Genomic DNA, 72,089 nt, shown 5'->3' on the forward strand with positions numbered 1-72,089 from the left:
GATATTCGAATGAGGACCTGAGCACGCAATCTCACGATTGCTCGAGTTCGTTCAAATTGCGTTACACAGCTCTTTAGAGAATTCAAGCAGAGAATAATAGCGTGCACGCACGTACACGAATCGACAAAATTTTTTAAAAACAAAACACGGTTAAAGTGCTTGTTAACGCACAAGCTGAGTTGTCTGCGCAGCGCGGTGCATGGGAGCACTTCAAACGGAGAACTTGAATAGCTGAAATTGCAATAAATGGGCGCTTTTTGTAATTAGCTATCGCCCGAATACGGCTGCTGGCGCCGGAAGTCGAACCTACGTGCTCATCACCGGGCGCATTTGCCGCGGCAGTGCTGCATCGGCTAAAGCCTGTTTGAAATTTTGACGAAAATCCACAGGGATTGACGGCTGGTGCCCCTATTGCTTGTAGCGGCAAACAAATCGGCAAGCAGTGATTTGTCAGTGAAAGTTGGGGCCGTATTGACAAACAAGTTTCGAAATGCCCATACGCACTTCACGGCAGAACTGTCGACTCCGGCGCTAAAAATTAGACTACGCTGCTATACTTGCACACTTGTGGCCAGCGGACATCTTTAATTTTCTTCCATTTAAGATGGGAAGCAAGCTCTAATTCTTTAGGATTAGACAGTACAATTCGCAGGACGACGCCATGGGAGGCCCATAAAATGTTCAAGTCTTTGGTAAGAGTCTTGATAGCGGGCTCACTCCCAAATGGTGCACACAGAACAGCAGGATTTTGGTTGCGGTCAGCAGAGCACAAAAAAAAAAAAGGGAAACAGAATCGTGGCAACTTTTGGTGGCAAGAAAATTGGACGTTGGCATGCTGGCACCTGTTCAATGCTAAGCTTATCATGCCACAAATGCTTTTTGCTGCGTAGTACCGCCCTGACCATGCCGCTTCACGCATGTATTTCCAATCGAAAATGTCAGCGCCTATGCCTACACTGCTCGCCAAGGCTAAGAACAGCGCACTAGGGCAGGTCGTCAGGCGGGATCACCGTTGGGTATGGCTCTTTGGGAAACACAACCACTTCTTGCGGCTGGACTCCTCCGACAGCTCCCAGATCGTCGGGGGTATTGCGCTCGACCTCGGGCCCGTCGTCGGCGCCTTCCACCGAAGCCCGCTGTGCAGCCATGTCCACGGATGCGGCCACGCGGTTCATGGGAGGCCTGCTCTTGACGCACATGAAGTCGACGTGGCGGCTCTTGCCCTCTTCCTTCTCCCAGGACATCCGCAGGAAGGGCCGCTGCACGTAGTTGTAGATCACTTCGATCCGGCCTCCCGGTCGAAGCTTAACTTTCTCCTTGTGCGTTGGGTAGCCTTCGATGCCTAGCCAGATTTTCTTCAAGCCACGCTCTTTAAGCACCTGCTTGGCCACATCACGATTTTCTATGTACTTGAGAAAGCGGTACATAGTGGTGCTGCGGATAATCTGCGAGTTCTCTTCGCCAGTCTTGGGCGGGTACTCGTCATCCCAGTCCACAGTGTCGTCATCAAGAAGCACGACGATTTGGCACTCCCGGGCCCCCTTCTGAGCGGCATTGGCCATACGGCTGACGATGAATTCTTCCAAAAACTTCTGAAACTCCACGCGTGCTCCCTCATTAGACAGCTCGTGAAAAAGGCCCCTTAGATTGTGGCACTTGATAGTTTGTGTACCAAATGGGATCAGAAAATAGTCACATGCTTCGCGAAGTTCATGCACTGTGACGCTTGGGGGGCAGCGGATTACGCCAGCCTCGTAGTATTCCAAGATGGCGCTGAAGACTGTTGTGGAAAGGCCTTTGGCGACTTCATACTCGCCCCGTTCGTTACGCCTTGTGATGTTGTTCTCCCTTAGAGACCCGAACATACGCGCCAGCATGGTGTCCGGGTGACGCGCGAAGAGCGCCGGGTCGACGACGAACCGCGTGCCATCCACAATGAGCGTGACGCGGTCGTCCGTGCCGGCCAATGACCCCGCCGACAAGGAGGCTGCCGAGGGCGCAGCGCCGCCATTACCGTCGCCGAGGCCGCCCACCACCATGACAGGGCCGTCACTTCCTGGACCCAGCGCCGGTTAGTGGGTGCACGGAGGGCCTCTGCTCTCGGTCAAGCTCGAGCCGCTGGCCAAGGAACAGCCGCCTCTGCAGCTGCCGGAGTAGCTGCGCGACAGCAGCTGGCGCCGCTGCGATTTGGTTCGTGCTGCTGCGGCAGACTGCGGATGCTGCGGCCCGTCACCTTCTTCGTCGTCAGACTTGCTCGCCAGGCACGGCTTCTTGAGCGTTACACCCAAAGCGAGTTCCTTGGGGCAGGCGACCTCAGCTTAAGTTGAGTTACGTACTAGTCCATCGCTATTAAAGAAGAAAACTGTGGTGAACAATGGGTCGCGGTGGACCACGTGGTAAATTGGACGCGGTGGCCATATACATGAGTGGGTACCAGTGAGGTAAAGAAGAGGTTGACGATTAACGCGCGTGGCACAGACCATGGCTCTATGCTTTCATTTTTTTAACATCCCCGTATTTTTCCTTTCATTGAGCGTCCTTATCCTGCCCCCTCCCCTCCCCCCTCCCCCCATAGTGCGTAACAGCCACCTCACTGCTTCCATCACCATCACCATGGTCCATGGCGGGACACTGAAGGCCTGTCTGAACGAGGGTGCGTTAGAACAGAGTAAAGTACGGCTCCGCGGGGAGAGAGGATAAACATTAATGAAATGGAGGAAGGCTTCAGAGAGGCGTCCTCAATCCAGGACGCCTTGAGCTAGGGTCGTGTCTATAGCCCTTTCGATCAATCGCAGCTGATCTTCGAAGACGAAGTTGGCCAAGGCTCTCTCCCAAAGCTTTGTGAAAAGATCGAGGTTATGGGGAAGGGGGGGGGGGGGGGAGTTCTAGGGTAAATTTTAAAGCAAAGCTTTCTAGCTCTCACAGCCAACGGTTCTTTCGTTGCGTGGGGGAGGGGGGGCGGAGGGTTTCACTCACGGAGCACACTAAAGATGGCTCAGCGGATTTACCTAGCGTTCGTCGCGCGGAAGTGCCTGCTCGCCGGCGGTGGCTTCGGTGGTACGGCTTTGTCGTCTGCTTTAGCGATGGTTGTTTTAAGCCTGTTTTCGTGCAGCTTCGCGTCCATTGCGCGGTGGCTTCGCACGGATTGATTAACTTGTTCGACAACACCTCCAGGATAACCAGCACCCGACGAAATTAAGGGGTCGTACGGCAAACATACGTTAAGGATTGCTTTCCAGGGCGGGAAAACAAAATGTGCAAGCCACATACAGACCTGGCCGCTAGAGAAACGCTAGCTTTTGCGCACTGCTTACCACAAATGGGACTCCGTTTTCTAAATTGGTGAACACCAATTCGGTTGTGTTTTAAGAGGTATTACAAAAGGCGAAAGTAGCAACTGTTTCTGATAAATAGCGATTATAAAAGTTTCCTCAGCTGTCTCTCAATTCTCAAACTTACTAAACTAACTATAGTTTAAATCGGTATAAATGGGAATCACTAAGCTACATGCCGAATTGTTTCGGTGTCTGCGCTTGTGTCGACCGGTGGTGTAGCCCCAAGCTAGCACATCAGGATGGCTAGGTTCCGCTGTCTCACCCTTCGAAAGACGCTCCTTTCCGTTTTCTTTCTCCCGAATCACGGCCGGGCTACAGCGGCGGCGTTCGCCGCTCTAGCCTGGCCGTGGCCAACGCTGCTGCTGTGTTCGGGAAGCCGCCCCCGCGAATTCCAGGTAACGGCTGCCAGAACCTCTGGTTTCACTCTTTGTGGAGCCACGTGTGTGAATTCAAGTGACGTCGCACGGGCAATTGTTATGGGTGTCGTTTAAAGCTTTGCTTTCCAACCACCTTCACAGCGTGGATTGGAGCCAATTTTTTTTTTCGCCGCCACCCACCATATGTTTGAGTCCCAGGTTTTTCACAGAAGCGGCAAAAGCAGAGAAAATTGTGGGGAATCAAAGAGATGCATTCCGGTGGGGTGGAGAAAGATATTAACTTTCAGGACGCGAAATAATCTTTCCTGGTTCCTCGGTATCGATTTGTGTGGGGAGGAATATGTTCTACGGGCGAGCCTGTAGTCGTGTGGTTTCTTGGTATGCATGCGCTCGGGCACCGCATCGCCAGCGCTGGCTCGGACGGTCAAATCTCGAGCCATGAGGTGTGCGATCTCGTTGCTGGGGATGTAGTATCGTTCCTGGGAACAACGGGCGGTTGCTAGGATCCAAAAAGCCCTATTTACGCGTATACTTGGGGCCGGTCGTCGGTTTTCGAGAAGGGCATCGTAGTCGTACCGTCTTCGCGGTATGGAATACGCCTAGTTGGGCTGGCCGCTACGTCTCACTGGCATTAAGGTCAAAGCATTAAGTTCTTCATTCTGTGAAAACCGTTCGTCATCGTCGTTGTTGTCATCATGTCGAGAAAACGGCCGCCGCTGTAAAATGTAGATACAAAAATTCCTCGCGGCACTTAAGTCTGCTGACGTCCTTTGAAGGCGAAAGCCTGGCGACACTTATTAACAAATCCTTCACTGCTGCATTGTATTTCCGTCTCTTAGGGCGCTTTCGTTTCTTTGTATTCGGCGCGAGCTTGTATAGCAGTTGCATTTAAAAAAAAAAGGAGTAGTGTTTCGAGCGTTGCGTTCAACTGTCACGCGGCACACACTATTGTACAACTTTTAGTGTTGTGAATTTCGTTAAGCGGGCTCATTAGCCTCAAAGTTCCCGATTCCTGGCCAGTCCCCCAAATGGGTACGCGCCACGGAGAAAGAAACATCAACAAGCGTTTGTTCGAACTCTGGTGCCAGATTCCGTTCTCTTAGCGCCACCTGCTGCTTCGCTCAAAACACTACTCCTATTCCTTTTTTCAAATGCTATATAAGGTCTGTTGTACCCGCCTCATCGGCCCACAGTCTCTCAAGCTCTGCCGATCCCGTCTACGAAAAAGGAAACGGCAATACTCGCCTCATCAAACGCGTGGAAAGCGCAGATGCCTATATGGACTGACACAATGCAGCAATACGCACCTCTTCACCTTATTGATCCCAATTGCACCTTCAGGATGCCAACATTAGCAAGCGCGAGGAAGCCATTCTGCACAGTCTGCGCTTAAATGTGGCCTACACAGGACATTACCTCTGCAAAATCCAGCAGGCATCTTCACTTTTTAGGGACGAAGCCCCTTAAGGGCTGGGGCTGTTGGCGTCTCCTGTCGTCGTGGTCGTCATAATCGTCGTCTCATGTAGTCACGGTACCAAAACACCGAGAACCTCGTTTCCGCCCCACGCTAGAACGTAACGTCCGCTTAAAAAACGCCGGGACACTGGTATATGCCTCGCGCTAGAGAGCTTCGTGCTTCCAAGGCAAGAGACTTTAAACTCAAAGCTGTATACCTCTACCCCCCTTACGGTTTCATCTCTGTTGGCAGAAACGCCAAGGCGCCAAGGATGCACTTATGCACTGCATGCTTCGCCCCTTCCGAGGTTTCACGTTAATCTAGATGGCCCGGGATTTTCGTTCCATATGTGACACACGAGAAGACATCCATATCCATCATGTTATATAGGTGTGCTCAAAGTACTTCGTGCACGAGACAGGAACTCATATTTTCTTTGTGCAGGCCGCTTGGTGCGAGACTCGAATTGAGGCCTGTTTTGGGACCTTGGTGGGGTAACAGTCAGGCTGCACGTGCAACCAAAGTTCTCTTGGTGTTTCTTGGAAGCACAGAGCTAGACAGAGTTTCGTGAAAAACCCTTTATATGGAACTGAGAATTTTGGATACATCATCTGACATCTTTTCAATTTTATAATTTATGATTGTTTTTTTTTATTATATCATCTGGCGCAGCAAGCCAGCGCGGCGGCTTGGCTAACATCGCCGTTTTTCATTATCTCTCTCTCTCTCTCTCTCTCTCTCTCTCTCTCTCTCTCTCTCTCTCTCTCTATCTATCTATCTATCTATCTATCTATCTATCTATCTATCTATCTATCTATCTATCTATCTATCTATCTATCTATCTATCTATCTATCTCTTCCTCCCTCTGTTCTACCTCGGTAGGTTAGGAGGGGAATCGTGGGTTTTGTAACGAACGTCTCGGGTTCGACCCCAAGCAATTTCCAATATTTTTTATAAAACCTGCAATGTTTGGTTGTTCTAAAATGTCCTCTTGGCTCAGTTCTGCGCACTTTTCATACATAAAAGCGCTTTGGTATCATTTAGATCGGTCTAGAGGTGGGGCGCGGCATATCAACCAATTTCATTATAACATTAATTAATTAAACTAAGTAATTTAAATTACTTAATTTAATTATTGTGTAATGTGGACCTGCCCGGGACTGCATCAGATCCGATTACGGCACCTTCGGGCAACCGGCCTTCACCCTGGCCGCCCTCCAGACCTGCACCGCTGGGTTCATGGACCATTTCATCGGCAACTTCTGGACTTTATACACGAAGCAAACTTGTTTGTCTACCTTTGAATCGTGCACCGTTATGCCGCTGAGTCAACTTTCGAATAAAAAAAAATTATATTATTGTGTAACGTTTCATTGCCGTTTTGCGTCGCACCATAAGTGCCGGCTTGTAAGTACAGGTGCCGTCAGAAGTAATTGGAGCACGGGAGCTGTGGCCGAACCGCACAGGAGCGCCGTGTAGCTGCACCGGCGGTAAACGATAGGAGCATGACACGCATGCGCGCCTGCCGTCGGTGATAGCTCCTCCATACTTCTCAACCCACTTTTTAAAACGCGGCTTCGAGCATTATTCGCAGCATACTGGTCTCAGCGATGGTGCTAATAGCAGAGGCGGTATCTGGCAGCGTCGCTCACACACTTTCAGCGCATGCGAGCTGCTTGAGAAGCGTCGCAATCGCGGGGATCGGAAGTGACAATTTTTCTTTCCGAATATTTTTAAAGACGACAGTCTTTCTTAGGCTACTTAAACCAAAAAATTTTGGTCTGTCTGTATGTCTGTCTGTCTGTCCGTCTGTCTGTCTGTGACTCGATTCAGCCTTTTTTCTTTCTTTCTTTATTGCCGGTCTTCGACAGTGCAACACAACATAAAGGTACTACAGAAAACACACAATCTACAAAAATGCCGCCATGCCATGGTTGACTGGCGTTGTCATTTAAAATTCCCTAAGCATGGCGAGGGGTTCCACCCTTGGCAACCACTCAGGAACAGAAAACTTCGCTCTCTGAATTTCAATGAACTTGGAAACAGTTTCGCGAAAATATTGTCGCGTCGGCCGCGCGTCTACATCACAGTTGAGCCATGCCATGCGCGACCGCCAAATACTGTGCAGGCCCAACAACATGACGAGATCGTACGGCAGCCCATCCTCTCTCTCGATACATAAAAACCGTATTCCATGGGGGTTCAGTGGAAAGTCCTTTCGCAGTGTCCTTTGGAGGACATCCCATAGAAACACTGCTGCCCAACAATGGATAAAGACATGCTCCACCGTGTCCGGTTGTTTGCAAATAGAGCAGTCAGTTGCCCATGGAATAGAAATCCCCTTACCCTCCATCCATGTTGCAACTTAAAGCGTACCCGTGTGTAGTTTAAAGAAGAAAGACTTCGCTCCTGGTGATACTTCCATTCGCTTAACCCTTTGTAGAACATCTTGTCCTGGGCCTGCACAGTATAAAACTCTGTACATTGGTATAGGCAATACCACATCGCGTACATCCTTATATAATTTTTTCCGCGTGACATTAGCCAAATAGTGCATCGAAAATCGAGCAAACAAAAAACGGGATGACACAACAATCTCTTTAAGGTATCCATAGATGCCCCCTGTCATACTACTCGTAGAAACTACGAATTCGGGCAAAGCGCTCATTAGCCGCACTTGAAGTACTGTGCGCAGAAAAGGGTCTTGAACGTCCCGCAAAAACAAAAATCGATTCACAAGCTGTCTTACAAAAAGGTGCGTCAGCCCTAAGCCACCATCGCGGGTTCGTCGAAACAAATTCATTCTACTGGTCCTTTCCCAAGTAGAAGCCCACACAAATACAGCGAACACGCGGTGAAGTCATTGTATATTCACCCGAGAACAATGCAGCGCTTGCATAACATACCATAATTTGCTAGCCAGAAAAATGTTGCACACAGTTGCCCTAGGAAACATAGACAAACCATTGGCTCTCCATTTATTCGCTTTCTCACGCAGCTCCTGAGCTTGCGCACGCCAGTAGGGCTCCCTGTCTCTGTAAAACTCCACTGGAATACCCAAGTATTTCACTGGATGAGTGACCCAAGTGACATTGGCGAAAATGTCTGGGGTTGTCAGCCAATCACCATGCCAGAATCCCACACACTTTCCCCAGTTTACAAAGCTACCTGTTGCAACACCGAACCGTTTCACGATTTCTACGACAAGAGTGACACTTTCCTTGTCTGAACAGAAAACTGCAACGTCATCAGCATAAGCGAGAAGTTTGACTTCAGAAGAGTGTACACGAAATCCTCGAACCTGGTTGTCTTGTATGATGGTTAAAGACAACGTTTCTATGTAAATACAAAAAAGCAGAGGGCTGAGGGGGCAACCCTGACGCACCGAACGTTGCACGCTAATGGGCGCTCCCAGTGAATTATTTACAATCAACCGCGTGGTGCACCGTCGATACGCCAGGCCAACACCCTCACTAATGACAGATCGCACATTTACATGGTCAAGAACAGAAAACAGAATATCATGGGACACGCAATCAAACGCCTTTTCAAGGTCAAGCTGGAGAAGCGCGACGGCGCCTCCAGCGGCGTCGCAGCACTCAAGCACACATCTCGCCGTGTGTATATTCGTTGTGATTGTCGCGACCTTTGATGCCGCACGTCTGGTGTGGCCCTACAAGAAGTGTGATCACAGTTTGTAACCTCTACGCTAGCACCTTCATCAATATTTTGTAATCAACGTTCGACAAAGCGATTGGCCGGTACGCCGTTACGAACTTTAGTTTTCAGTTTCTTCTGTTTTCGGTATCAGAACCGTGTGGGAAGACGAAAACGACAGTGGAAGGTATTTCAGACGAAATGCTTCTAAAAACATCGCCGTTAAAACCGGTGATACGTCCTCTTTGAAGTACTTATAAAAGGCCGCGCTTAAGCCGTCAGGACCGGGCGACTTCCCTGGGTTTAAATTATCAATTGCTGACTTGATTTCTGCGACAGATATGGGCTGTTCTGAGTTATCTTTAATTCCATCCTCAAGGCTAGGCATACGGCTGAGGTACTCTTTTATAAAGCCTTCCACATTATGCGGTCGGTACGCAAACAAAGACTGATAATATTCAAAGACAAACTGGTGGATGTCGTCTATATCGGTTGACGCGCGTCCATTCCATTCGATTTTGTCGATCGTATTTCGTCGAGCACGTGCCTTTTCGATTCCAAGCGCCCGTTTGGTTAGCGTCTCTCCCACTGCTAATCGCTCGGCTCTCGCTCGAACGAGTGCCCCGCGGTAGCGTTCTTCGTCTAGTATCTCTAGTTGCTGTTTGAGTTTGCGTATATCCTCTGTAAACAACCCAGGCGTTTTTCCTTCTTCCAAAGTTATTTTCTTTAAATTGTCGCGTAATGTCCTTTCCTTTATTTTTTCTTCGTGCCTTATGCAGGTCGATCTTTCTATGGCTATAATTTTTGACTTCTTTAAATAATTCCCATTGTTCCCCAGTTTTACCGTCTTCATTTTCGATCTCTTCAATTTTTTTCTTAACTGCTTCAATGAACATTTCGTCGTTTAGGAGTTTAGCATTTAATTTCCAAAGGTTCCACGAGAAAGCAGTCCCTTGCCTTCTTGGCCCAACGCTACACTTAACCATGCAGTGGTCGGAAAACGACACTGGGTGTACTCTGTAACCTTGGAATTTCGGAATTAATCAAGTGACGCGTATATTCTGTCCAGCCTCGCGTAACTGGTACCCTGAAAGTGGGTGAAACTCACGTCTCGACCACCCTCGAGATTGATTGATTGTAGGGTTTAACGCGCCGACGCAACGCAGGCGATGAGGCGCGCCGTAGTGGAGGGCTCCGGATTAATTTTGACCACCTGGGGATCTTTATCGTGCGCCGAAATCTCGTACACACGGGCGTTTTTGCTTTTCGCCTCCATCAGAAAAGCGGCCGCCGCGGCCGGGAATCGAACCCGCGACCTCGTGCTCAGCAGCGCAACGCCTTAGCCACACCCTCGAGGCATTCCGCCACGTCTAATAAACCAAATTCATCAACAATTCCTACCAGCAATTCGGTGCTTGCGTTCTTATAAGGACTACTGCTCGTTTTATCCTGCGGAGATAACACACAGTTAAAGTCCCCCATCAAGATAACTTGCATCTCGATAGTGAGGTACTGCCGGATATTTTGGAAAAAAAATCCCTCTGTCCTCCCCCCCATTAGGCGCATACACACAAATGACCCGCCATTCGACGCTATTAAATGTGAAATCGCACACAACCGAGCGACCGGATGAATACGATTGGACATTTTCTACGCACAGACCTAACCGCAGCCACCCGGCCAAAGCAAAACAATGCCTGCGCAATAGTCTTATATAGTCACAGCTAAATCTACCCGTCTATGTCCGGTGTAATGTTCATACTTGTCAACATTGTTGAAAAAGAACAAGACATTACGCAAATATGAGACAACAAATCAATACAGAAGTGATATTTGCAGTGTTCCTTTATAAAAATTCAAACATGCTTGACTTTTGCGAAATTAAAGGGGCCCTGAAAGGCGTTTTGAGCACACAAAATGAAGTAGCGCAATCGTTAGATTGGGTCGTCAAGCCTAGGTCATCTGGGTCAAGTATTACTCTTTTACGCGCAGCGGAAAGCTCAGACTTTTGTTGCAAAGTTTGTCGCTTTTTTCTCACCCTTTCCTTCGTGTTTTTGGACGCCGCCATCTTCACATATCTACATCATCGATTCCCAGATGTTCGTCATGAGCTAGACATCCTGCTATTAGGCGGTTTTTTCACGCACTTCCGGCAAAGAGATGAGTCGTCTGCTCAGCGTCGGCTCGCCGGCTGATCTGCCAGCGGAGTGTCGGAGTGCTTGGACATTTTACGACAAACGAAACAAGTGTAAACGAACGCTTAACCGTTCGCATTGAATGCAACACGGCCATAACACGACATGGATATTCTCTTACTTGAGTACGTTCCATAAAGAAAGCGTTGAAGCCCCGTGGCACTTATTTCGTGCAATCGTAGAGAACGCCCTGAGCCGAATGCCCGGGTTTGACGGATACATTTTATTCCACTTCAAAACAATCCAGAGATGCGTTTCGAACGAACACAACGTCACAACATGCGTTGCAAGTCTGAACCGCGATTGACAGACGATGGGTTGCCTCCTCCTGCCCGTCGTAAATTCGGCACTCACCTCGCGCGCGGTTTGCGGGGAAGAACAGCAAGTCACTTAACTCTGGCGCGCTAGCCCAGATGGCTTTTAGCCACGCACACTGCACATACCCCATGCGAGGTTGAGTCGTACGTCGCTCAAGAAAGATAATTCAGACCATGGGAAGCACTATCCACCCGCAGAAGCACAACGTCGCATTTCATCGCGAAACAAAGGCGTCCACAACACACACACCATCGCCTCCTGTAATGCCAAACGCATCTCACACTTCCCAATGGGAGTGAGTGGTACGCCTGCAGTGCCCACATGTCGCGAGGTGGGGCCCCGAGCTGAACCGGGATCACGCAACCGCAACTGACTTCTGGGGCGGTTTGTGCCTTGTTGCCAAGGCAACCGGTGTTTGAGATTGTCAAAGAAATGGCGCTCGCTCCAGCACTGGAAAGCTGAGAGCCGCGTCGGAGCATGTTTTGCCAACGTTGCCGGTCTCCACCACGTCGCCCCAAGCTTAACTGGCCACATGATTGAAGCGTTTTTGTGCACGGGTTCTGTATCGGTTTAAAAAGACTTTTTCACATGCCGCCGGCAGGAATTACCACCACCTTAAAATAAGACCCGGCACCAGCGGGGCCACATCTGATACGGCGCTTTTTGGATAAACAGTGCGCGGTGCATGAAAGGAACCGAGCGCGCGATCCTCCCCGAGCGGCTGCGAGTTCGCCGCCGATTAAAAATCACGTGCTGCCTTGCAGCAACGCACACCGCGAAAGGGCAAGGCCAGGCCGCCGCACAAATGCGGCCAGATTTTCCGTTCGCTTTTCCAGCCTTGAGCGGTGTGCGGGATTCATGGTGTCAACAAAGCTTGACCGTAGCAGACGGCAGTTTAAAGGAGTACTGACACGAAATTTCAAAGCTGAGATAACTATGTAAAACGCTTCCTTTTTATCAGGAAATATCTCCCAGCAAGTTTCAACGGCAACCGTTCAGCGAAACATATTTAAAATCCATTTTAATCTTCGCCCGCACGAGAAAGCCCAGAGCGGGCTGACGTGACATCATCTGCTATGTACCCCAAACTGCCGACGTCGGGGCTCCCGTGACGAAGCCGACGCGCTGGCTGTGGTTGGCGCGCGCTGCTAGGGCGTGTGTACATGTCATGGTTTTGGGACTGACGTCATGCTGCCCGGGCCTGTGGGGACGGCGAAGACCTCGGCCGGTCTGGGCGCGCCACTGAGGTCAGTGGGGCGCGCGCGTGCGCTCGCTCGCGCGCGCTTCCAGAGAGGCAGCGATACGGCAAGAATGGTGACGCCATGTCATACATGCGGTCATGGCGGCCGCTCGGCGTTTTTTTGTCGAAACCGAAACTGGCACGAATAAACGACGCCGTAAATGAATGTTTACGCTGCGCTCGACCGTCTAATCTGTCATTCAATGATTAGTGGGCTGGTAGGCGAGCATAGCAGCGAAAAAAACGTAACATAAAAATTTCGTGTCAGTACTCCTTTAAGGAGCGCCATAGCGGAAGTACGTCACCCCTGAAGCGCGCAGCATCATGGGAGGGAAGGCTCTCGCCCCGTCAACAGCGAAAGGAGGAGGAAACGCTGCGCCAAGATAATGCGCGGTTTTTGATTTACGATTTCTCAGCTAATACTCATCGCTTTAACAAAATTCTTGCGGGAGGAGATTGCTAATACATTCTCTTACTTGGTCACATGTACATCCATGCATCGGCGGAAGGTATTTCAGGACCCCTTTAAATACTTCATCAACTGAAGAAAAAGAATTCACTCCGCCGTCGCCTGCTGTCGCCCGCGCCACTATAGCTTCTGGCGTCATTTTAATAAATCAACCGGCAACAGTTACGAAAGGTTCCACTAAATAGGTTCCACGTTCTGCTTGCAACACACGTGGAGTAGGGAAACGCGGTTCTATAAACGTTCAAGTAGGGAGCCTCGATTAACGCGCGTCTTCGCCGTACGGCAGCGTTCGCATCGAGACACCCGGTTTGGAGCCGTGGAACACGGGAAATTTAAAATGATTTAAGCCAACATTTGGCGTCTTTACCTTGGGAGGAGCGCCACGCAAGAGGAACAAAATGAGAGGTGAGCGGTAAAGCGAAGGGAGACATTTACTTCGCAAAAGCCGATAAAGACTATCTTTTGACGGCATTTGCAACGAAAGGAGCAGATACGCGGCCAATTTTTTTAGGTGGGTCTGCTATCAGCGCCATCGCCGAGGCCAGTAAGTTGCGAACAATGTTCAAAGCTGCGTTAAAAAAGTCGGTTGAGAAGTATGGAGGGGCTATCACCGTCGGCAGGCGCGCATGCGCGTTCTGCTCCTTTCGTTTACCGCCGGTGCAGCTACACGGCGCTCCTGTGTGGTTCGGCCACAGCTCCCGTGCTCCAATTACTTCTGACGGCACCTGTACATATCTTGTAATAGAATATCGCAACGCTGGTAACGGGCTGCTACTTGGAGACCCGGGTTCAAATCCTATTCGATCATTCATGTTTTTATTTATTTACTCTTTACTGCGGCGACAATGACCGGACAACAACAACCTCAAGGGCCGCGTTTTGCATAACGGCTTTAGCCTTTAAATACATGACTCGATGGGATTTCAGCCCGGGTCTCCACAGTAAAGGCCCGTTCACACTTGCGACGAAAGCGACGGGAATTCCAACGCTTTTTCGCGCGACGGTCGTTTTTGTCGAATGATCGGGACGAATTTTGGTCTCCGCGTGACAAAGCGACAAAATTCCCGTCGCTTTCGTCGCAAGTGTGAACGGGCCTTAACAGCCCAATTCGGTAACACTCAGCTATCACCGCATGTTGCAAGCGGTGCGTCTTGTCGCTGCTGTTGCTGTCTTCGCGAAACACGCCCACTGAGGAGATTGGCTAGCAATCGGCAGCTTCGAAGGGCTAATGGGCCACCTTGATAAAATTCACAAAAACTATGAATTGGAAACGGAAAAGTTGTAGAAGAGTGCGTGTTTTTCGCTGTACCAGCAAGAAACGAACGCGAAGAAACAGACGCAGACTAGCAGAAAAAAAGCCCGTCGAAATAACTCGCACCAAAAGACAAAAATGCGAGCGAAGAAAGAGACGCAAATACGGTCTAGCAGTAATAAAGTTGTTATTCAATACCGCGATGCTTTCGCCTTCCAAGCACGTAAGCAGGCTCAAGTGGCCCTAGGAATTGTTGTTCGGCAAATTCCACGTTACCTGTTCCGCTTTGTGCTGTAAGCACTACGATATGTAATTACTGCTTGCCTATTATGACATGTACTCGAATTAAATATCGAGTAAAAAAGCTGTTGTGGTCTCCGGGATCGTGCCTGCCCAGAATTCCGGAAGTCCGTGGTTCGAATACCACACAGATCCAGGCTAAGCTAAATTTCTGTTCAACTCAATTGCTCTGCTTTTTATTCCTCGAGCCTTCGGCTACCTCGCGCGCCGTCTGTGTTCCAGGGGCTCCGGATTTTCGACCTAGCGAGTCAACTCACGCTTCCGCATATAAGCTAGGACATGCCAAATAGGTTAAAGGAACGAAATCTGGAAGGAAGGAGGATGTCAATCATGGGAAAAAATTTCGATCATTTAAGCACTTTAGGCGTATAAGTACTTGTCATAAATCACATTTTGAAGCAATCATGGGTTCCCAATTCTGGTCCAACTGTCGCGTTTTCTACAACCTGAGAAGGCAGTCATAGAGAGTAGCTCACATATACAGCATTTCGTTTTAAATATGACTGTCAGTTTAGGCAGTTAGGTACCTGCATTAATTACATTTTTAGCTATGAGAGAAAATGCAGCGCCGTGCGCAAAAATCATGCGGTGCTTTTCTGTTGTTCAGCCCACGACGGCAGCAAATTTTTTCCATCCGCCCTATTCAAGCTCTACCTCCCTAACTCAAGATCAAGGCCGCTTGTAGGCGTAGGCGTTTGCTCTGTCCTTGTTAAGAACTGCTTACTGGTGACCTTTAATAATCATAAGGCAAGGCGTGTATATGAATTTCGACTACGTTAGGTTAAGCTGAATGCCGCCTCGTATGCACTTTTATGAAATGGCTACAGTCCGTGTAAAACGCGACAGGCGAGAAAGCTGCTGGCTTGAACAGAGCGGGTCCCGAAGCGTGGAAAAATCAGCAGCAAGCAAACGGCTTTGGGGCCGTCGTCGCACGCGGGTTGATATCTGAGAGCGAGGCTAGCGTCGTTGAGAAGGAAAATTAAGCGACCCCTTCGGCCAGAAAAAGCTGGGAACGGCGTAAATACAATTTCGGCAAACAGTCGCCGCACCATGCAGGACGTGCAGTGCGGAGCATAGCCGACGGCGGCTTCTGGGCACCGGTGTTCGGGCAAACCGAAGTGTGGCCCAAGAATAGAGCCGTGTTTGGCGCGGCATTATGTTCAGCAACCTAGAATCGAAGTCAACGAGCCGCGCGACTCGCGAGTTCAACGGCCGCCGGTGGAATGGGCTTCCCTGGAACTCGGGCCGGAAGAGCTGGAGCGTCGCGCCGCCCTGTCTCGTGCGGTCCTGACGCCCGCACTTCTTGGCGCGCTATTTGTTTAACCAGGAAAGAGGACGACAGACACGGGGTGGCACAGGTGCTTCTCTCTCCTCCACAGGCCACACAACGAGGCCCCGACGCGGTTGCGCGGAGCCGCCCGCCATGGGTACGCGCCATCTCGTCGCTGTGCGCAGAGCCCTCACAGCGCCCAGCGATTTCCCCATCCACAGGGCGCTAGGAACATATGGGATTGCTGGTGTCATTACTACAGCTGTGAATCGCTGCAGTGTAGCCATATATACACGGGGTTTTCGGACGCTTCCCTGAAGTTTGTCATTGGATAAATAATGAAATAGGAAATTTTAGGACGAAAAAAGAAAGTGTACAGCTTGTCCTGTTTCTTCGAGCACTCGGAGCTCCGCTACAGCCCTGCGCGTATATTTACACTTTTTCCGAGGAATATTGTCTGTCTCCTTCCGTCCGTCCGTCCGCCTCCCTAGAACACAAAAAAATTGAACACCTAGAAAGGAAATATCTGGCAGACACACCGGCGGGCATCGAACCCACGTCTTATGCGTGAAATACGGGAGCATCTCTGGTTCAACTACACATGGCAGATGACGGTAAGACGTTGGCCGGTATGACAGGTGGTTTGAGTGATTCACTGATTTCTTCAGCGACACCGTGAAAAAAGAATGTCCGCATTCATTAAACCACAAGGTATTTCTATAGTTGCGGTATCAGTTGCCTGCATGCTAAAAAGAGCTCGCATATATTGTGGAAAGAAATTCTCAGGTAAACGTATGATCGTCACCTCGGAAAAAGAAATGAAGTTGAGAGAAGAGAAACATGTTTTGGTGGGACCTTCAAGACAAAAAGAACGCATACTTTGTTGCTCAGTGTAAACGCCTGCACGCACGCACGCACACACACACACACACACACACGCGAATGCACACGTGCACACACACACACGAATGCACACGAGCACACACACACACACACACGAATGCACACGTGCACGCTCGCACACACACGCACACACTCGCACACGCACGCTAGCTCTCACAAACACGCACACGCGCATGCACGAATGCACACGTGCACACACGCAAACACGCGTGCGCGTACACGCACCCGAGCACGCCCACACGCACGCACTCAGAAACTCACACACGCGCATGCACGCGCCCACACTCTGACGAACCCACGCACGTACGCACACCCACATGCACCCACGCGCACGTACGCACATACACTCATGCACACACACACTCACGCACACGAATGCACACGTGCACACACACACGCGCACGTCCACACACACACACTCGCACACGCACGCACGCACACACAGACACCTACACTCGCATGCACGCGGGCCCACTCACACGAACCCACGCACGTACGCAACCACACACGCACGCACACAAACACGCACACACGCACACGTATGCACGCATTCCCACACGCACATACACATCCGCACGCACATGCAACCACACGCGCGCGCGCATGCACGCACACACTCCCACACGCACGCACGTACGCACATACGCACACGCACAAACACAAGCACACACACGCGTGCGCACACCCGCACGCCCCCACACACGCACACACACGTGCACGCACGCACAAACTGGCTCACACGCGCACACCCACACAAACCTACGCACGTACGCGCACACGCACGCACAGTCGCACACGCACGCACGCACACAGAGACACATACACGCGCACGCGCACACACGCGCACGCACAAACACAAGCACACACGCGCGCGCGCACACACACACGCACGCCCTCACACACGCACGAACTCGCTCACGCACGCACACACACACACACGGGCACACACGCGCGCACACCCACACAAACCTACGCACGTACGCACACGCACACGCACGCACATGCACACACAGACACACGCACACGTATGCACACGTGCTCACACGGGCATGCACACGTACACACACACACATGCGCGCACACACAAACACACGGAGACACACGAGCGCGCGCACACACTCGCACGCACGCCCCCACACACGCACACACACGCACACATTCGCTCACGCACAGACATGCACGCGCGCAAACCCACACGAACCTACACACGTAATCACGCACACGCGCACACGCACGCACAATCACGCACGCACAAACACGCACGCTCGCATGCATGAATGCACACGTGCACACACGTACACACACGCAAACACACGTGCGCGAGCACACAAACCCGAAACGACCACACATCTGTACACACACCCACGCATACACTCGCACACGCACGCCGCACTCAGAAACTCACACATGCGCATGCACGCGCGCACACTCTGACGAACCCATGCACGTACGCACACACACACACGAACATGCACCCACGCACACGCTCACGTATACACAATCATGCACGCACACGCACACACGCACGCACACGAATGCGCACGTGCACACACGCACACACACGTGCACGGCACGCACGCACACACAAACGAGAACGCGAACGCCCACACACACGCACACACTCGCACACGCGCTCACAGACCTACACGCGCATGCACGCGCGCCCACTCACACGAACCCACGCACGTACGCACACACACACGAACGCTCGCACACACAAACACGCACACGTATGCACACGGGCTCACACACACAACCACACGCGCACACACACGCAACCCCACGCGCGCACACACGCACGCACGCACACAGTCGCACACTCACGCACGCACACACAAAAACATATACGCGCATGCGCACACACGCACACACACGCGCGTACACGCACGCACGCCCACACACATGCACGCTCACACTCGCACGCACACAAACACACACTCGGGCACGCACAAACACAAGCACACACAAACGCGCGCACACGCACACACGCACGCCCCCCCCCCACACACATGCACGCACGCATACATTCGCTCACCTTACCATGTACGCACAGACACATACGTGCATGCACGCGCGCAAACCCACACGAGCCTACGCACGTGCGCACGCACACATTCACACACACGCACACCCACGCGCACGCACAAACGCAACCACACGGACGCGCGCACACACACATACACACGCAAGCACACGAATGCACTCGTGCATACACGCACACACACCGGTGCGCGCACACGCATGCACGCACGCCCACACACACGCCCACACACACGCATGCACACACTCGCACATGCACGCACACACACACAGACACACACGCACGCCCAGGCACGCACACGCGCACACACACACACGGACGCTAAAACACACGCACGCACACACACGCACGCATGCACACACACACACGCACTCACGCACGGCGCACACACACAGGTACGCATTCACGCACACACACACGCGCGCATGCACGCTAGCACACGCGCACGCATGCACGCACACACACGCGCGCATGCACAAGCACGCACGCATGCACATACGGACGCACGGAAGCACATACACACGCACAAATGCGCGCACGCGCGATCACGCACACACACACGCAGGCATGCACACACGCGCACAGACACACAGACATACACACAACGGTTGAATGGGGCAGAGAAGGGCATACTTGAAGGTGATCCCGTATTCGGGCAACAGCTATGAAGAAACGAATTCCCAGTGCTTTTCGTTGTGTATGAGGCCGCGTGCCCAGAACTCGCTAGATGAGGTCCTCAGGATACGGACGAAACTACGGATACGTAGAAAAAAGGGCACAGCAAAACTGCGTGACTTCGTAGAAAAGCCGGGTACCCAGCATGCAATTAAATGCACATGTGCTCTGGCTGTGCGCCCTGATGTGTACTATTTAAGCGCTTGGAAGGGGGGCAGCATGGTATTGTTACGTAATTGTTCCTACATTTTGATGTTCACAGGGCTGCTTGCAGTTGGCTGAAGACAAAAAATACTGCGGCTAAATAGATTAGAAAAGAAATATATAGCATACGGGCAGAATTGTTGGCGCCATAGCATTGTGACTGCCAGTCCGAATTCAATATGGATCTCGTATTCTTGCTTGAAACAGCTTGTTTTCTTCCTCACGGAACGCCAGCTCGCCACCTTCGCGCTTCCTAAAAAACTACCGATATTACCAGGCAGCAATGAGCACGCTGCCTAATTGCAACGAGGACACGTCTGCTGATGTGCAAGGCCACATGAGGTAACGTCTAGGACGACATCTGCGTGGTTTTGGAATAATACGGGCGGTGGCGGAAGGCCAATAATTTCGGTTTTTTGCTGCCCGCAACCATCGCATGAGCTCAAGCTCAAAAAGAGCAGAAACACCATGAGGACACGCGAGCTTATGGTTTGTGTTCATGCGATGGTTGAAGGCATATAAAAACAAATTATTTGCCTTCAGTAGTGACCCCTACTATTCGAAAACCACGTGCACGAGTTTTTGTTATACGTTTTCTCGTTAAAACACACTTCTCCGGCATTTACACTTTTCATTTACATAATTTTACGTCTGCACCTAATTAAGAATAACTGCACCATCGTGAAATGGGTTAGCAAGAAAAGTCATTGATTCACTGAATTGTTTTTGTCAAGCGGTCGATCGCAGTTCAATTTTTCATGGGAAAAAAAAAGAAACCCACCTTGCTAGGGCTCATGAGTGCGCGATGAAACTGAGACGTGCAGTGATCCCACCGGGCAACCAGAATCAAAGAAAATCGAGAAGAGACCTCGATAGCGACAAACCCCAGAGACAGCAATGGTTGAGCTCTGAATGGCCACGCTTTGGCGGGCGAAGCAAAAGCCTATTTCCGTCAAGTCGACGGCAAAGAACCAAACACCAGAGAACAACTCAAGACGCACCACCCGAAACAACGAGAAGAGGGTCAAGAAGAAGAAACTCAGTGCGGAAAGACCAGCGAAAGAAGATCAGGTGAGCTGGCCTAATGTAGCTGCCTTTCTAGCTGATACCAATACCAAAGTCGGTAGAATCACTTCTAAACGTGAAGTGATAATAGAACAGCTGCTAAACCAAATTGCACACCAGAATCGTGAGACAGCAGAACTAAAAAAAAACAATTAGTGAACCCTCCAATGAAATTAGGAAGAAGAAAATAAAAAATTACTACTACTAACAGCATAGGGAGCTTTCCACCCCAACTACCCCCATCGCTCCAGTCCCTAGTCCCAGAAGGGCTGCTGCAGGATCCAAGCGTCATAGGGCTCTACCTACCACAAATAATGGAGACCTTAAACAGCATATTCGATGCCCTGCAGAAGCAGGTCGATGAAATCGAAACCAGACTTTGAAATAAAAAGAAAGCTATCAATGCCTGGAAATACAAGAAAACGAAAACAACAAATACTTGAAATCAGCGACGGTGAAGATGAAATGTCCAGCGAAGATGATTAAGAAAAAAAAACAGCACAGGAATATCTCGAGATCTGACAGTAGAACTGCAGGAGCTTTCAAAATAAAAGACAGCCTAAGACAGTACATTGATCAATCCCATATAAAACCAGACGTTATTTGTCTTCAGGAGGCAGGCCCAAGCGTAGCGCTTCTGGTACAGGTCATCATCGATGAAGACAACCCTCGCATAGCGACCCTGATCAACAAAGACCTAACCGCCTTTGAGTACAGGCTAAGCTCATCAGAGTTAGCGCACGCGTCTCTAGTTGAAACAATCCCAAACAACAGGGGAACAGGAAGCACATTCATTCTAAACATACACAGTCCCCCTCACAACATGAAAGAAACGTTTAGAAACCTTCACGGAGGCCACGAAGATAGCAAACAAGAACCAAATCATAATAATGGACGACTTAATTGTACCCCATGGAGAGTGGGGTTATAATTTCAACTAACGAAAAGGACAAAACCTGAACCAAGTCATAAAAAATGAAGACTTAACCTTTTTTTTTTTTTGAAGGTCCAGTTTCCAGTTTATTTCAATTTCAATCTGTTACAGAGTACAGGAAACAGTATATTTGTCACATATGAAAGGGGCAAGGTTGGCAAAAAGGCAATTTAATGCCTGACAAAGTGCCGCAACCTGTCCCAGTCAATAAAGCGCACAAGGAGCATGTTTGAGACGTAAAAAAAGTTAAAATCATCTGGCTTCACTACTTACTAAAAGGGACACATCCATACACGTCGACTTTTAAAGTCAGCCTGAGTGATGCGAACTAAAATGAAATTGACAAAAAAAAAGAAAAAAAAGAAAAGAAAGAAAAAGAAAAGAGAAAAGAAAAACAGAATCTGATAACGAATCCCGAATGGCCCACCAGGATCGGAAGTCAAACTTTCAGGGACAACTGCCCAGTTCTCACAATAATCAAGAACGCCGAATGGTTCTACTGGTCCAATCTAGAGGAAAGACTAGGTGGTGACCATTGTATAATACGCTCATCCATCCCTACGGCGATGATCAGGAGAACCTTAGGAGAAGCCAAAATCACCAATTTGAAAAATGCGGGCAAATTTCGTTTTCATTAGCGGAAATAAATAAAAAGGAATGGAGTAAAAACCTCAAAACAACATACCAGGACGCAACAACACCGGTGAAACGCACAGACTTAATGCCAAATGTAGATAAACATATATCAGAAGAAAGGCATAGTCTGGTAAAGAGGTGGAAAAGTCAAAACGGCAACAAGAAGCTCAAGAACAAAATTAAAGAAATGACAAGGAGAGCACGGGAATACGCAGACCAACTTGCACAGGAAAATTCGACTCAATTCTGTAACACCTTGAAGGGCACGTTGAGCAGCTCAAAAACATGGGTCATTCTCAGAAGCATGATCTACCCAGCCGAACCACGAGGACCGAAAATAACAGAATTTTAACAAACTAGCGCATCAGTTTCAAGGCACTGATAAAGAATTGCTGAAAGCGCTAAAAGACAAGTTGCTAGGCACAGAGAAGACGGTACCCTGCAAGCTACCATACGAGGGAAACAAGAATGAAGCCCTGGACGTGGAAGTAACAAGGAAGAAGTTAGTGCGGCAATCACAGCGAAAAAAAAAAACAAAAAAAACATGGCCATGGGTACGGACCGCATAACACATGTAATTATTAGAAATTTAAGCGAAGAACATATAGAGGAACTAACTAAGTACATAAATGAAGAACTCTTGACAAAAGCAGAAGTCCCAAAGGAATAGAAACATGCCGAAATAATAGCGATCCCCAAGCCGGGGAAGAAACCAGGAATTGAAGCGCTTAGACCAATCTCGCTGATATCATGCTTGGGGAAGATCTACGAAAGAATAATATTAAGCAGGCTACAGAACTACATTGAACAAAACGACCACCTACCGCACACCATGGTAGGCTTCAGAGCAGGACTATCAATGTAGGACGACTTGATACTCCTGAAACAGGAGGTGCTCGCTTACATCCCCAAGGGAAGGAAGCTCATAATCATGGCCATAGACCTAAAAGGGGCTTTTGATAACGTGTCGCCGCACGCAATTCTAAAAGAGCTCAATAACCTCCATTGTGGAGAGAAAACCTGCAATTATGTAAAAGCTTTTCTATCAGACAGAACCGCAACCATAGGAATAGGGGAAGTCAGATCCAAAACGCTAAAAATTCTTAAGACGCACCTCAAGGACTTATAATACCGCCCCTACTCTTCAATGTAACAATTATGGCTAGCAAAAGAAAACCTCCAATAAGTACCAAACATTAACCATACGCTATATGCGGAGTATATAAACATAAGGACAACCAAAGGCTCATTGGCTCAAAAAGAGGCAGCACTTCAAGATCCGGCGATCTGTGTAGAAACCCGCGCCAAAGACAGCGCCCTCCCGTGTGCCCTATAGAAAAGTCAGAAATAATCAGGATCTATAACAGCAGATACAACAGCCCGGGGACCCGCCGCGGTGGCTCAGTGGCTAAGGCGTTGTGCTGCTGAGCACGAGGTCGCGGGTTCGATTCCTGGCCGCGGCGGCCGCTATTCTGATGCAGGCGAAAAGCAAAAACGCCCGTGTGTACGAGATTTCGGCGCACGTTAAAGATCCCCAGATGGTCAAAATTAATCCGGAGCCGTCCAATACGGCGAGTCTCATCGCCTGCGTTGAGTGGGCGGGTTAAACCCTACAATCAATCACAAAAGCCGGCGACCTAAATGTAATGCTGGAAGGTTAAAAGAAGTACCATTAATAAGGATACGCGGAATGTGGATACAGATCAACCTTACGGATGCTCAAGAAGACCAGATAGCAAATAACACGAATGATCAGTAGAATAACAAGGAAGAAAACAGTAAAGAGAGGAAAAGACACTTTCCATCTGGTTCAAGCCTTGGTGATGAGCAGAGTGGCGTACTGCCTGCCATATCACCGGCTCAACAAACAAGAGAATGATAAAATAGAAACAATATTAAGATGAGCTGATAAAACCGCAATCGAACTCCCCCAATGCACAGCCACGAGTAAGCTACAAAAACTGGGGATAACAAAAACCTTCGAGGAGATTAAAGAAGCCACGCTGGTCGCTCATAAACAAAGGCTGCAATAGAACAGGCCGAGTCATTCTCGAAAGAGTAGGCACGCGCGCTGATAAAACCAACATCGCAAGTGTAAGTCCACCTTGACAAAAACATACGCAGAGAGAGAGAGAGAGAGAGAGAGAGAGAGAGAGAGAGAGAGAGAGAGAGAGAGAGAGAGAGAGAGAGAGAGAGAGAGAGAGAGAGAGAGAAATAAACGTTTATTGAACCAAAAACAAAATGAAGCGATGGATGATCTTCGATGCTCTGACGTTGATCAACCAGGGTGGGTGGCGGAAAATTATTTATATCACCGATTCCGAGACACATGCAGAAGACAGCCCGCCAAGGAAGAAGAAAAACAAGAATAGCATATCTAGAAAGAAAACTTCCCGTAGATCCTAACAGTCTACACCGACGGGGCAATGTACAAAAACAACAGCGTTGCGGTGGCAACTGTCATAGATTCTGACCACAATCTAATAGACTGCTTGACTATCAAGAACACGAATCACGAGGAAGCGGAGGCCGGAGCAATAGCCCTTGCTTTCGCCCACGGAGAGAGGCAGCAGTAGAGTCTGCACATAATTACGGACTCGAAGTAAGCATGCTACGTCTTCGTTAAAGGAAGAATACTACGACTGTCAGCAAACCTGCTGAGCAAGATCAAGGAAAGACCTCAAGGAACGCACAGGTTGACCTGGATTCCCGGCCACGAGGATTGGTGGGGAACGAAGCGGCTAACAGCACTGCCCGTGAATTGACGAACTGGGCCGGTGACGGCATGCCGCTTTTCACCCCACTTCTCAACGGCTATGGGGAAGGACTTGAAGCACTTAGGGCAGCCAGGGCACTGTACTCGCCCCCTCACAAAGAGCTAAATGCTATGGAAGCCACTTCCTGGAGACAGATTCAAACGAATACTTATCCAAAGCTCAACAGGTATAGCCTCATGTGCCCTGGAAAATACCGTCCAGATTTCCCAACCGGCAGCCGCACACCCACGCTATACCACATCACCTGAGAGTGCAACAGCAACTGGCGGGCAGACACAACACTAGAGAAAGAACTTGAGCTATGGAAGGCGGGCCTGGCCAGCTCGAGCCTCGAGGACCAGGTCCATCTGGTCAACCTGTCCCAGGAGAAGGCCAGACTCAGTGGAGTCCTGGACTAGGGACCCCACCCATCAGCGGTACCAAACGTCTTGTTTTTCAATTAAGTTTGTTCCTTGTCCCTTTTCTTTAGTTTCTGTAGTGATGATATCTGAATTGATGTTTTTGCTCTACGTTTTTTCTAGTTTCTTCCTCTTCTTCTTGATCGCGGTTCCCATGATGGTGAATGTATATTTGCATTATTGTAAGCATAATTCTGTATAAATGTACTGTTCCGTATGCTCCCATTTATGGGTGTATTTATTGTACTGACTTCGTGTGTTCTATGATTCAAAACCTCTGACGATGATTCTCACCTCTGTAGTAATCCCCATGGTGACTGTCGTTATTTAAATAAATAAATAAATAAATAAATAAATAAATAAATAAATAAATAAATAAATAAATAAATAAATAAATATGCATCAAGTAGGTAGGTTTAAGGGTGTCAGCCCTCACCAGTGCGCAGGGCTGCAAGCTTGGCTCCTGGTCTCGCAGGCGCGATACGTAAGACCTGGAAGGGCGAAGCCTATGGGTGATAGCATCCGCTGGCTGCAGAGAATGTGATACCTCTTTAGCGCAAGATTGCGCTAAAGGGGTATTACACTTCGTTGGTAGCTCGAATTCCGTTGGTGGCACTGCAAGCCACCAACGGAAATCTTTCAGAACGTCGCGGCCAAGAATACAGCATTTATTGCTACATGGAAGTTACAACTCAGAACAAATACAAAAAGAGCGAAAGGAGAACAACAACAACAACACACACACACACAAAAAAAAACAAGTGGGCCGCCAGAGTTCATAACAATCAGCAACCGAGATTCTTCACCTGAGGTTTACCGCGGTAAAGCTACAGGCAATCGCCAATCCGCACCGTCGATGGAGTGACTCTGTTTCTCGCTGCACGGGCGCCGTGCGTGAGGTGGGGGGAGGGGGTGTGAAGGTGTTGTAGGCAAAGAAATATGGTCCACCGTTTGCGAACCAGGCGCAGAGGCGCGTCCGCCCAGTCACTTCTCACTGTCATGTTTCTTATTCTGGTTAATGCCGTGCTCTTTGAGGAGTTTGGCGAAGATGCCACGCTGCTTGTCCCTGGTGGCCTCGAAGAGGTCTTCCTGCTTGGCCTTGGCCAGGACCTTCACGCTGCTCAGGCCCTCCGGGGCCATGAGCTTCTCCAGCTTCCCGAGAAGGCGCTCCAGGACGCGCGACCCCTGTGCCTTGCGCAGTCGGTTCTAGTCCAGGTCAGCGATCATGAGCCGGTAGCTGCACTCGTCAAGGATGCGAACCACATGAGGGGTGTACTTGATGTCACGGCACTCGATGCGGTATTCCCGCGGTATGACGCCCATCGTGCGGCAGCGCGCCGGGAAGCCCGCGTTGCTTTCGTACGTGAAAGGTCGAACATGGCCCGGAAATAGCGGTTTACCAACACCATGCATGGTGCGGCGACCGTAGCTCATGCGCAGGTGCCGCTTCAAAGACGACGTGGTCACGTACGGCTGTTGCAGCTGCTTATCCGATGAGTCATTCGGTTCCGTCTTGTCAAGCTTGCTTCTCTCAAGCGTGTTTCCTGCCGCCTTGTTTGACTCGTCCAACATCGTATTCGCTCATGTTCCGCAAGCTAAGGGGGATTCAGAATTCTGAATGACGTGGTTGCTGTTGGCCCACACAAAAAAGGCGCATACCCACTCAGGGGGGGGGATTGCCCTAGAACTCCAGAACTCGGACAACCTAATTAGTCAATTCATTTGCATAGCCAGAAAAGAGGAAAACGCGGCGTAAGGTAAATGCTGAAGAGTAAACAAAAAAGAACGTGGTAACAGAGAGAGAGAGAGAGAGAGAGAGAGAGAGAGAGAGAGAGAGAGAGAGAGAGAGAAAATGGACGACATCGCGCCCTGCGAAAGTGCATGTCCAGCGCACCTGTTAAACCACTACAAATGCTGATAGGAGAGGGTATGAAATGTTCGTCGTTGTCTCAGCGGGCTTGGCGCTTGCACTGGGCTTCTATGGCGGCAAATGCTGTGTCGTGACGCATGGGCTTGGCGTCTTGGGCGAGAAATGCTCGGTCCTGCCTTGCCTGAAGCATGCGCTAGCCCTTGAATGACATCAACCCCCTTTCCTTTCGAGAGCAGCTGCAAAGCTAATAATTGCCAGAACATATGGGTGCGGGGGTGGGGGGATTCCCATTGTTCCCAGGCGCCTTATCATCCATCATGCGGTTTCGATGTTCGTGGGTTTTTTTTTTTTATTACACGAATACTGAGCTCTATGCTGCACGCCTGATTAGCCTGACGCATGCGTTCGGCGTCTTGGGCGAGAACTGCTCGTCCTTTCTGGGTTATTTGTTTACGACACGAAATTTTAAGAGCAACGCCTAGCAGCTTCGCTGTAAATAGAAATCTGACCAGAGCAAGTCTCGCACGGTAATGACGGCACACGAGAGAGAACGCTAAATCGAGCGAACAGCGCTCATTGAGGCGGCACTCGGTGGGGTGGGTTTGCCTCAGTCCAGGTACCATTGGGCTTTGACTGCAGCGGCCGAAGCTGGTCAGCAGGCCCTCCCACTGCTTGGTGAAAGGTCGGTATTGGGAGTGAGCGATGGCGTGTTTTGACAGGCCCACACCATGTGGTGGTTGTGTTAAGAGAGGTGCAGAAGGGACAGGTGAAGATATATTCGGTAGGAGAACTATAGTGGAGGATGGATGCGCTAATTTTAATAGGTGTTTGTAAACGACGGCAGGCGTATGCTTCCTCCTTGGTTATAGTTGAGGGTGGTGTTGCGGCAGGGTAAGGCAGAGGTTGCGACAATGGTGGAGGTTGTCATGGTATCGTGATGGAACATTGAGTAAATGAGATAAAAGGATATAAATCAAGTGTTTCGACCGTTACCACACGAAGTACAGCCGGTTGATACCCAATCGTTACAAAAATGAATCGGTCAAAGGGCAATAGAATTTTGACCACCCGAGGGTGGAGATAAAATAAAGGGGGAAAGCAACTCAGGGACCCACAGCCAGGAGTACGGACCCGGGGAGACTTCCCTGATCTCCATTACGACGTACCGGAAATGGATGGGTTGAAGGGAAAGGGAAAATGAACAAGGGAATGGGTTATGGTGAATGGAAAAGGAATGTGGGCAGTGGGTTTTTGATCTGATCCAAGATTTCAGATTCCTTTTCAGGCCTGAGCTCTCATCTCAGAGAGGGCGTCAGACTCTGCCATTTCACTGTTCACTCGAAAGTCTGCTTGCTGGGGTCCGACCGTCGGAGACAGAGAAAACTTCTCAGGGGGTGGCAGCAATGGCCCCTCCCGTGACACCCAGTTCCACAGACTGTGCTCACGGCGGGCCCCGACCAGCGCTACTAATGATTCCTCGATGGAGCTTTTAACTAATCCGGGTACTTGGCTGTTCCTGCCTTTCGCGGTCTCCGGCTACCGGTAGTTCATCTGGCCACACCATGTCCCTTACGGGTGTTCCAGAGTCGCCGCGACCATCTGTACTCCCGAAACCGTTTTTCATGTCCTTCTGTAGCCCGCTCTGTCACTCACAGGAACAAGAGCCTTTAGGCTGCTGTGGGACTCATGCCAATAAGATTAGTCCGGACCTACTAGCCGGTACTCAGCAAGGAGAGTTTCGCTGGTCGGTGTACTAATTCCCCTTTTCTTAGTTTTCCTCAGAAGATCGAGACCACGCTTGCCGCATCGACCACTGCTTCCCGAGTGTCAGTTAGTGAACATCAGCCTAGTGCGCAGGACCTGATCCAAACCAGGATCCTCCGCGTCGGCAGCCAAGCGCACGTTCACCTTGCAGGAGGGTGCGGCTTCCTCAAATTTCACGAGGAATTTTTTACCGAAATTTTCATCGAATTACCATTCCAAGCACTAACCTCGGTAGCCACCCAGGCTGTCTGGGCCTGCGTCCGCATCACGCGTCAGTCTCTTAAAGGGGTCTTGCCCCCAAAGATCCTTTGAAGTTGCTGAAGCTCCCATGGGGCGTTTAATACCCCGAGAGTGAGTCCTGGCACCCATTCACCGCAGTCATTGCGGTGGACCAGAACTAGGCAGCCGAAACCTCCGCTGCCCAGCCCGTCGGCCGGGGGGGGGGGGGGGCACGTGCAGGTTGACAGTCGGATCCCCCCCCCCCCCCCCAGCGTGATGGAACAGTGGGAGGTGGATGAGGTTGGGCCATGGGTTCTGACCCTGAGGAAAATTCATGGTGTGCAAGGGCGCGGGTAGTGGTGTGAGCCGCCTCATTTCCCTCGAGGGACGAGTGGACAGGGGTCCAGACGATGTAGAGGCCGGGAAGAGGGCAATTGATGTGAGTATCCGTAAGGCTGTAAGTGAGATGCGTCCAAGTAGAATGTTACGGGAGGCTTGTTGGGAATCTGCAATAATTGTAATGTATTCAGAGCCAGTGGTAGCGGCGAGAGCTATAGCAGCTTCTTCGGCAGTGGGGGTTAAAGTGAAGAGAGTTGGGATGGAGGTGAGAAGTGTGCCTTCCGAGTTTACAACCGGAAAAGCATGAGCCTGGCCCGAGGGGTTAGAGCGGTGTTGGTATACCGAGTATTGGGGTAAAAGTGGAATTGGGGTCGAAGATAATAACCCGGGAGTCTTCTGCCTTGGTTGAATTCTGGGTGCATATTGTCAGGAATTTTTGGTACAGTTATGTGAGACTATATTAAAAACGCAATGCATTGAAGGGCCTGTGAAGCGGGCGAGGTTGATTAACCAAGCGTCTGGAGGACGTTCTGGCCGGCGGTGGTAAGGAGGCGCCTGGTGAGTTGGCTGTTGCTTTGAGCTTCCAGGAGGTCTTCGAGGGTGTTATAAATTTCGAGTTGAAGGAAACGAAAAGTAGATGTTTGGACTAAGAGGCCAAGTCCTATTTTGAAAGCTTTTTGAATGAGTATGTTGACTTTCTCTCGTTCTTTGGGTTTAACGGAGATGTTCGGGGTGGAATGTGTGATACGGCTGATTAAAAGTTCTCGAATTAGTCGTATTGGATTACCTTGTTTGAGGCAATGGCATTTGTTTGTGATGAGCCTGATGAAATGAACGACTTGCAGCTTCAGCGAGCGCCAGGACCATCTTGATGGAATTGGACTCTGAGTATACGAAGGGTGTGCCCTTTAGGAATGGGTGCAGAATCGATTGCTGTTGCAGGGTCAGGTGTGGGAACTGAAATCGCCAACGGGTGCGGGAGCGGAGGATGAGGAGTGCTGACTTGCTGGAGGCGCACGTAAGGCCTCGAGGTCGTAGATATGCCAGAAAGGTTCGATGGCTTGCTGGAGTGTATCTGGTTGTGTGCTAGGAGATCCGGTGATGCTCCAAAAAGTTAAATCGCCAGCGTATAGGCCATGGTGGAGAGCAGGAATGGTTTGAAGGAGAGGTTGTATCTTGAGGAGAGCGATATTGAAGAGGAGCGGTGAGATAACTTGCTAAGAAATGCCCGCATATGGTTGTATGCTCTGGAACCACATAAGGTTTCTCGAAGTCCTTCTAATATGGCTTTATGCATGACGTTATTGAACGCGCCCATAACCTCGAGGGCTAAAGTGGCGCTGGGAGGAGTTTTGCTGAGGTGATCGATGACTTGCTCTTTGATCTGTAGGAGAACATCTTGAGTTAAGAGTTGTAAGTGGAAGCCAAACATGGTGTGGGAAATAGGTCGTTGTCTTCAAGGTGAGTAGTGAGGCGGGTGTGAACCACGCGTTCGAAGAGTTTGCCGAGGCATGAGGTGAGGGAGATGGGGCGAAGGTTGGAGAGCTGAATTGACTTGTTGTGCTTGGGTATGAGTGATATGTCTGCGTGCCGCCATTGGGATGGGTGGTGCCGTTGGTCCAGTGAAGATTAAAGGAATTTGTTAGAGAGGTGTTGTCCAAGTCACCCAAGACAATGGATGGCTTGTTCAAGCTCTAGGAGTGTGAATGGAGCGTTTAGAGCAGGATTCGGAGCGCCGGTGCAATCGGCGTGGCAGAAGGGGGGGTGTTGCGCTCGGGGCCAAAACAGGTGGTCTTGAGCTCGTCTAGTAGATGATCGTTGGAGCGAGGATACTTATGATGAAGACGGCGGACGTGATTGTGAGTGGGTGGGCGGGACGGGAGTAGGTGACGTAGCACACATACCTTTGGCATTGGCACAGCTCTGTGCTCACGAAACGCAATAGCACAAGAAGAGTCAATGGCAGGCCTAGGCATGGCCACGGAACATCTCAGATACACACGTTGGGGTACCCACACTGTGAATGCCCTCTACTACATATTTAGGGGGTTCCAATCCAACCGCAATATTGCAGCAGTTCTCAATCCATCCTGCAAGCTATGCGAGAGAGCACTGATCGGCCCTGGCCTGTGGGGACGCCTGCAGCTTGTCACCTTGTACCCTGGGGAACGGACACCACCAATAAAGTTTATTCTTTCCCTCCATTCCTTCCTAAAAATGCAGCCCGTGCGGGTGGTTCTCATGACCGTCGTGACCGTCTGCTGAGCAGACAGTGCCTTATCCTTTGAGCCAGTTCGGCGTACCACCCACAATAACTGGAGGGAACCGAATTACTCCTGAAACTCGGTTCCATTTACAGAAAGTTATGAGAACTGAACGCTCTCACAGCACAGTTCGTACTGTAAGAGAACATAACACTCATAATCTTGGCACTTCTTTTCATTTTTTTACAAAGCTTTCATACAAATTACTGGGGCCACTTAAATCTGCTTATTTGGTTTGAGCGCGGAAGCATATTGCAATGGGAATAGGTGCATCGGCCGTGAGTCTCTGACGGCAGCTGTCTTCTTCAGTGGCCAATCTACCTGAGTGGGTACCTGGAAATAGTGAGGGTATGCTGATGTTGCAGCCAAATCTGCATTGGTGATTGACCACGAGCTTCTGACAGCAGCTGTCATCGTCATTGGACAATGTCCCCATGAGTGGGTATGTGAGTATTCCGAAGACCATTTGGTACTGCGTACTGAGCAGCTACAAGTGGGTATTACGGTAGCTTCATGGAATAAACGGGACACGTGTGCACGCCGGGTGCAGGCGTAGTGCTTTCTAATTGAAGCACTCAACCCAGCATCGAAAGCCGGGTTCAGTAGGGCGTAGGCGTAGAGCAGTTGTATCATTTGCCGGTCACCCCGCCTTCCTGTGTTCACTGACAAACTTTACCGGACATAACCTGACCTTGGTTCGATACCTGCTTCGGTTACTGAAGGTAGCTGTCGTGTTCATTCACCGATCCCTTAGGACAATGAAGACCAGTAGCAATTCCCCTGGGACCATTTTAAATGCAGAGCATTTCTTTAACTCACATGTAGCGTCCGCCATGCGTCCGCAACAGCTCAGCGCGCAGGTGCGCCCTCTCACCCACTCCTCCTCTCCCGCATCACGCCACCCTCCTCGCTCTCAACAACAGGTCCGCACCCCTCCCCCTACACTATATAAGAAAATAATACTTACCGGCGCCTGGTTTCGATCCCACGACCCTGCGGGCGGAACGCAAGGTACATGGTGCTCTACCCACTGCGTCACAAAGCCGACACAGAATGAAAGGCTACGAACGCGCCTTATATCCTTGACTCATTCAAACTACGTCAAGAAGCTGCTGATACAACGCATTCACTACCTGTGGGCGGAACGCGAGGTACATGGTGCTCTTCCCACTGCGCCACAAAACCGACACAGAATCAAAGGCTACGAACGCGCCTTATATCCTTGACTCATTCAAACTACGTCAAGAAGCTGCTGATACAACGCATTCACTACCAGCAACTCCCCAAACACTAAACGTTAACGCAATACACCCACCCCCTATGCGACGCATTTACTCGAGTCCCCCTCGCGGGGAGATGGGCCTTTTTTCTTACGTTGGCGCTGGGACCATTTCCTCTGAAAACATATTTTCTGGACCATTTTCTTGTGTGCCCCGGCAAAGCTCGTACCTCTGCCCCTCTACCGACAGCCGCCGGTCGACTCGGATGAGCAGTGCGTATGCAGACGGTCCACGCGCATGCCTATTCCCACCGGCTCCAAAAACTTCTTTCGTTTACATACGGGGTTTTTCCCGGTGCGATCACGACAAGACGAACGCGGCCTCTTTCTGCCGCGCGGTACAGGCTCCTTCCTGTGTGGGAAGCGGGCGACGGTGGTGCACGTGTTCCTGGATTGCAGCACTGCGCATTCTTTTCTTTTTCTGGGCCGAGGTGCGGTGCTTTCTCAGCGTCCCCTGGGACAACGGCTTGTCGGGTGCTATACCTGATGGTTTCGACAGAACACTCTGTGCTCTACGAATGGACTTTAACGCTGGCGCTCCCTTCAGTGTGGCGAGCGCGGGAGAATGTGGTAGGGCTCGATCCCAAACCCAGGCCAGCCGGCAGCAATTCGTGCAGAAGATAAAATCGACCATGAGTGCGATAGGAGCAGAACGTACAACCCGGCCAAAAAACTGTGCGAGGCCTTCCCGCAAAGCTGTCATGCTTAAATTTTGTAGAAAACGAAGGAAGTATAGCGTTTCAGGTGCTCATGAAGAAAGTAGGCAGCTGAAGCCCCCACAGTGACGTATGGCTACTAACCCCTCTACTATATATGTGGTACCCAGCTGTGTTTTGCCCGATCCTTTTTGGTGTGTGCTTTTTGCCTTCGACAAACCGAGGCGCTTTGTTTGGGTTTCTTTGACGCTGCAAGAGAGCAGTTGTAGTTATCTTCCCTAGATTGTTGATGCTGTTCACCTTTACTTCGCCAACCAACAGGTTGTAATGGCTCCCAATCATTTGTGCTTTTTACTCGCATAGGCTGTTTATGCATTTTTTAGTGTGGATTGTTTTTTTACTGGTGAACCACCGACTTTGTAATGATTTTCAATCATCTCGGAGTTCTTTTTTTTTTTTTTTTGCGCATGACTGTTACCCTGACCGTCCTACTCACCGTCCTTTTTCCTCACTAGTCTGACTTCTTTTAGATGCAAGTAGAAACAGTATGCCTTAAACGAAAATAAAAGAAACCCAGTGAGTGGCACGCACAAATGAACTTCCGTGCTGATAGTCATGTATCTGTTCCCATGCATCCTAAATTTTCACGCAAAAAAATCTGCAGAAATTCAGAGAATTATCCACTAATGCCGCCTTCTTACGCCCCTTGTCTTGAGTGTGAGCTTTTCCAGTCGAATTTTTTGGGTTTGTCTAAATCATGTCCGACCAATTATCTCCTTTTACGCTATTATAACGATTCGAAGTACAACATTCCTGAAGTCTTCACTATTGTGGAAATGCAGAGTTTTATACGGTTTGCCATTTTCCGTAATTGCTTAATATTTCTCTTATTTTTAGTTTTTTAACATTTCCTCCGACAAATTATCTCCATTTACGCTGTATAACGATTACATTTGGAACTTTCGGGAAATCTGGATTACGTGGAAATGCGGGGAGTTACACGGTTCACCATTTTCCGTATTTTTTTATATTTGTCTTATGTTTTAGTGTTTCAAATTTCTTTCTGTCAATTTTCTCATTCACGCTTATATAACTATTATAAGTGTAACTTCCGAAAAATCTGAATTACTGTGGAAATGGAGGTCGTTATACGGTTTCCCATTTTGTATTTTTTATATTTTTGGTATTTATTATTTTTTCCAAATTTAGTTTGACCAATTATATCTATTTACGCTATTAGAATGACTACAGGTGGAACTTGCACGAAATCTGCATTATTGTAGAAATGCGTGTTACACGGTTCGCCATTTTCCGTAATTATTTTAGTTATGTTTTTTTAGTTTTTCCAAATTTTGTTCGACCAATTATCTCCATTTACGCTGTTATAACGATTACAGGGGGAAATTTCGCTACATCTGCATTATTCTGGAAATGCCATGCGTTATACGTTTTGCCATTTTCCCTGATTTTTTAATATTTTTCTTAATTTTTAGTTTTTCAAAATTTCATCGGATCAATTACCTCCATTTACGTTATCGTAAGGATCACTTTTGCAACTCTCCCGAAGCCTGCATTCTTTTGGAAATGCAGGGCGTAACACGGTTCGCCAGTTTCGACAATTATTTTATATTTTTCTTATTTTTGTAGTTTTTCAAAATCAAGTTCGACCAATCATCTCCCTTTACGCTAATATAACGATTACAGGTGGAACTTTTGCGAAATCTGCAATATTGTGGAAACGAAATGCGTCATAGTTTTGACATTTTTCGTTTTTTTATAATATATTTTTTTCATTTTTCAAAATTTTGTCCGACCAATTATCTTCATTTACGTTACTATAACGATTACATTTTGAACTATCGCGAAATCTGCATTATTGTGGAAATGCAGGGCGTTACACGGTTCGTTCTTTCCCGTAATTATTTTATATTTCTAATAATATTATTTTTTTTTCAATATTTCGGTCGACCAATTATCTCCGTTTACGCTATTATAATGATTACATGTGAAAGTTTTGCGAAATCTGCATTGTGGAAATTCCATGCGTTATACGTTTTCCCATTCGCATAATTTTTAATATTTTTCTTATTTCTGAGTTTTTCAGAATTTCGTCCGACCAATTATCTCCATTTACGTTACTATAACGATTAAATTTGGAACTTTCCCTAAAGCTGCATTATTGTGGAAATGCAGGGCGTTACACGGTTCGGCAGTTTTCGTAATTATTTTATATTTTTCCTTTTTTTTAGGTTTTCAAAATTTCGTTCGGCCAATTATCACAACTTGTGCTATTACAACGATTACAGGTGGAAATTTCGCGAAAGATATATTAGAGTGTTTTAGTTGAGCGCACGCAGCAACTCTGCGCGCGAAAGGAACTTGCGGGGCGCGAGAGCGCATGCGCAGTACCCAAGCGGGAGCTGCGCTCTTTGCGTGCGCCCCACAGAACAGGGAGCCCCAAGTTTGGGACTAGAAGCATTCTAGTTCACTATGACGAAAGGAACGAAAGAACGGCGTCTCCCCACAAACTGGTTTACGGCTTCTTCTGGCTAGGTTTACGCCTGGCGCTGGCCGACATGTTTCGGCAACCGCATGTATTGTTCGCCACTATGGCGTTTAGTGGCGCTGCGTGACACACAACGCGCGAATTTCGGCGCGACTGGTTTATCCATGCATCAACTCCTGCGTTCGGTCAACAGCCGCTCCCTCCTCCCTTCGGCCAACCCTCTTTCTTCTGCCACCTGCTCTCCCCCCGCGCTTCATATTTTGATACCAGACTGCGTATATTGCCCCTGGAGAAATGCCTTTCCAGCTTTACACTTGTGTTTAAACGTGAAGCCGACTTTAAAAGGGGCCGGTGTAAGCTTGGTTTTTGTAATCTCGCATTGTCACATTGTCTGTTGCACGCTGAAGCCTACTCATAAAGAAAAAAAAAATAGGCGGGAAGTGGAGCGGAGGGGGCGGAAGGAGACCACCGGAGCGAAGAAAAGGCCCACCGGGACGCCGAGTACTGCGAGGCGGAAAGTGCGAGACGTCGGCGTGGTTGCAGACCGGCCGAACGCTTCCCCAGCGGAACGGCTCGGTTTTAGCGGGAGTTTGTGGCCGACCAATAACCCACAAGCAGCTGGTATGTCCATCCACATTCACAGAGTTGAAGAGCGCTGAATGTTTCTTTAGGAACCCGCCGCGGTGGCTAAGCTTCGTGCTACTGCACCCCAGGACGCGGCTTCGATCCCGGCCGCGGTGGCTGCTTTTCTAATGTTGGCGAAAGTGGAAACGCCCGTGTGGTCACAATTAATCTGGACTTCACTGCGGCGTGCCTCATAGCCATGGTGTAGCTTGGACGCTGGGTGCTGTACCACGTTATTCGATCTCAAATAATATGTTTGCTCATACCGAAAGCGTTTTATTGCCAATGCATGCTGCAAGCTGGCTGCATTCTCCACCAGCACTACCCACTCCATCGCCTCAGCTCCCGCAGGGAAGGAAGGAGGGCAGGAGAAAGGGCCAAGCAAGCCATCCATCTTTTATACATTTAGCACTCAGCAGCTCTAAATATTTCAAGGAAGACATCGTTAGCTTCTCTCCAAAGGCCAGCATTTTTGTGACTTCTTCTAACCTCCAAAATACAGATTGCAAAGACACATTGACCAATTTATGCGGCTCCTGCAAAATGCCACTTTGAGATCATATTTCCGAAGGCGTTTTCAACACACAAAAATAAATTGTCTTGAAGTGGTAGTACCCTGCGGATATCAGACGAATTTTAAGACCTTTCTAGAACCTCGCAAATTCTTTATGGGAGTGTCCGAGACGTTTTTAAGCCGTTTTTATTTAGTGTTGGAAAATCGTGACACCAGGTGCCTTTAAGCTCTTTTGTGCTACCCAGGACGTAGGTCCTGAAGACTGAGCCCTTGTTTTGTGCCCTAGACCCATGGTTTTGCCTGTTACCAATGCACACGCATCGTGGTCCGAAAGGAGCGTTAACTCTGAAGTCGCAGGCGGTACCATTGGAAAAGGCGTAGGTATAATATATTGTTACAACTCGCGAAGAGCGGCGCGTTACTTTACCGCTGTAGATGACTTAATAAAGCGTCTTTAGCAGCTGTGGTGCGCATTTGCCGCATCCTTTATAAAGCGGCGGCGGTTAAAGATTGAAAACGTATAGAAAACACAAGGTCGACAACTTAGCTAATCACAACTATGAAGCAGGTATTTTCTTTGCTTGGGAGCAGTTGGGTGGGGTGTCTCTTGCGAGGCTGGCTTTTGTTACTGTAACGGGCTACCTAACGTCACGGAAAAATAGAACAGAGATAGGGAAACAGCCAACTTCAATTATTTATTTCTAAACTAAATAGGCGTCATCTGTCATCGAGTGAAAACCTAATAGCCACGAAGGGTGCGGTCCTTCAGGAGGAGGAGCAGGAGAGAAACGTTTATTGGAGGCTGGAGCGGAAAGTGCTGTTGTGGGTGGCTTTCCTAGTCCGGATAGCAGCGAGTCGTGGCAGCTGCTCTTGCCCGAGACACGAGGTTCACCTGCGTCTCTAGCAGGCAGCTCGTCAGCTCGCACTCCCACTGCTCCAGGGAGGGGGAAGGGATGGGATGTGGGTGGTAGGGGCAAGCCCAGACAAGGTGTTATGTGGTGTTGGGGGTTTTACTGGATGGACATTCGTAGGGATACATGGTTGGTGATATGTGGTGTAGAATTGTTGTGTTGTAGTATGTCTGGGTTTGTAGTCGTCGCCAAAGGCATGCGTCGTTGGTGTTCAGAGATGGATGAAGAGGAGGGTAGACGAGGCGATTTCGACGATAGTGGTACAAGATGTCTGTGTACCGACTCGGGACTGGGAGGTGATTGAGGGATTCCGGTAGGTGTTCTCTGCCTTCAGGGAATGCCCGGGTAGTTTATTCACGGGCAGCGGCATGTGCCTCCTCATTCCCTGGAAGGTTGGCCTGGCCTGGTGTCGACACGACGTAGATGGAGGGCAGCTTGTGTATGCGTCGTAGTATGTTGAGGGCTTGAGGCGAGATACATCCTTTTTGATAGTGGCGGCATGCTTCCTGGGAGTCTGTGATGATGACAATGTAATCTGTCATGGCTGTGGTTGCAGCTAGAGCTATGGCAGTTTCTTCTGCAAGAAAAAAAATAATAAATGATCATTTAGTATCCCTCTAAGGAAGAAGTGACGACCCTAGTCACACTACCTTACAAACAAGGTTAATGTCAACTTGGCTGGAATGCAGGAGTTGTGAGTATTTAAACCGTAAAAAGCAAGTGTCGGGCAAATTTCGTAGTCAGCACTGTTACAGCATTCGTGCATTTTCTCTCGCTTCGCTAGGAACGAAAACCAGCAAGAAAAGTAGGCCGGAGGGGGAAGGGAGCGGAGGGGGACACGAAAAGAAAAGGCGGAAGTCCTTCTTCCAGTTGTGAGCTTCGCCAGTTGGGACAGTTGGGACAGGGCCAGTGTGTCGAAAAAAAAAAAAGAAGATTTTCAAGCGAATGCTTTCAGCCTCTCATTGATGTCGTCTGTAGTCCACCAGCAACGCGCTGCGGGAAAACCAACTTTCTTTGACGATGATGATGATCGTGGGTGAAGTGAAGAAAAATTAAAATGCTTCCCGTGGTCGTAATCGAAACTGGGCCCCTCTCGTTACGATTCCGGCGTCCATCCGATTGCACTATTCCTGCATGGTCGAAGCAATTCGAATTAGGACAGGGATGTATGGGCGCGCACAATTCGGCACAAAAACACCTCCGTTTAACGACAGCGACGGTTGAGTGCTAGGGAAAGCAATGGAACGCCCGTATCAGTAAAGCACTAGAGAGCCCAATCGCAGAGCAGTAAACCGTCCCGATAAGAAGCAGGAGCTCGCTTCTAGGTTGGTTCGTTTGTGTTGGACTTGATTTTGGAAAGCTCCGCCTTTCCCCATCGCTATCGTTTCGACAGAGGGGTAGTTGATTTTTTCATACGAATCCATTCCATGGATCAGTTCATACATACTCCCATTATTTCCACGGCAACACCGAATCGTGGTGTTCAGCAACAGGAGAAATAACCGAGCACCTCTTCCTGAACAATATACCGGGTGTTCAAAATTAAGTTTTATGGTTTTCTTAAAATTAGGCACTGGGAGGCACGCGAAGACTACCTGTGCGAACAAGTCATGTGGCCAAGGGTACACAAAGTAAGATGATAATTATCGCTGTCAGCAGCCCAGGTAACAACACTAAATAATTAACCTTTTTGCTGACTGCAGTTAGTGGGTATGTTTGTATTGAAAAGTTAAAGGCAGTCGTGTTTCTAAGCAGTATCAGTTGTAAGAATTCTTCTAGCGTTCAGAATTAAACTTTATAGTTTTCTTAAAAATTAGGCACTGGGAGGCACGCCAAGACCTCCTGTGCAAATTAGTTATGTGGTCTTCGCGTAGATAATGAGATCATAATTATCGCTGTAAGCAGCCCAATTAACTAAAACTAAATAATTAACCTTTTTGCTGACTGCAGTAAGTGGGTATGTTTGTATTGAAAAGTTAAAGGCAGTCGTGTTTCTAAGCAGTATCAGTTGTAAGAATTCTTCTAGCGTTCAGAATTAAACTTTATAGTTTTCTTAAAAATTAGGCACTGGGAGGCACGCCAAGACCTCCTGTGCAAATTAGTTATGTGGTCTTCGCGTAGATAATGAGATCATAATTATCGCTGTAAGCAGCCCAATTAACCAAAACTAAATAATTAACCTTTTTGCTGACTGCAGTAAGTGGGTATGTTTGTATTGAAAAGTTAAAGGCAGTCGTGTTTCTAAGCAGTATCAGTTGTAAGAATTCTTCTAGCGTGTCTGTGCACCGAGATATCCGACTGCGAATTTTAATTGTCGTTCGCATGATTACGCATACAAGAGAGTTGGGATCGGCGCAAAGCTCCTCCTTGATGGGACGCGGTTGTTGTTGCGTGCGGCGTTGAGTCTGACAACGAAGCGGAGGCATGGACGAAGATGATAAGTGTCCCCCTTACCCTCTCGGCTGGCGAAATCCAGATATGACAGCGCAACAGCCGCGTAATATCAGGGAGGAGGTTTGCGCCGATCCCAACTCTCTTGCATGCGTAATCATGCGAACGACAATTAAAATTCGGAGTCGGATATCTCGGTGCACAGACACGCTAGAAGAATTCTTACAACTGGTACTGTGTAGAAACACGACTGCCTCTAACTTTTCAATACAAACATGCCCACTTACTGCAGTCAGCAAAAAGGTTAATTATTTAGTTTTAGTTAATTGGGCTGCTTACAGCGATAATTATGATCTCATTATCTACGCGAAGACCACATAACTAATTTGCACAGGAGGTCTTGGCGCGCCTCCCAGTGCCTAATTTTTAAGAAAACTATAAAGTTTAATTCTGAACACCTGAGAGGTACAGCCCGGAGCGAAAGCCTGGATACTGATTGATTGATTGATTGTAGGGTTTAACGCGCCGACGCAACGCAGGCGATGAGGCGCGCCGTAGTGGAGGGCTCCGGATTAATTTTGACCACCTGGGGATCTTTAACGTGCGCCGAAATCTCGTACACACGAAGCCTGGATACACCACGTCCGTAACCATTCAGTCTTTTTTTTTTTTTTATTTGTGGACAAGGTGCGCGCCGGCTTGGTGACAAAACGAACAGGTCTGCAGTTAGTACGCACAGGTAAGCAGGTGTACAGAAACACGTGTGGTAGCTATGCGCTGCCCTTGGAATGTTGCTGGCGTGCAATTCGCTTTTTCGCTACCGGCAATACCGCTTCCTCGTAGGCGCCACTCTGTACTCCCTTTTTCTTTAGGCTTTGCTCTGTTTGGTTGCTTGTTTGCTTTCTTGTTTTCTTGCTCTTTTCGTTTTCTTGCTTGTGTTTCGGTGGTTTGTTTCCTTGCTTGTTTTGTTTGTGGTTTGTTCTCTTGTTTGTTTCCTCTGCGGTTTACTTTCTTCTTTGTTTTCTCGTTGCTCTGCTTTCTCGTTTGTTTGTCTGTTTGTTTGATTGCTTTCTGCTTTATTCGTTTGTCTGTTTGCTTGCTTGTTTGCTTGCTTCTTTGTTTCTTTGTTTGATTGATTGATTTCTGCTTTGTTCGTTTGTTTGCTTGCGTGTTTGCTTACTTCTTTGTTTATTTGCTGGCTTGTTTGCTTGCTTCCTTGTCTGTCTGTTCGTTTGCTTGCTTCTCGGCGTGCTGCTTTGTTTGTTTGTTTCTTTGTTTGTTTGTCTGTCTGCTTGCTTTCTGCTCTGTTCGTTTGTTTGTTTCTTGTCTGCTTGTTTGCTTGCTTCTTTGTTGGTTTGTTTGTTTGCTTGCTTGCTTTCTTCCGCTTTCTTCGTTTGTTTGATTGCTTGCTTGCCTGTTTGTTGTTTGTTTGTTTGTTTGATCGGTGTTTGTTCGTGGTTTATTTGCTCGTTGTTTGCTTGTTTGTTTGTTTGTTTGATCGTTTGTTTGTTCTTTCGTTTGTTTGTTTGTTTTTGTTTGTTTGTTTGTTTGTTTGTTTGTTTGTTTGCTTGCTTGCTTGCTTGCTTGCTTGCTTGCTTGCTTGCTTGCTTGTTTGTTTGTTTGTTTGTTTGTTTGTTTGTTTGTTTGTGTGTTTGTTTGTTTATTTGGTCGTTGTTTTCTTGTTTGTTTGTTTGTTTGATCGTTTGTTTGTTCTTTCGTTTGTTTGTTTGTTTTTGTTTGTTTGTTTGTTTGCTTGCTTGCTTGCTTGCTTGCTTGCTTGCTTGTTTGTTTGTTTGTTTGTTTGTTTGTTTGTTTGTTTGTTTGTTTGTTTGTTTGTTTGTTTGTTTGTTTGTTTGTTTGTTTGTTTGTTTGTTTGTTTGTTTGTTTGTACAGGCTGGCGTTGACTCTCCAGTGTGGCAATCTCCGGGCATGGACCCCTCTCTACTCTAGCCCCATGGCCCAGCAGCCTCCGGATAACCGGGCCGGAATGCGGCGGCGCTCCATCGTGCGGGTACGAAAACACCAGCCGCCACGGAAGGCTCTAATGGGCGCGATGGATGAGCGCAAAAGACGCGGCGGGCTAAAAATGGTTCTCGTAAATTAATAGGCACGAGCTTCGGCTCGGAATGCTGCGCTTTTTGTGGCCTTACGCGTAAGCGCCAGGCTGAAAGGAGGCGAAGATTCTAATGTCTCTGAACTACTTTTTCGTCGCTTTCGACGCAACTGCTGCAGTCACCCCGGGGCACGTTATATTTAAGGGCTTCACACGGATTTTGTATCACCAGCTTGAAGTCGAAGAAACTCTTAGTTTGTTGAAAAAGCAGATCAGCATACGATGTGCTGGTGATATTGCATTCACTATACAGAAAAGGATTAGGGCGGATACAAAAACTATTAAGATAACGCACTCACGGATAACAGTTTTAAAACCGAGTATGGGTTTGAAGTCCGCGGTAGAATCAAGTTGCGAGCTCTTCTGGGCAGTTTAGTGCGGCATGTTTAATCGTTGCTTGATATGCATGTTGCCTATAGTGGAAAGAGGACGGCGGGAGGTGAAACGACAAACGCTGCTGAAAAGTAATTACTAATTAGCCAGCCTCTGAAGTTTGTGGACGGGTCCCAACGCAGCGCGCAGGCCTGGGCTTGTATACACCTCACCGGGAATCAGGGTCCCTATATTGCGTCACTGATAGCGTCGATGTCATTGCCGACGTTGGGTCGTCGACCGCGATTGCCCCGGTAGCGGTGTTATTCCCGTCTCTTCTGTAATATTAGCGTTCCCGAAGGCAATTTTCCGAAGTTCGTGATATTTGCCCCAATTTAGTATGTGACGTGATTATTGAGGAACTAGACCCGCGCCATGGCTCTGCGTAGAACACCTCTTTAATCTTCTCTTCTTTACTCGCTCATGATGATGATCTGCCCGTTGGCAATCGATCCTCTTCCTTTTCGCAACATCATCCCGCCCGCGACAGTGATGCATCTACGAATAAAAAAGACTTGAGGAGAAAAAACATACCAGAAAAATACAATTCTAGTCAGTTCAGTAGCCTGGTTCGAATCCGCCTAGCCTTTCGGTCACCGTTCGTCAGCAGCTTAATTTTCCATCGGTGCTTTGACGCCTGATGCTGCTTTCTAATGACGGTCTTCGTTAGGATCGGCGATGAAGGTAGCGAAGCACTCTGTTGTGTTGCAGCGAAGAAAGTTCTGGCTGTCTCGCATCGTATTTCGCATTGTCTTTGTCGGGGTCGCACTTGTCTCGACCGAACCACCCGTGTCTGAACACGCCTTGTAAATGTGGAGGAACTAGTTGCCCCCCGCCTGACAGAATCGGGTCGTACCTTAGGCGAATGTCCACAAACTCTGCGTCTCGTCTTTAGCTTGGCAGTCATTTTCTGTTTGCTAGGCTTGTCCCGAAGTCTTCGCCTCTTGCGCCGGTTCATGTTGGTGTTCATGGCACCACTGTTCGTGATCGGATGCATCGAAACAACGGGCTTTTGATGATTGTGCACGTACTCTGTAGGTTCTGCTAAGCGTTCTTCACTCTGTACAGAATCCATCCGTGATCCCAGCGTAGCATTTGTGGACGCGCTCAAGGTTTTTACTGGCAGTGGGATGATTTCCGCCGTTGCCCTATTCGTTGTGAGTAATGTGTCTTCGCACTCAGATACTTCATTACGGGAAGCTGTAGAGGTAATCAACGACCTACATGATGTTTGGACGGGTGCGACTTGAGTGGGTTCCAAATCTTTTTCCGCATCAAGCTCATCTTCGATATCTTATCAGTAAGCAGCCACTTCGCACTGAAAATCATATATAAGTACTTGTCAGATTCTTCGTAATCCGTTTCGTAATCCTCGATACCTAGGAGGTCTCGTATCTGTCTGTCAAGATTATTTATGTTTTTAAGCACTTCTGTAAGCGATTCGAGGAGGATTTTAAGCATACTAATTCTCGGAGTTGGTGATTCTACAAGGTTGTCTGTTGTTCTGACGAGTTCGGTTATCTTAGCACGGAGAGTGTCCCTCAGCTCTTTCAGTTCACTCACGGCCTCCCTGTGCTCAGTAGGCTGAAGGTCCACAGGGAGGGTGTTCTGGATACGGTGCTGCTGCTGGACACTTCCGGGTTCCAAGTGGTCGGTGCGGTGCGTCGAGCAGCCAGCCATGGGGGGCGCCGTTCGAGAGCAAGTCCCACGGGATCAAGACATCAAACGGTTTCCCGGGCCTCGCGTGCCTCGAAGTCGCTGTGCGCCGTCATCTCGTGTCCACCAGGCCGTTCCTCCCGGGTTTCGGCACCAAAAATCGGCACCAAAATATTGAGGAACTAGACCCGCGCCATGGCTGTGCTGAGAACACCTCTTTAATCTTCTCTTCTTTACTCGCTCATGATGACGATCTGCCCGTTGGCAATCGATCCTCTTCCTTTTCGCAACAGTGATCAGCCAATATCACATGGAAGCTTTTAGGAGTGCAACAAGAGACGGAAATTTGCCTGACGATTGATTGATTGTAGGGTTAACGCGCCGACGCAACGCAGGCGATGAGGCGCGCCGTAGTGGAGGGCTCCGGATTAATTTTGACCTCCTGGGGATCTTTAACGTGCGCCGAAATCTCGTACACACGGGCGTTTTTGCTTTTCGCCTCCATCAGAAAAGCGGCCGCCGCGGCCGGGAATCGAACCCGCGAATTTGCCTGACGAGCTGCGTGATATATATATATATATATATATATATATATATGCAGTGTCGAGTATACAAGTACTCGTAAATAGGAAACGAAACACCCAGGATTTTTAAGACAAGCCTGGTATGTTACATAAGTAAATTAATTGAAATTCTGGGCATCGTGCAACTTCTGGCTTCTGATTACTTGACACAACTTGCAGTTCTTTAACGTTGGACAAACACTGCTTGCTAGGGGTGTTTGTGCACCTGGTCTGACATTTTGCTCTCATCTTCGTCCGAAATGAAGGCCCAAAAGCAAGTGCAAGTTTCCCGTGAGTGCGACAGCGGAAGATGCCACAGTCGCAGGTCAAAGGAAAGCCCTCTTGCTTTCGCTTTCCTGGTACACTATAGCCATTGAATTAGCTTTTAGCGTTACATCGTAATCGTATTCATAGCGGGTGCCCTATAAATCCCGATAGAGGCCGCACCCTGTTGAATAGTACAGCTCCCGTTGGATCCAAGTTTCGGTTTCTTGTTGCGCTGCTAAAGGCGTCTGATTGATGTTAAGTTTTCATGTTACATAATAAATTGCGCAAAAAGCACGAACTATTACATTAGCTATCTTCGGTAACGCGTATATCCCGGAATATTCGCCGCAACCGGGGCAATCACGGTCGACGACCAAATGCCGTCAACCCTATCGTTTGCGCCGCTAATATAGGGACCGTTATACAAGCCCAGGCCTGCGCGTTGCGTTGTTACCTGCCCACCGTCTTCGGAGCCTGGCTAATCACGTTTTTAACAGCACGTGCCGTTTCGGCTGTCATCGTCCTCTTTTGACTAGGTTTCTGTCAAACCTGTCACACTAGACTTCAAAGAAAAACTGGTAACTAAATACTAATGTGTTCTTGGACCCCATTACCGGCTTTGAGCACGCGGTAAACTCTAAGCGAGTCATTTCATTAACTTCGGTCACCACGTGAATTTATTGCGTGTGAAACATGCAACGTTGCTTGCGCATCACTCACTGACGGGCTTTATTTTTCTCATCGAAATTCGGACGATGACCCTAGGTGGTATGGTTGATTGCTACATATATACAGACACGGTGCTAGGCTCATAGGTTTTACGTTAAACGGGCTTCCAAATTACTTGACGTCTTTCAGAACACATGAAAATAATGGTTTCCTCTCAGCCTGGTACTTACGTGAAAGGCCGCAAAATTCCCGGCATTCCGAGCTCCAGCTCCTCTCATTTAAGTTACTCGAGCCATTTTAGAGCGAAGCTGTCGCAGGGCACTTCGACGGTTTCCTGCGTTACCCTGCCGTGGTAGATGTACACAACGAAATCCTAGCAGCTCAAGCCCACGTGTCCGTGGGTGGGGTCCGTATCATGTGGACCCGCAATATGTGGGCCCCTGTCATGAGGCGAGGCGTGCATGTCACTTTGTAGATGCGAGTGCTAAAACTCGACACGTACGCACGGAGCTCCCGCCTCTGTGTGTACGTCGGTTGTGCGGTGCTGTCCAATAGTGTGGAGTGTTCCTTGCTGGGACCTCTGCTGGAGAGCCAACGTGCCGATTGGGAGCGATTCTGGTGAGTGGATATTCGGATGCGTTAAACCGAACTCCGTGTATGCGAATTAAGCACACTCCACACCACTGCGACAGCGCTGCAAGACTCGAGACAGGGAACCAGGAGAATCCATGACTAGACACACTACAGCCGAGAGGCGCCTCCTCGCTTCAAAAGCCAGAAGCGACAGTTTACCCAGGGTAAGTGACCTGCGCCTACACTCTTAGCCAAAAGGGAGCCACTGCTCCTTTGGGGGACTAATCGTGTTACCACAACCATAAATCACCTACGGGAGTAAATGCGAGGCGACGAACGGTTTCTCCCCCAACCGTTCGTACTTATCGGTCGAACGGTTGCTCCGTTCCGTTACCCCCACGGAGACGAGCTGGGAGCGGCGAAAAAAATCGAACTCCTGCCCCCCGCAACACCAACCCGACGCGCTACCGACTAGACCACGAGCCCAGAGCGGGCACAAAATGTGTAGTCGAGTGCAAAAGGTTTGGTACTCTGAACTTGCCGTCGTTGTGTTTATTGCTGGCGCCGGAATTTCTAGGCATGCAACTGCTTGCAATTTACGTGCTGCTAACTCTCAACATTATTGCTGAGCTTTGACTGCAATTAGACGATCACAAGAATAGTTTTTCCTCGTAAAAGAAAAGAAAACCAACCATCGTCGTCGCAGCAGGAGGCTGAGTGTCCTATGACGCACGCGCTTCGGCAATACCTAACAAATTCCTGATGTTCGCAACTTACCCCAAATTTTGTTTGTTCTCACATGTACGAGTTCATGGTTGTCTGTGCGAGATAAAGAATAGGAGGACAGGGCTCATGTTGGTAGATGGGACTGTAAAATGCAGCCGGGCCTCCACAGTAAATGAAAACAAGCCGGATGGGGAGTTTCATTGGGTGTATGTTCCGGTAAATCCTCCAGCAGTAAAAAGTTTACTCCGCACTGCAGAGTGTATAAAGCACTATACGCCTAAGGTCTCTGTCAACCAAGTGACGGTGTAAATACGAAGCGATAACATACCATTGCTCCGACTCAGGACGGAGTCAAGCCCGCAACCTCCAAGAAAGCTCCCGCTGGGAGGATCCATGCCCGGAAAAGCTCCGTCTATGAGCGGAGTTAAAGGACGAACCTCTCGCGAGATCTCGGCGCTAACGAGAGGGCAGTCGTCAAGATGGCCGCTGCTCCCGGTGGACGTGCAGCGAGACAGCGGTCTCCGATATAGAAAGCGTGGCTTGTCGCGTGCAGTTTCCAAAAAGTGACGACGTTGTCACTTAAACGGCATACAAAAAAGGAATATATCAGAAAGATCAACCAAGATTGTTCCCGACGAATTGTGTGGTGCGGGCATTCGTTCGCGGTGGTGGAATGTGGCGGTGGGTGCGATCGGATCAACAACCAGCGTAGGACCCGTCGACACATAGAAGTTTTGCGCTGTGAAAGCAACCAATCTTCCTACACTAAAATGGGGATGTCGAAAACGGTAGGGAGGTCCTGTCCTGTCCTGTACTTTGTACTTCGGTAGGTGCATACTCGATATAGTCAGTTAACTCCGTGATGTTTCTCAAAGCCTGGAATTTGAATTTTGATTTAAATGTGCTATTGTCGCGAACTCTGACGCCGTGGCGGTGGTGTAAAAGTAAACGTGTTTGTGTTTGGATACAATCATTTGCTGTCTTCATTGTTCATAAAAAAATATTCCAGGAGGCTGCCGCTGAGGCGGTCCTGGACGCGGTGCGGGCCAAGCTGGTCAATATTGGCCTACAGCTGTCAACGAACAAGGTAGAGGCGATAGAGAACCCGAATGCCCAGTCCCGTCGCAGGGCCAGGTGCCTGCACATCGATGGCGAGGAGCTCATCTGGAATGCCAGTGTGCGATACCTGGGGCTCACAGTGAACAACTGCGTCAACTTCCGGCAGGCCACCAGGGAGCTCCGAGCCAGGGCAGAGATGGCCACCACGGCCGTGCGAAAGATGGCCGCCCGGGATCGTGGCTGCTCGCAGCGAACGGCCCTGCGGCTCTACGATGCCGCGGCTGTGGGACTACTAATGTACGGGCTACCACTGGACACCCTGAACAAGCCCAGCTGTCGGCAGCTGGAGGGCGACCACTGCAGGGGCGTCCGCACCTGCCTGGGCCTGCATCGAGACTCCCAGTGGGCAAAGACGCTGTCCGAGGTGGGGGCATGGACGCTCCAAATGACGGCGGACCAGCGCGCCCTAGGCCACATTGACCGGCTGCGGCGGGCTGAAGGAGGCAGATCCCTGCTGCATCGGCTGCGTACACACCGCCACTCGTGTATGGGGCGCGCGTTGGCCCTGTATGAGGAGGTGGTGGCCCCCGTGGAAGCAGCCCCCCCCCCCCCCTCCCGTTGCCCCCCTGCCCTGGAGGCCGAGTTGCACATGGACATCCCCGGCCTGCGCAGCAAGCGGCGGACGCCACACTGCGGGCAGCTGCAGCTGGCCCGGGGCGTCATGTGGGGCGACCTGGAGGGCCACAACCTGGTATACATGGATGGCTCCGTGCGGCAGCGGTAGGGTTCGGCCACGGTGGCGGCAGTGCTGGGAGAGGCCACCAGGCAGGCCCGGCTGCACTACGCCGCATCATCCGCCACGGCCGAAATGGTGGTCGTAAGCCTTGGCCTGGACCTTCTACTGGAGCTGGAGCCGCCCCCGGAGCGCTGCACCCTGCTGTGAGATTCTCGAGTAGCCCTACTTCGGATCCGGGAGGGTGACCCGCGCTCCCTCCTGGTGTGGGCCGTGCGGGACAAGGTGGCACGGCTGGCTCAGCGGGGAGCTCGCTTGCGGCTGCATAGAGCGCCAGGCCACATTGGGCTGGAGGGCAATGAGAGGGCCGACGAGCTGGCCACCGACGCCCACGAGCTGCCCCCTTCGCCCACAGCAGCCCAGGCAGCTGTGGATGACGCACGTTTGCTGATCCAGCGGCATGTACGGGCCCAGCACCCTGACCCGAGGTTGGCCGCTGGAGATGGCCCCACCACCAGTGCGAAACACATGGATGCCCCGACAGCAACGCTCGGCTGTCCTGTTCCACCGCGTGGTGTGCGTGCGGACGGCCGAGCGAAAACACTGCCTGGAGCTCGTCGACGACCCATCGTGCCAGCACTGCCAGGCGGCTGTCCAGACCCTGCCGCATCTGGTCCTGGAGTACCCCCAGTTTGTGCAATGGAGGACCGAACTGTTGGCCGCCTTCGGGGGAGGAGCTCCGCCCCTCGAAGTGTATCTGTGGCCGCCAGGCAGTGCCAGGGAGCGGGAAGGAGTCCATGAGGCCCTGGGGTCCTACCTCGATGCCTCAGGACTCCTCCCGGCTCTCCGCTTAACTGTGGCCGTTTTTAATGTGTGTGTGTGTGTGTGTGTGTGTGTGTGTGTGTGTGTGTGTGTGTGTGTGTGTGTGTGTGTGTGTGTGTGTGTGTGTGTGTGTGTGTGTGTGTGTGTGTGTGCGCGTGCGCGTGTGCGTGTGCGTGTGTGTGTGTGTGTGTGTGTGTGTTGGGGGCTTTTTTTGCCTCCGTGTTGTAGCGTTTAGCTTGTATATAGTGTACATATATGTCCTGTTAGACCTGTATATATGTATCCTCTCCTTCTCTCTATCCTCCATTTCCTGTACAGCTGTGTTGCCCATTACCCTCACCCCCCACACCAGCAGGCATTCCGGTGTCCAACCTTAGGTGAGACTAACTACGCCTGCTGGTGGTCTTTCCTTTCCTTGTTAACAATAAATTCATTCATTCATTCTGCACTTTGCTTCAAACTAAGAGGAGTCGGTCAAAGAGAAGCTAGACTTTTCCGCAAGAGCCCCACCGTTTGCAGTGTTCAGTTCACTTTTTTTGTAAACAGCTCATTATTGTACGAAAGCGGCTATACATGTTTATTTATCTTTATTTGCTTTCCTAGCCTAAAGTCGTTCCTCCTGCTTTATATCCATGAGTTTCCAGTGCCAGAAAAGCTCTAAATGCACCGTAAACACGCCGCGATGGTGTTGCTTCAAGCAGACATCGCCCGCTTCGCCCTCCATCACGCGGGAAGAAAATGTCCCGGTCGTTTTCTGGGAACGTTCACGAACGCCGTACCGTGCACACCGAGGCACCGTCGTGTGCCCCCACCGTTTAGGGAACGCGATTAAAAGAAGGGGGGATATACGCACACAAAGCAGGTTGAGTGGCACCGAAAACTTGTGCACTTTACACAGTTTCCTACGCGCATTCCAAAGTCGTCATCTTGTTTACATTCTCGTAGTTAAACATATCCTTTTCTTAAAGCTTCGTGATATTTCTTCATTTCCATCATGTCTGAATACCCTACTTATTCATTTTTCTTCTGGTGAGTCCTCGCTTTTTTATATTGAGACGTCGTAGGTGTGTGGCTTTTCCGTATTGTATGCGCTGTTTTGAATTCAGCTAGCTTTTCCGTAGTTGTTTTTTTCTGACGTGGCTAGTCATCTAATTCTTGTAAACTGTGTTTCAAACTTGGTAATAATGATACTCGTCAAACATGGTGCTTATTTACCATTTGACTACTGTTTTTATTTTTAAATAAATCTCTTGGGTTAAAGAGGGAAGAGATCTAACCTGCGCTTTACAACATTTGGTCACCTTTAGAATTCGCGCTAATGAGAGAGTAGAATAGGCGCAGATGTTATGGGCATATTTTGGAGCTGCAAATAAAATATCTCGGGGTTTCAACGAGCCCGAGCTGCTATGACTATTGGGGGCGCCGTAATGCAGGATTGTTGGCCACATGGAGTTTTTTATACGTGGCGAAATTATCGGCACACAAGATTTACTGTTTTTCGCATTAATAGAAAAAAACGCCGGTGTGGCCGGCATCGTCCCACCATCGTTGGGCTCAGTAGCACAACCCCACTTGGCCACCGTATGGCTGGTAGCCGCATATATTTTCTACCATGTTTCATGTTTCAACAGACTGGTATTTTATTTGAGTTTGATGCGATGTATTTCTCGATGTGACTTAGTCTCCACTATCGTATTTGTTCGCTGTCCATCTATATCTTTGGGTATCAGCTGATGTATTTTTGAACGTAAATATTTTGTTCTACTTTGAAGTTGACGTGCCCCTGCTGGGGTAATGAAATAAATGTTTTTTTTTTGTTCTTTTCAAGTCTCGGTACTGCTTCACTAGACACTCAAAATACTTCACTAGACCCTCAAAAACACTTATTCGTGGCGGAGCTTTAGGTGACATAAAATACTCCTCCGCATGCTTAAACACGCCCTCATTCAGCGGTGTTCTAATTACATAAAATACTCCGCTAAATGTCACAAAAACCCCTGTTCAACGGAGTAATGGACACCACGAAATACTCCGCTAAATGCCCCAAAAGCTCCCCTCCTCAGCGGAGTAATAAGAGGAAAAATACTCCGCTATATGCCTGAAAAAGCTCCCTTTACGAGGGGAGTTTATGAGATACGCCCTCATAGCGGAGTAAATAAAACTCCGTATACAGAGCATGCTGAGGACAAGCAATTTACTCCCCATCCGGAGTATTTCCATTTAGAGTACGGCAGTTGAGGCATTCTCACTGCTTTTACGAAAGGCATTTATTTCCCGCAAAGGAAAGCTAACAGCAAAGCGCTTACCTGCACTCTAAGAAAAAAGGGTAGAAAAAGGGAGGAAATCGAGGCTTTTCTCCCCCGGACCAGCGAGATTCTCCCTTTATGATGATGATGATGATGATGCCGTGGTGCCTTTCCCTTTGAAATGTCCGGCCGTTACAGAGACGGCCTGGAAAAAAAAATTCACACAATTACAAGAGAACTACTCAGGTGCCGTCCCGGAGGAGGCTGGTCCGCTCCGCTGCACAGGGTCACTCCAAGGTACTTAACTGATGAGGCAATTTGCAGAACCTCCTCCTCCAATTTTAGTACCGTGCCTTCTGCCATCTTCCCGGACAACTGAACAACTGTGGTTTTCTGAGCATTGAATCGGAGGCCAAGCCCCTTCATCTCCGCTGCACAGATGTCCAGTAGGCTCTGTAGGTCGCGAGGAGAGTCTGCCATCAACAGAAGATCATCTGCGTATGCCAGGCCTGGGATCCGGCGGTTATCGTCAATACCGCTTGTCGTGTATCTCAGACCAAAGACCAGACCAGATTGCAGGAGGGCTCTCTCAACCCCCGCCACGTACAGTAGGTACAAGAGCGGTGACATGGGGCAACCTTGACGCAGTCCTCTATTCACCCTGATCCTCCCAGTCTCTATAGTGCCGAATCTGGCAGCCACTACGTTGTCGGAGTACAAACGTTGTATGGTGCATAGCAGTTTCGCGGGGAGGCCCAGAACTGCTAGGCGTTCGAAGAGGTCAGAATGAGGCGCACTATCGTAAGCCTTCTCTACGTCCAACGCACAGCAAACCAGGGACCGGCCTTCCTTTCTCGCTATTTCTGCACACTGGGTGATGACAAAGATGCTGTCTTCCAAGCGCCTACCTCGTCGGAAGCCGTTCTGTAGCTCTGTGAGGTGACGCTCAGATTCTGCCCAGCCTTTAATCCATCCCTTCAAAGCCTGTACGAAGACCCTATAGAGGACGCTGGTTACTGTTATGGATCGGTAGTCTCTGATCTTATCCGCCTTCCCTCCATTCTTCAGAACGAGGGACACTCTGCCCTGGCGCCAGTCACTGGGTATCACATTTCCAGTGAGGATTCCTGTGAATAGAGTGGCGAGCTGTTCCCTCGAGTTGGGTCCAAGGCTTTTCACGAGGCGGGCCGAGATGCCGTCCTGGCCAGACGCTGTTTGGGTGCGGATGCGTGCTATTGCACGATCAATGGTGCACAGCGCAAACTCCCATTTTGCTTCCCCGTTGTCTTTGTCTTGGTCAACCAGTTCTGGTTGCCGAGTCGTACATGGAGGTTCCGCTGCATTAGACCTGTAGAGCCCCTCAAGGTGGTGGGTTACACATTCCATGAGGTCTGCTACGGGCTGGTGAGTTGCATCCGTTATCTGCACCGAGGGTTGGTTCTGACTGTCCAAGGACCGAACATATCGCCAGAAACTCTGTGTCGTCGATTTGCCGTCTTCCCGGAGGATCTGCATTTGGCGCCTGTTCGCTTCCGCCAGTTTAGCCTGCACCATTGCCTGCATTTCCCACTTGCACTGTAGGTAGAGCCTCCAGGTAATTTAAGAGGACTCTGCCTCCCCGGTTGTGAGTGCTCGGTTTGCCTCGCGTCTCGCACGCAATGCCTCGGCCACCTCTCTGTCCCACCATCCGCTTCTTGTTCTTGTCTCCCGACCCTGTACCATGTGGCGTCGCATGATCCCACTGAGCACCGACACATATTCCTCATAAGACTCTGCCTCGCGCCGCTCTCCACTCTGCTCAAACTCCTTGGCCACAAGTTCAACCGACCTGTTTGGGAGGAACTTGCCACACCTTGGGAGCCCCGGCTGTTCCATTGCATTGCGCTGAGCCCGGCTGAAGTCCATGCGCAGGCGGTTGTGGTCACTTCCCAGGCTATGTTTGCCCTCCTCATCAATATCCAAGCATTGCATTAGATCTGCTAGACGGGGGGACACTAAGGCATAGTCGATGCATGAAGTGCTGCTCCGGGCGCACCATGTGTACTGTCCATGACAGCGTGGGTCCAGGTTGGCAATTTGGACATCCAGGCGCTCGGCAAGATTTCTGACATGGTTGCCATTTGTGTCTGTATATCCGTCCAACTCAGAGAGGTGGCCATTGAAGTCACCTACTATAAGGAGCTCCTTGTCGTTTGCCATTCGTTTGATGACCCCACATAGGCAGTCAACCAGCTGGCTGTTCTCTTCCCCTCGTGCTTTGTGTACTGAGAAATACACTACACCTATTGCTGTAGGAACGCCCAGCAGCTCTCCAGTTATCCACACATGTTCGGTGCAGTTTCCCATGTCGCGTTGCCAGCACAGAGATCGTCTCCACAGGACTCCAACGCCTCCACCTTTTCGGCTACTGTTGTCCCTGTTCGTGCCCGCCCAACACCACTCTGGATGTATAGGAGGCTCCTCCAAGTCTCTGAGATGTGTTTCGGCCACCGCATATATTGATATCTGCTCTGAGCTCAGTGTACGGTACAGCTCCTCCCATTTTGCTTCGTGTCGAGCTCCGTTCATATTTAAGAAGCCGATCTTGACGTCCACTCTCCGCTTACGTTTATGCCGCCTGGGTCTATTCTGTCCACTTTCTACTGCTATTGTTGTAGAGGCCTTTGGAGGGACATATGATGTCGGACCCAGTCGCCCACTACGTGGAACAGGTCGGTGCCCGGGTAGTGGTTCAGCGGTTGCACCATTGAAGCCGGGGACGGTGTGGCACATTGCACTGGCCCCACTGGTAGGCCGTGTCGGTAACCCCAGTATTGGGCTCCGGCTACCGGGGGATAACCGGGGATGGCCTGGATACCAGCGTGCATTGGCGCAGGAGGAAGCTGTGAAACACTTTCTTGTGCGTGTCGCCTCCGTAGAAATCGTTCGGGTAACGGGATCCCTGCCGGCGGTCCCTGTGTGGGTGTTCCCCAGTCTCCAGACTAATTCAACCCCGTTTCCACCGTTGTGGTGTTGGTTGTTGTCGTGGGCATCGGTCGTCCCTGGCCGCCTGTCTCGTCCTGTTTGCCTTGCCTCCGACTGCTCCTTCGCCCCCTTTTCACGTCCCCTAAAAAAGGGCGAATGTGCTCTACCACTTCAGTGGCTACATCTCGGCTGGTCTTGGCAAGATAGTGGATACCGTCTCGAGCCAACCGGCCTTCCCCCCGTACTGCTTCTGACAGGTCCAGGAATGTTGTCTCACTCATGCCAATCTTTTTCAGCTCTGTATTCAACATCATCGCTCGCGCATGTGTTTCTTTGCCCCGTGACGTAACTTCTGAGACGGAGCATATCACCAGTTCCTGCGCATATGGGATTATCTGATCGCGTACGATCTTGGCCACCTCATCTGGTTGGGCACTCTTGGTGACATCACTCACGCCTGCATGCAGAATCACTAGTCTCTCGCTCTTGCCCGCCTCGTCGCAGTAACCGTGAAGTAAACGTTGAGCCGTTGCGATCGTTGCCCCTCTTCGGAACCGGGTTTTCACGCTGAGCTCGCCTTTAAGTTGGTGACGTAGCGCCTTGGCTATGCGTGCTGCGTTCCCGTCTCCGCAGACGAGGATTTCCTTTGCTGCGGTCTGATCGTTCCGTCGCTTACTATGCTTCTTGACGCCTGCGGTAGGCTTCAGGTTGCGATGTGTAACTTCCCGTTTGGCCTCGCTGCTGGAGTCGGGTTTCGGGCCGGGGTGAGCTTTTACCCGGGCCCTGGTTCAGGTTCTGGTCTGCCGCTCGGCTCAGTGAGGGGGCGACGAGACATTGTTGGCCACCCTCTGCCGGCCCCTGTTCCCTCCTCGCCTTCAGCAGCGCAAGTTGTTCTTGGAGGCTATGCACCAGATCGCGCAGGGCGGTAGTCTCTGTACGAGCCTCTTCCCGTTCGGCCTGCCACTGTTGGTCGCGTTCCGTTCGGCTCTGATCAGACAGCTTTTTGCTGCGCCAATTCCTCCTGGAGGCGCTGTGTCTGCTCGCGCAGTCCGGCGGTCTCCATCCGTGTCTCATCTATCTCGGCCCTTAGCGCTGCCCGTAGCGTGCACAGAGTGCACACAAACTGCGTAGGATCGTCTGCCTCCTGCTGTGTTTTGAAGTGTGTTTCCTCGAGATAGGCCCACCTGGAACATTCGTCACACTGCACCTGTATGTCATCTGTATTCTGTCTGCGCTTCTTGCTTCTCGCCATGTCAGGGAACTGGTGTCACCACCCGTCTGCCGCTGCGCCACCTCTTCGTCGCGGGATACGGCCGTGACCGTCGCCGATAGGTCTGTTGGTTAGGCCTAGCTCCTCGCCGGCCTGGTCAGCAGCACACCCAGGCACGGGAACCGCTGCCAGGGCACCACGGAGCGCACTTCACCACTTCACACACAGCTTCTCCCGTCGTACCACACACAGCCCCTCGCTGCACAGCTTATCACATATAGCATACACATCGCGCGGAGGTGCGGAGGAGTAGCGACGCACGACATGCAGCCACGACGCACTTAATTGGGGAACATTACATTGTTGGGGAGCTAATTACACGTAGCGCCCTCTGTACGGCCTCTACGAAACACCGAAACGGGGGAGGAAATATTCTCCCCTGTCGTCTGCAATCTGCTGTCGGTGCCGACGCCGAAAACGAACTTCATCGTTGCAATGTGGCTTTCGCCGATCGGGCGCATACGACGACTATGAGCAACACCTACCCTGCGGTGTGCTGCTTGCTTGTTTTCTCGCTGTCTTTCTTTTTATTATTACCTCGTGCCCGCCACGCTAACGCACGGCTCGCCAGCCGTGTGTTTGAAGCACATTCTGTGGGCACCGCTGCATGCTTTCTGTGGGCGGGCGACTCGCCTGCGCCCTGTTCAACTTACCACTGCATTTGTGGACGTTTTATACTGACGCCCAAGAGTAAAACAGGTCAGCGATGATAGCAAACTGCCCCTTTTTTCGTCAACGAGCACGGACCGCAGCATATTGACGCATCAGTTACCAACAACAGAAGGCCTCCATTCGGTAACATCTTGGTCAACGTTTTTAAAACGTTGATCTTGGTTGAATGGTTGCCAGACCAGCGGTGCGCTCTACAGTAAAATAGCGAAGGCGAGGCAATGAGTGTCATTACACAAACATACCTGCCATACTGTTTCGAGAAACGTTTTCTTCTTCTTTGAGCTATTTTACTGCTTCTTACAAAACCTCAAATTAATAAAAGTTTTCAATTGCGCGGGTTACATTTGATGAAATAACAAAACCCACCTAAGACTTATGCACTGCAGTGGGTTATCGAAACAAGCAACGATCTCACTGTTCATACCTGCATTCTCGGCGATCAGGGTTATAAATACTTTGTCGCCGTGTCAATGTTTAGTTGTGGCTTGTGATCATGTGGACATGTGAAAAGTGTACTATATGCTGTGGTGTGTATACGTGTATTATGCTTGCGATGTGTGTTGCGTGTATTGTACGTTGGCAGTACCTTTAACGAAGTGTATGTCACTGTGTTGTGCGTTTCTTCCCAATATGTGCCCGCCGACATGCGGCCTCCGTGATGTTGGCTATAATAAATACGTTATCCATAAAGGAAACCAAGGAAACGCCTTGAAGTGCCCATGATGGTGATGCTTCGTAGCTGCCCCTCCCCACCCCTACTTTTTTTTTTGCGTCATCTATCGGTCATTTTAAAACGTTTACGATTGCTTTCCTTCGAGCACGCTAGAGGGCGAGCATTGTCAAGGATGCGACAGCGACGGATACGTTTTTCGGCGTTGCCTTTACGGTGAGATTTACGATTGCAGACGATCCGCGTTCTGATGCATCGGTTGTAGCAAGGTACGGCAACTAACAACAACTGGTTGTTCTCAAACGGCCGCATTGGATGCTTGTGATCTCGTGTGAGGTGAACGGCGGGGTTACGAGCCTTTCGGAAATAAAGGCGGCATTTTGGAAGCAATCGGTATGACTTCTACTTTGTTTACGGCGGCGCGTTCGCTCTGAACGCGTAGGCGGGGCGCGCAGCGAGACGAATGCAAGAAGTCGCGCATATACGATTGGCGACATCGCTTGCTATACCGCAGTTCTGGTGCTCGGTAGGTGATTTCTTGGTTATTTTAGCGCATTTTGAGCGCACACAACCGCAGTAACCTACTTATTTGTACTTCCTCGATCCTCAAACCGATCAGCTCGCTAGGCCTTTATCGCATGACAAGCATTGCTTGGGTGACGCTGCCAGGGGAGGAACGCTCCTCCATTAGCTCACGAAAGGGGGAAATCTTCCTCCACTCCTAGGGGTAGAAACGCGCTCCTCCCTCTTAAAGGGAGAATCTTTCTACCTTTTAGGGAGCAATATATGATACATTCCTGTTTCACCCTTAAGGGAGAAACTACCACACCCTTTTTTCTTAGAGTGTGTAGTGTGCGCTTACGATTTGCCGTTGTCGTTGTTGTTGACTTTCGTCGGCCGGTATAAACATGTGTATTCACTACACTTAGTGAGTAAGGTTAGCAATTTTTTTATTAAACACCGGCCTCACTGTGTCATGTGCGCGGAGTCTTTCATTTGCCTATATTATCGCTCCCGAGATCTAGGTGCATGACACTTCGTATTAACGTGAACAAGAGGCGTTTGTCTATCGTACATAGCCGCTCTGTGCCACGATCGAGCCGCCTCTTTACATAGACAAGGCCCTTTTTGTTATTTTTAAAACTAAAATTTGTTCGTATGACAGTATATAAAAGACTGTGTTGGCAGCGACGTTTGTTTGCAAATTATGAAACTGAACAGACACATGCGGCAGATCATACCGCAGCGGCGCCATTACAGGGGGGAGTAACTGCTCGGCGTTTCGTCCTCCCGTTGCTCTCTAGATAGGCGGGGACGAACATTTACTCCACGAATTATGCGCACGGCACGCACGCCCCCACAGTTACTCCTTTTAATGAGCAACAGTCACTCGCAAGGACTAACGGCTGAAGTTACCTACTCCTTTCTTCGTCCTTTTTGGGTAAGAGTGTACCGACTTTTCATCATGGCGAGCCGGCCTAGATGGAATTGATTCATTTTCAAAATGATTCATCTTTTATAGCACTGTCATCCTTTTCAAGGATCGCAATAAAACATCAAGAGAAATTGTACAAGCTTCGCACATTTTCCGCCACAATGAAGGTTGTGCGAGCCACCCATCGTTAGCATTGTCACATAAGCAAATATCATTGCTGGGCGCGTGCATGAAGTATTAGAATGAACACGTACTGATGTGTGTGCCGTCGAATGTTCTTGCATTGTTGTGCGCAGCCCTGGAGGGTACAAAAAACGCAGTTTTAAAGTGAAACTTTAGTGTTTTCACTTACGGAGTCTGTAACGCAAAAACACCCTGCAGGCACGCCAACTTTCTCTGACGATGATGGTGAATGATCATGGGTGAACTCAAAGAAAAAAAACGCGTACCCGGAATCGAACCTGGGTCCCTCGGGCTATGAAGCCGGCATCTATCCGATTGCTCCATTTCGGCACGGTGGAAGCGAACATCAAGCAAGCAGGTACCGATTCACGCCGTACATCAAGCAAGCAGGTACTGATTCACGCCGTACACTCCAAACCCAGGAAGCTAAGGTGGTGGTATGTGTTAGTCTGTAGTTGCCGCCAGGCTACCGCTTCCTCTCGGCTGAGCTTCTGGTGCAACGGTGGGTAAGGCACATCTGGCAAGGCGGTGGTGTTGCAGAAGTGTATGATACCGCTGCTGCACAAGCTCCGGATCGCGGAGAGACTGGTGCGGTGCCCGGAGGGTGCATTCTCGGGCGGTAGTGTGTGCTCGTTAGTTTCCGTCGAGTCCTGCGTGACCTGGCGCCCATATTAGCACTGTAGGGTTTAGGGTATCCTGGTATTTTTTTAGTAGCCGGAGGGTGGATATTGAGATGTGAGAGTTTCCGTAGTTTCTGCATGCCTAGTGGCAGTCTGCGATTAATGTGAAGTGTTTTTTTTTTTGTTTTTTTCAAAACTGGGGATGCCATCGCCAGTGCGATGGCCGTTTCTTCAGCTTCAAAGATGTTTCAGGTCTTTACGGTCGCAGTGCGAACGACATAGTCTGAGCTTCTGTGGCAGGGTGGGGTGCGCAGTAAGCCGCGTCCGTGAATCGCACATGGGGGTGGTCAGAGCACTTCCCTTGTAGGGATTGTACACGTGCTTGTCCGCGCTGTGTGTGATGCCCAGGGTGCATGTTGCGCGGCAGCGAAGCAACCCTTATGAGCGTACGAATGTCCTGTGGCACAGTTTCTGGACGAATGTGGTTGGCTTCCGCTATCTGGTAGCCTAGCTGCCGCAGCACCGTGCGGCCTGTCGACGTTTGCCTGAGCCGCTCTAGTTGACTGACGAGGTGGGCATCAATGATCTCCTGCACCTTTTTGTGCACCCCGAGCGCTTCCAGCTTGCTAGTGGAAGTGTGAGGAGGGAGGCCCAGTGCTTGCTAGTACGCCTTCCGCAGGAGTACGTCAATTTGGCCCATTTCCTTCGGTTTGAGCGAGAGGTAACGTGTAGAGTACACCACGAGGCTTACAACCAGGGCTTGCACCAGGTTGGTGGCATCTCGTCCTTCATACCCCGGGGCCGGTTTGTGACGCGACTCACAATACGCATGATTTGCGAGGTTGTGCGGTTGAGGCGCTGGTTGGTTAGCGTTCCTCCTCCGTCTTGCTGGATGTAAAGTCCCAGTATACGGATGGCCCTGGACTAAGGGCTTCTCCCGCTTTCAAGCGCGAACCCTTTTTACTTGAAATAAATGTTTTCCCACCACCACAAACAAACTCAAACGTTAGGCCTTCGGAGTGCACACCCGAGAGTTGCTGTGGGTATTCTAGGAAAGTGATGAGTCCCTCCAGTGTAGAACATATTCGCTGTGTGGGATTGACCAACCAAAGAATCTGTCACGAGAAAGCTCCGCGTTCAACCATCGTCATCGTTAGACGGATGGGTGCATCATTTTTAAGGGCGAAGCACCTTAGGGGCTCGGTCTGTCGGCGTCTCATGTCGTCGTCGTCGCATATTGTCGTATTCTCATGTAGTTACGGTACTAAAACACCGTGCACTCGTTTTTCTACGCCTCGCGCTACTTCTTAGCTTCCTGCGGAGCGTGACACGAAGACAACTAACGGCCAGTGTGTCTCTCATTTAATTGCTTAAATCCGGTTCAACGCAAGAGAGGGCGCCACCGCCTCAGGAAGCACGCGAATGCTCCTCCCACCGGCGCTTCTCCGGCGCCCAATCAGCGCGTGCCGTGTGGCAAGAGAGAGACTCACAATCTTTGAATACACTTATACCGCATGCTTCGCTCCACCCCAGGTTTCACGTTAGGGGAGATGGCCCGGGATGTTCTTCATTTTCCTTGTGGTTTCTGTGGCTGTCTGATTTGCCGTGCCGTTTTCATTTGAAGGTATATTTAAATGTTTGATTTTTCCGCCAGATTTAGTAGGAATTCAGCGATTGTTTGTTGTCGTTTCCATTGCCTGTGTGGTCTACGTTTTGCACTCAGAATCATAAAAAGTGATGTACTGCATTAAATTTTTGTCGCCGCCCTGACGGGCTTATTTCTTTTCAATAACAACAAAAAGCAAAAGACCGAACAGTGTGTATAAAGAGCGAGCCGGTGAGCATGTGAGGGAGGGAGAGAGGGAGGGAGGGAGAGAGGGAGTCAGTCAGTGGGCATGACGGGAACAAGCATGCGAGCGAGTAACCGAGCAATCTCTGCGTGTCCTCCCGCCATTATGCTGCCGGCAATTGTTGACACCCGGGCGTACCGAATGCGTCCATTACTGCGCAGTTGGTTGATTTTATTAAGCGAAACCCTGGAGGTCTAGCGACACTGAACTCACAGCAAGCCGTACTGTGCCTAATAGAATTAGGGGAAGAAAAGAAAGCATCTGAATGCAAAGAAGGCTCAAGCCAAAGTTCATCCACTTGGCATAGGGATGTTTTATTGTGTCACTTAAACCTGCTAAATATAAAGGGAGTTACACCCTCAACTAACAATCATGCCTACTCAATGGAAGCAGACCCTAAATTAACTGTCACAGTTTTTTCTGAAGACAGGTGACCACTATCGTTTGGGGAAAGAAACTTATCTACCTCATTTATAAGCAATAGTTCACGTCAACATGGCTGTGTGGACTAGGAAATCAGGATGGATGGATTTATTTAACAAAGACAGGCAACCAGCGTCGATTCTGCTCAAGGCACCTAGCTTTGGAACACAAAAAGATAGGAGTTAAAAGAACGGTACGTATGGACGATAAATAACGCATGGTTAGAGTCACTGTAAGACAAGTATAAACGGATAGCTGGTGCAGACATTCAGGTACTTTTCGCATCTACAGATCAACCATCATGTGAATTTAATGCTGACTGATTCACACTAAGCATACAAACAAAAAAAGACAAAAACCAAGAGAATACTATTTTCTGTGACGCCCCATAAAATTTACAAAAATTATAAACGGACAAGCAAGCTTAATGGCGCATGTTGAGAAAAAAAAATGAAACGTTCCATTATTGCCCCTGTAATTATTTGCTTGGCTCTCATGCACCGCACGGCTTCCTAAAGAGGATGCTGTTTTCCTGGAGCTTGGCAGACGCCTCTAAAACGGGGAATACCAGCGAAGAGAGAACAATGACCTACCCGCGGAAGGAATACACAGGGTGTAGCACAAGAAACACGTATCAACTCGATCCTTAGTTCGACGGCATAAAACGCACGCGGCTACTTTGCCGCTGTCTCGATAGATTAGTGCTTTTCTACGCTAAGGGCCAATTATCAAATCTCTTTACTTTCTGCTATCGCTATCGTCTTTACTTCGCAAAAAAAAAAAAAAGAGAGAGAGAAGTAAACACCGCACGCCGGCGGACGCCCGAAGGAGAACCGACGCGGCGCGCGTATTTCTCTCCCCGTCGTTCTTACTGGGCGCGCGGCGGGTGGAAGATGCTCGGAAACAGAACTCGCAGGCCAGACGGCGTTCAAGAAGTCAGACGACGCTGGCGCGAAATGCTTGCATCAGCTTGTTTCACTTGTTGCTTCCGTTTTTCTGCTCCTTGCGTCACGCGCACGTACGCGCGCCGCCGCCGGCGGCAGAGAAAGCGTGGAGCAAGCGGGTCGACGCGTGGCGGGGACACGGTATGCGATGCCGGGAAGCCCAGCGCGCGGGGCACCCTCTCCGGGTGAACGGTCGCGGGTCGGGCCGGGATGAGAAAGGATGAGCGCGCTTCTCCGGCGGCCTCGTCGTCGATAGCTTCTCCTTCGCGGTATCACTGCCGGTCCCCCTCAGGATCGGTGGCCTGTCGTGGTCGCGACAGGAAGCGAGCAGCCCCACACTTTGTGTGCGCCGCCGCAATCCCCGCCTCTTCCTCCCCCCTCGGCGGCGTCTTGGCTGTTGGCACCTCTTCAGAAACTTCGTGCACCTCCACTCGCCGTTTCCACGAACTGCCATCGCCGTCATGCCAGAGTGCACAGAGGACGCGAAACGAGCAAGAACACTGCGAGGCTGCTGGGGAGAAGCGGGGACAGGCCCGGCGACTGTGGGTCTGGCCGCTCTGCTTACGTGGGAGAGACTCCGAAATGTTTCATTTACAACACCGACGGGGCTGTCCCCGGAATTGACCTGTCCTCGGTGCCTCTGACGCGAAAACACGGCGCAAGAGCGCGATACCTGAGGGAGGGAGGCGAAAGCGAAACTTGCGTTTCCTTCCGCTCCTGGAAAAGAGCCTGCGCAGTGCAGCATTGAAGACTTGCGGTGCTGCATTGCGTGACGCTTCGTATTTGGATCAGCTATTGTGTGTCAAGCCCGTTCGTTTGGCCTTGGCAGCGGCAAAAGGAAGGGGACGAAGTGCGGCGGAAGTTCGTTGCACCAAGAAAGGCAAAGCGTCGCACGACTTGGGGGGTAGGGGATAAATCATGCGTGCAGGGGGACCACCAGCAACGGCGACAGGAAAACAAGGGACGCGTCTCGGAAGGTCGTTGCGCCAGCCCTGGCATTCACAGGCGCTCGGCAGTGAGCGGCGGGTTGCGAAACCGCTGCCGTACGTGCTCCGTTGAGAGGTTAACCTGTGAATGACAAACCCTCTGCAATGTCGTCGTTTCGTTCCGGTATGCCGTGTTACTGATGCCTGTCGAAACCTCAAAGTGCGACCTTCACAGAGTCAGAAGGTCCCCGTAATTGAATTCCCGCAAAATAGGGGTCAAAATTTATCAACTATTTTTGCAGGTGCGGTTGGCTCTCAAAGATTCACATAATGAAGCGGGCTATGTGTTCCTTGCCATGCGAACCAAGGACGGTGTACCTAAAAAAGGTAGTACAGAGACCACTTTGCGCCCTAGTCAAACTTGCAGCGGATCAACGAGGTCTCAAGGAACTGCTGGTGAAACAATGCTTAGCGGCACCTATTGCGATTACAATTTAATGAACAATCCAGCAGTGAGTCTTACAGACGATCTCCAAGGCGCATGGAACGTTCTCGCTACCTTAGGAACGAATGAATGGATCAACTGGCGATGACCGTAGAGTGTGTTCCTCACCAGAGCACATAATTTCGTAATGAGTCATTAGAAAAATTAAAAAAACAGCAAATGCACAAATCACGAGACCCCATTGTAACCCCTAAATTATATGGCACTGCGTAATTAAGGAACTGTAATCATTAGAAGTGAAAAATTGCTTAGAGAAATATCTGGTGAGATAACTCCGCCGCCTCGATTTCCCCATTCTTTTATCATAATCAGCCTTGTTTAGCAATCATTTTGAGTAGCTTGTGTTTGATTGCCGGGGCTCTAATTTCGGACACAAAATAATTTGGCGGGCTTTGGGCAGTATCGGGTACAGTTATTCAGCGAAATAAAAAGGAATGTAGCAGTTTCCACTGTTTTGTTCCTGTGTATGTATAAGTTCAGTGAATAGAAAAAAAACTAACATTTCATCAAAATTTCCAAAAAGAGAGTGGTAATGTTTAATTTAATGTTTAATGTTTAAACGGAGTGGTAATGTTTAACTTTTCTAACTTTGTATTACGCTTTTGTACACAGTCACCAAAATTACTGCATTTCTTCTTGGGGTGGTACGTATCATACCCCCATCGCATCATTAATAACACTGCAGAAGCAAGTGTTACGCATCATTACATTTTCCCACCGACAAGCCGAATCTTTCCCGTTGTTCTATCAGCTCCGTGCTTTATAGCTACATCAACTTTATAGCTACAGCATTGGTATTTTCTTTTTTAACATTTTTACGATCACCTTGCTTTAGATATTTTCCTTCAAAGCATCACTTCTAAACTCAATTCAACGCGCTTTGCCTCACGCCAGAATCTGGTACTTCCGTGTATACACACCAACTACGGCAAACATACGATTCAATTCTCCGCCATTTCCCTCTGGAATTTATTAACCCCTGATATTAACTCTTCCACTTCGCTACGCGTTTTTAAATGTAAACTGAAAACTTTCTTGGTCCTTTTGTCTGATTGAATTTTAACTGTAGTATTATGTATTTTTGTTAATGTGGCACTCATATCCCAACTTGTGAATAGATTGGAGTTTTATTCATTGTTTTTATTGTTATTGCTTCTTCTTGTAATTTTTTTTGGTTTTTGTATTCATCGTTCTCTGTTTTATGCTGAGTGTTTATTGGCTGGCATTGTATTCTAGTGTTGCTTGATATTTTCATTTTTTTATTATTTTATAATCATCATGGGAGGTCCCGCCTGCGGTTCTTACCTTGAGACCTCCCGGTGCCTCTGTATCTATTCGCGTTGCATGTTCACGCTTTGTAAATAAAATTCAATTCAATTCAATTCATGCACCCACACAACACCTGCGGTACAGCTAAGACACCTATCGATTAAATTTTGCATTCCCGTCACATTAAACGTGGGTCTTTTCATCGAACATTAAAATACCACGACGGTGTGAGCCGTCGTCGAGGTACAGACGCAAGTTTCTTTAGAAGAACCTATGAACTCGCGCAGATCAGTTTCGGCAGATGCAGCGATAGCCTTGAATAACCACATGGGCCTTAGTAACTTGTAGAAACAAAGACATGCGGTGAAAAATCGGTGCTTCAGGTAAATGTATTCCATTGCCGGGCTAATTAGCCGCATTGCTATAGTACCGTTTGTTTCAGAGAAAATATGAGCACATAACAGCAGAATTCACTGCAAGCCTGCCCGCTGAATTCATCTTCTAATCATGCCTGCCGTGATGGTATATATAGCCGTGCGTCCGCTTCATTACAGCGCACCTTAATGACCAATTGCGGCAATCAAAGGGACATAATAGGCTAATAACAGGACCAGCATACAACTAGATTAAGAAAGTGTGTGCTGGATTGGGACATTACACTGTGGAGGTATGCGCCATTCGTCTAATTTGCTCCTCTAGACACAGCCAATGTTCATCCAGGCACCTTACGGTGAATCAAGCCCACGGACGTTTTTTTATATAGGTGACTGCCTTTTACAAATGGCTCTTCATGTGCACCTTGCCGTATTTGATGAAGGCTAACCTTTGGGGGGCGGGTGGCTATTCTATTCCGCGACGCGTAAAGCACAGTATTTAAGACAAAGGACGATGAAAAAATGGCGGGTAGAAGCGCTTTTCTAAAATAACCACGTGCCGCTTGTTCGTGTCTCTCTTTCATCTTTCGTCTTAAACGATGCGCTTTACACGTGGCGGAGCCGTTGTACGTGTGATTTACTGCTGCACTGGCGGAAGCTCAGATACCGGTGTGATAGAAAAACGTGCATGCCCACTGCGTTAAATTCACGTTAGCGAACCCCACATTGTCCAGAATGATCTGGAACTTTCCGCTTTGGCGCTCAAGAAGCGGAGAAAGTTGAAATCCTAATGTAGTTACAAAACGGACTTCGCGAGTCGACGCCACCCATTCCCCACCAGCTGGCTGACATGTGTACGCCGTAACGTTATTTTTTCTGCTGCTGAGCACGGTGATGCGGGTTCGATTCCCGGCCGCGGCGGCCACTTTTCTGATGGAGGCAAAAAGCGAAAACGCCCGTGTGTACGAGATTTCAGCGCAGGTTAAACATCCCCAGGTGGTCAAAATTAATCCAGAGCCCTCCACTACGGCACCCCTCATGGCCTGCGCTGCGTCGGCGCGTTAAACCCTACAATCAATCAATCGTAACGTTATTTTGCCTTCTTGTCAATTCTTCTGCTGGCCTTTGCGAGGTTTTCGTTTGCACACGACGCGCCACTCCGGTTCGGAAAATTTCGAAAAAATTATAATGTTACCTGGGCGCTGAAAAGAGGATTTACGGAGTAAGGGAACCGAGGTGACTTTGTTCGTTTATTGGAGGACGCAGGACGCTGCACAATTCGACGTGCTCCCTCTTGCTACTTTGTTCGTTCATCCGAAACGCGCCGACATTCTAGGGGCGTGGACTGAGGCGCGATATTCGCAGCCTCTCTCAATTCAGTTGCCCACGGGCCAACTGTAGAACACGGTAAACGTTCACTGGTAACTGCAACGTGCAACCTCGCGCTTGGTGCAGTTTTCACGTGTACACGGTTACCGCGTTTCGATTCAATCCTAGCACTTGTTATTATTTTTCAGTAATTAAAAGGAATGCCTAACGCCAGTATTCTTTTGGACGGAGGAGAGGGACATAAGGTTTTGATGAAAACTGAAGATGTCAGCCCTACTAACGACTGTGCTTGTTATTTTAGACGGGGATAAACGAAGTCAGATGAAATAGCGAACAGCACAAAAAAAAAAGCGAGGAAGCAGATATATACAAATTTAAAAGGCGCAAAAGATCAAAATGTTTGCACAGAGGGATCACAGGACCTCATGCAGCTCGGAAGTCGCTAGAAAAGTCAGTATGCTGTGGTGTTTGGCTCCGGATGCGAATATGGAAGTTCACACACTTATTACTCTTTTTCTTAGCCTCTCAATGGCATCACTGTGACATTTTGTTGTGGAATAACTACAAATTAGGTGTTTTTTTTTTTCAGTGAAAACAGCCATCAGGGCCCGAATGGAGTTGAGCGGTTTGTCAATGGCTAGTTGTTTTAAATAAAACAAGAATGCGTGTTGTCTTCAAAATACCATAAAGTTTTCACCGTACGTATTTCGTCGCTATGTTGGCGGCTCTCGCTCTGGTCGCGCATTGGTGCGACCACCTTGTGAAGAAAGCTGAGCTCTAACATTTATAATTTCGAGTATGATCTCGACGTTATTTATAAACCCGAGTATTTATAATCTCGAGTATAATGCAATAAGATCAAACTAGGCCAATCAGCGGCTTAAAGGCGTTTCACGCTCGTGTGCAGAATTATAGCTTGCGCACATATGCGGTTTCTTTCGGCCACTACGTACGCCATATAAAATTTGCTTGCTTGCTTGATTGATTGATTGATTGATTGATTGATTGATTGATTGATTGATTGATTGATTGTGGCGCATAAAACGCCGAAGCTGCACACGGGCGAGGAGGCACGCCGTAGTGGAGGGCTCCGGATTAATTTTGACCACCTGGAATTTTTTAACGTGCTCCGAAATCTCGACGCACGGGCGTTTTTGCTTTCCGCCTTCATCAGAAAACCGGCCGCCGCGGTCGGTAATCGAACCCGCGTCCTTGGGCTCAGCAGCACAACGCCTTAGCCGCTGAGTCACCGAGGCGTGTCCATATAAGACCTTCAACATGTCTATGTATGTTCAAACTTGCACCTACCAAAATGCGACAGCTCTTGGCGCGGAACAGGTACATACACGGCTGCCCACACAAGCTAAAAGTAAGGTAAACATCCAGCTTTGCGAGTTCGATTCCCGGCCGTGGCGGCCGTTTTTCTAATGGAGGCGAAAAGCGAAAGCGCCCGTGTGTTCGAGATTTCGGCGCACGTTGAAGATCCCCACGTGGTCAACATTAATCGGGAGCACTCCACTACGGCGCGCTTCACCGCCTGTGTAGTGTCGGCGTGTTAAACTTCATGATCAATCAATCAATAAACAGCCAGCTTTACCGTCACTGGTGGAAATTTATGTGAGTGATCAAAGAGAAACCTACGACGCACGCACCCATACAGGACGATCTTCTTTTACAACCGCGCATATCAAAATCACACGATCTCAGTCAACCGTTCTAGCGTACTATGAAAAAAAAAAAACCGAATAACTAAGATCTGAAATAACGTTAATAATAAAGAAGTCTGATTTTTATTGCCATATGCAAAACCTTGAAGCTTTTTGGCCGTTAGGAACGTCACAGGCGTAAATACGAGGTCATCGGACTGCTTCATGCCTGACGGAAAGCAGAAACTATTCACCCGGAGACTAACCAAAACAACGCTTAAGCGAGCTTTATGAACGGTTTTTCGCAACGAAGTAACCGGTGAAGGCTGGCGCACAATATCTTGTCGTCGTGCAAAAATGTGTCGCAAAAGATGCCCAGCAAGCCGCGCCGGCTTTCGCCAATGCGTACGGGTGATGACCACGCCGAGAAACGCCTCGGAAGAGCGAGCAATGGCGGGTGCTTTCACGTTTTCCAAGATGGCCGTGCCAAGGCCGCCACACTGTAAACGGTCGTCTCCGTCCACGACCATTTACGAGTTCGTTAGCACACGGTATACTCGAGAGATGTGCCGTTCTCCGCGCGCAGCCAGCGAATGGCGAGAGAGTGCGAATAAACGCGGCATGGCATTGTTGCCACACTTCTGAGTCGGCCGGTAACATTTTTCTTCCCGTCTTAATTAGCGTAATCCGACGGGCAATATCGGGCTTCCCGTCGTCTTGGCGGGGCTTGATTTACAGGAGCCTTCTTTTGGGCTGCACCGATCTCGAGCCGCCCGCCAACCCGAGACGAGGCGCCGCATTTTCTTACGTCATTCATAACGGTACTCATCTGCACGTACCCACTTAGCGCTTTAATTTCGCTCCTCGCGCCACGGCCAGCCCTTGAGCCGAGCACCGGGCTCGTAATTGGGTCCGTTAGCCCGGCTCCCGGTGACCCCCTTCCTTAAGACGCGCCTCGTGAAACTGGAGCTCTCAGCGACCATCTTGCCCCCCGGCGACCTGGAGCTGCCGCGGTGGCCAGCCGCCAGATTAGCCACGCAGCACGACCCCCGTGGGATGACGAGCTGGGCTCTGCTGCCGTTTGGAGACACAGCAGTGCTACTGAGAGGAGGAAATACTCAGTTTTCTACCGTTTTCTTTTTACTGACACAACTAATTTTGGAGGTTAATAGCACGTCTCCCAGATTAAGTCACCAATAAATCAAAATTATGGTTTAAGGAGCCAAAGGAACGCTTGTGTGGAAGGACCAGGGTTAAATAAAGCACCTGGGGCTCTCTGTCGCATAATCGTATAGCCCCCTGTAAATGTGCCGTTCTGTTTTCCATTTACAGATGCAGCAAGTGTTGTCCGTCGTGGCCGTGTTTTGGAGCGAACGACCCCGTATGTATGCATATCTGCTGCATGGCCGAGTTAATAACCTAGTGAACGATTACTCGTCTTAATTGATTTACTGTAAAGAAATATTCTCTTCTCCGTGTCAGAGCATTAGGGCAGGCGAATAGGTTACTAGAGCACTGAAACATACACAAAATGAAAATTAAAATTACAGACTCCAATTGAATTGCATTTAATTTAATTGAAAACCGCGAAGTAAGGACTCCACAAAAAGGAGGAGGCCACACAGTGCTCGTTCTTTGAGGTCTCTTCTTGTTTGTGCCGTCCTTACTGCGCCGTTTAAATCCGTTTCTTGGGCGGGTTTTGTAATCAGGAACGGGTCGAAATGACACGTGCGAGACTAGTTACTAGTGTGCATTGCGCATTACCCTTTATCTGCACGCCAAGGGGAAGAGGGTGGGGGGCGTTGCGCTGTCAAGTCGCAGGTTAGGTTCTAAGCCGCGCAGGCTCTTTTTCTCACGGCGTCGAGAGACGAAAACGCTCGTGTGTACAATACTTCGGTGCCCTGCTGAGAAGCGCAGGTGGTCTAAATTAATCCGTGCCCTCACATTGCGACCCGCATTGCAGTGCAAACCGGTGTTGCATTAAACTGCGGGTCGTAATGATTGTGGTTATCTTGGTATTAATGATGCATAAGAAGCTGCGGCTATCTTGTATCAATCACCTCGCATACTCAGCTTTTTTAAGATCCTAGTACAATAATTTGGAAGAAGCGATACAACTTAGTGAGATAAATTTGTAGACGTCTGAAAGATTTTCTTTGCCTAATTAGCCGTAAAATGTTACTGTCTGTGCAATTGCTCCTGGCGGCTACCATCGCTCTCGAACCTGACAGAACAACCTCTTCAGCAAGACACTGAACGCGAATTAACGCTTCATTCTTTTTTTTTTCTGCTACCTGTGCAAGAGAGCTTTCGAACAATAAATCATGAAAAAAAATGTAATGCAGGGCATAGCTCCGCATGATTGACTCT

The 72,089-nt window shown here is 49.4% G+C and overlaps 2 pseudogenes; both read right to left on the reverse strand.

Moving 5' to 3' along the window:
• Nucleotides 1-983: 983 nt before the first annotated feature.
• LOC144160719 (BTB/POZ domain-containing protein 10 pseudogene) lies at nucleotides 984-2,615 on the reverse strand (annotated as a pseudogene).
• A 23,632-nt stretch (nucleotides 2,616-26,247) lies between these two features.
• On the reverse strand, nucleotides 26,248-27,075 carry LOC144171909 (uncharacterized; annotated as a pseudogene).
• Nucleotides 27,076-72,089: the final 45,014 nt, after the last annotated feature.

This window comes from Haemaphysalis longicornis, unplaced genomic scaffold (assembly GCF_048455015.1).
Source record: "Haemaphysalis longicornis isolate Haplotype H1 unplaced genomic scaffold, Haemaphysalis longicornis Haplotype H1 scaffold_1, whole genome shotgun sequence".
Lineage (NCBI taxonomy): Eukaryota > Metazoa > Arthropoda > Arachnida > Ixodida > Ixodidae > Haemaphysalis > Haemaphysalis longicornis.